This window comes from Mytilus edulis, chromosome 12 (genome assembly GCF_963676685.1).
Source record: "Mytilus edulis chromosome 12, xbMytEdul2.2, whole genome shotgun sequence".
Lineage (NCBI taxonomy): Eukaryota > Metazoa > Mollusca > Bivalvia > Mytilida > Mytilidae > Mytilus > Mytilus edulis.
In genome coordinates, this window is record NC_092355.1 from 68,766,486 (window position 1) to 68,828,993 (window position 62,508).

The 62,508-nt window shown below is 32.3% G+C and overlaps 1 protein-coding gene across 1 annotated transcript; it reads left to right on the plus strand.

Moving 5' to 3' along the window:
* Positions 1–16,293: 16,293 nt before the first annotated feature.
* On the plus strand, positions 16,294–59,464 carry LOC139497804 (uncharacterized). Its single transcript, XM_071286039.1, has 22 exons — positions 16,294–16,317; positions 17,857–17,907; positions 18,990–19,010; positions 21,720–21,740; positions 22,372–22,392; positions 24,232–24,252; positions 24,803–24,823; positions 26,878–26,895; positions 29,180–29,200; positions 30,153–30,173; positions 34,949–34,972; positions 39,950–39,970; positions 41,353–41,389; positions 42,644–42,874; positions 45,146–45,688; positions 46,314–46,420; positions 47,384–47,837; positions 49,170–49,945; positions 53,323–53,353; positions 55,892–56,163; positions 56,438–56,465; positions 58,900–59,464. Exons 1-22 carry the CDS (start codon positions 16,294–16,296, stop codon positions 59,286–59,288), a joined length of 3,153 nt encoding a protein of 1,050 aa, XP_071142140.1. The 3' UTR covers positions 59,289–59,464.
* The last annotated feature ends 3,044 nt before the right edge of the window (positions 59,465–62,508 follow it).

Below are 62,508 nucleotides of genomic sequence, written 5' to 3' on the forward strand. Positions count from 1 at the left end.
AAAGATACCAGACGGGCAGTCAAACTCATAGATCGAACATAAACTGACAACGCCTTGGCTACAAAATAAAAAGACAAACATACAAATAATAGTACACTAGACACAAAATAGAAAACTAAAGACTAAGCAAAAAGATCCCAACCAAAACTTGGAGTGATCTCAGGTGCTCTGGAAAGGTAAGCAGATCCCGCTCCACATGAGACACCCGTCGTGTTGCTCATGTTATTACACACCCGGTAAATGCGGTAGGTCACATGGTGAAAAGGGAAGTGGATGGTAGTTACGACATAAGGAACATATCCGATATCATCTGTGAAATAGTAAGTTCATAACGGTCATGATGGCGTCCGTAAAATTTACGAAGGGACGATTTCAACTTCACCATTTGGAACTCTTGGTTAAATATCTTCCTTGTGAGCAGCAGCATTCTTTCAAGGAAATCATGATAGGAAAAAGAAGCCCGGAAATATCGTATCAATTGAGGGATATATACACAGATAGAGATTTAGAAATACATCATGAATCAAAGATAGGTGTATAAATCTAAAGCTTGGGCAATATAACAAACAAACAAAAAAACAAAGGGGCATTCAAACTCATAAGCTGAAAATAAAATGACAACCCAATGGCTAAAAAAAGAAAAAGACCAACAGACGAACAAAAGTACACAAGACAAAACATAGAAAACTAAAGTCTCAGGAAGACGAACTGCACAGAAAACTGGGGATGATCTTATGTGTTCCGGACAGATAGAAAATTCCTTCTAAACGTGTGACTTATGTGAGCACAAAGCCGATAATAAGTCTAAGTCATATTCGGGGGAAAGGGACAGGATTCCTGTATATCGTCAGCACCATTTGAATAAATGATCAAGTCGGCAGACAGGAAGCGGGATACAGTTGGTTTCCATATGGGAATGCCAATCATTTATTGAAAAGACGTCCTCCAAACGTATCAAATATGATGTCAATCAAGAAATCAAGTATCTTGATAATGTCAGTTTTAGGGAATTATTTTTGTTTGAATCAAAGAGAGTTTTTACAAAGTAAGATTTGTTTCTCTTTTTGGCAAGATACTTGTATCTAAGTTGACTTTTTTTTTGTAAAACAAAGCAGGAGATTTTTATTAATATGTCTTTTGATTAGGAATGGGGAATACTTGTGTAAAGTGTAGAAAATTCAAATGTTTTAATACTATTTTAAGACGAAAGAGTCTTTTAGTGTATATACTGAATAAGTAGTACAATTCTGATTTACTGTTAATTAAAACAACTAATTTTAAAAGTTTGTTCTTTTACTGTATCGTTTTTATATTGTCATCGGTTGTAGGAAAATTGAGCTTACTAACATGTTTAGTTTCTTTATGTGGTGCCTGTCTTAGGTAAATAACTTGGGAATCAATAGTTGTCTGTTCATGCTGTGTGTTATATCTGTTTTTCGTTTATATATTTGTTATAAACAAGGCAGTTATATTTTGACCGTCTATCTATTACACTTTTGATCATGTCGTAGCCTTTTACAGCTGACTTTACGATTCGGGTATTTCTCATTGTTAAAAGCCGTTCAATGGACTATATGCGCTAACAATTGAATAGCCATGATTTAGACTCTGTTGGACATTTTTATTACTGTCAATTATACCACCTCTCCTTCTTTTATATAAATCTGAATAAATCATATGTAGGTTGCACTTTCCCAATTGATCTTCCTCTAAGTTCAGTATTTTTGTGATTTTACTTTTTTGTAAATACAGCTGTTTCTCAAAACACGCCTCTTTTGGGCAGTAATTGAATATTCATAGAAAATTCATTTTGTTTACATACTGGTTCCCAGTTATGCTCTCTGTGTTCCATATCGCTGAGACAGAACTTGGGAATGTTACCAGTTAATAAACACGTGCATATTGTTTACATTGAAATCTGTGGTAACCTTTCATTCGAGGTAGGGGTAGTTAAGAAAATTAGTGTAAGTTTAAACTCTGAGAAGTTCAGGGTATATAAACGTTGAAAATATGCCGCACAGCCCTATATTTTGACCTTTGTAAAAAATTGTGGTGCATATGAACTTTCAATTCTAGGATAAGATTTTTTTCAAAACTTCATAGTAAAAGTGGTACAGTTTTAGCCGTAAAAGGAGTTCCTATGGGAAATTGCATTGTCAATATTTACAGAAATGCAACCTATATAGGGTGAAAAAAGGGAACATTCAGAATTTAACCAAATTTGCTTTATTTCACAGATTTTAAAGAAATTAACTCAAATAAGAAGTTTTATAAATATTTAATGAAGATTGATAGAATCCTGGGCCTTAAATATGATGACTCAGCATAAATTCACAGTTTACCTTATGCATAGTTTACTTAAAGTCCTGGATACAAAATTAAATCATAATATTTGCATATTTGTAAGTTAAATTGTTAAGAAGTGCTTATATTTACTCTTCGCAGTCATTGAAACTCATAGATCCTTCCTGAATATTATCTATGGGGTATTTGTGTCCTTTCGATAACCCAAAAGTAAGCCGCAACACCTAAATCTGCTTTTTTGTCACCACGACATAATAAATACAAGCTAGAAAAACAAAAATATCTCAAGAAAACTTACAATAGTGTGTTCCATCCTGAATATGTACTAAATATTCCAAATTGCTAGAAACAGCAGAATTATTTAGGAAATTTGAGGCCCCATGGGGCAAGAAACATAGAAAATTGCCTACCCCCTGGGTCATAAAACAAATAATTTAACTTATTTGTAAATGCTATGATTTTATGATTTTAAAGTTCTTGATATAGAAAACAATAACTATGCTTGGAAGTTATGCAAAAATCAAATGTTAGCAGTCATCTCTACACCATTTTAAGTGAATTTATATCTCAGACTGGTATCTGCATACATACAACTATTGCCAATATGGCTTTGTTTGAACACTTCTAGTATATATAGGAGTGAACATTACAACTTAGAATTTTGATTTCTTTCAAGATATAATATATAATTATAATACATGCTTGTCACACATAATTGGATGATGTCACATACCGTAATATTGACATATCTTAACCGGATACGATCCGGACATTATTGTTATATATTATAATACTCTCCTGTATAGAAGGTTAATAAAATATCTTGTTATTGTCAATATGTCTTCCTCATAAAACCGCTTCACCAAACACCGCCTAGATTACAGAGACTTTTAATAGCATTAGAAAAGTATGATCTTAAAGTTGACTATAAACCAGGCAAAGAGATGTATCTAGCAGATCATCTCAGTAGATCGTTCCTAAAAGAAACAAAGGAAGTATTAGTACCAGACTTACACGTGAATGACATTCATTTGATATCATACTTGCCAATTGCACCAGAAATGTATGCTAAATTTCAGAAGGAAACTGCAAATGATGAACACCTTCAGGAATTGCAAGAAGTCATATTTAATGGATGGCCAAATGAAAAATCTGAACTTATACACTCTTTGAGGCCATACTGGACTTACCGTGATGAACTTTCAGTCATCGATGGACTATTGTACAAGTCAAACAAAGCAATTGTACCAAAAGCGCTACAAAATGAAATGTTGGACAAAATACACGAATCACATCTTGGAATCGTAAAGTGCAAAAGCCGTGCACGTGATGTACTATTCTGGATCGGCATGGGACAAGACATCGAGGACAAAGTTAAAGCATGTGGACTTTGCGCTCAACATCAGTCTCTAAACGCAAAGGAACCGATGTTAATGCCAGAAATACCGGAAAGACCCTGGTCAAAAGTTGCTACCGACTTATTTGAATACCAAAAACAACATTATCTATTAGTAGTAGACTACTACTCAAAGTGGCCAGAAGTTATGAAACTAGACAATGAAACTAGCAAAAACACCATTGATTACTTAAAAGGACTAATGTCAAGATTTGGATATATTGACGAATTAGTTTCCGACAATGGTCCTCAGTTTTCTTCATTAGAATTCAAAAGATTTGCTACCGAATATGGATTTAAACATACAACGAGCAGCCCACACTATGCTCAGTCGAACGGACAAGCAGAAAGAAGCGTTCAAACCATCAAGAAGCTAATTATGAAATCGAAGGATCCACACAAAGCTCTATTAGACTATCGAAACACACCGTTGGACATTGATCTTTCGCCAGCACAATTGTTCCTAAATAGGAGATTAAAAACATCACTACCTACTTCATTACCGCTATTGATGCCACAAAACGTCAACAACAGTGAAATTATCAAAAAACTCGAAATTCGCCAAAAGAAAGCTAAAACCAACTATGATAAACATTGTGGACCTGAATTGAAACAGCTAAAACAAGGAGACTCTATTGTAATGTACACAGATGGAAAATGGAAAGCAGGAAAAATAATTCAAAAACACCACACTCCTCGCTCTTATGTAGTACAAACATCAGATGGCAGGCGTTACAGAAGAAACCGTAGGCATATAAGACCAACCGCTTACAATGGAAACACAGTTGAAAATGAACATTTCAAGAACAATCACAATTTAACCGTCCGTAAAACTTCAACTGTCTGTAACAATTCACAAACATTAGACCGCAGTGAAACCGTTGCGTCCGAGGAAAATGAAAGTATTGAACCATCTAACTCACCCGTGACAAGATCTGGAAGAACAGTCAAAGTGCCAACCAAATTAAATGACTATGTAAAATAATTTTGTTGAACTGTCAAGTAGATTTTAGAAAGTATTTAGCTAGTTTTAGTTAGTTATCAGAAAAGACAATATATAGACTTTAAGTTAAATTGGAAAAGAGACATTAATCTAGTCAGTATTAATTTCTAGTCAAAACCAAGTCAGTATTAATTTCTAGTCATAATCATTCAGTATTAATTTTAACTGGATAATACTCAAATTCATTTATTCATTAAATCATTTCATTTTCATTTCATCTTTTAGAAAAAGGGGGATGTCACATACCGTAATATTGACATATCTTAACCGGATACGATCCGGACATTATTGTTATATATTATAATACTCTCCTGTATAGAAGGTTAATAAAATATCTTGTTATTGTCAATATGTCTTCCTCATAGTTATTTAACAGATGATACGTCGGAGGAACATTCTATTTTCTGTGCTTTTATTTTATTGGCTGCTCGATATATACAGGAGTTTCTTATGAAAGTTCCATTATATATGTCGTGCTCATCGAGCGGCTCTTTCTCTTTCCTTTTTTTTTAAACGTAAAATCTATCAACGCAATAGTACTGCGGTTACTGTATGAAAAAAATCGTTATCAAATAAAAAAAAAATCTATTTGAAATAAAGGTTATTACCTTAAAACTAATGAATTTTATGGGTCATAAAACTGATTAGAAGGTATGATTTCTTTTCTCGATATTATATACTTGTAGTATATATAAAATACATGATTGTAACACATAATTGGACGTTACGTAGGAGGAACATTCCATTCTTTATACTATTATTTCATTGATTGCTCGATACATACAGATGCTTTTCAGATATGTTCCATTATATTGATCGTGCTCATCAAGCGAACCCTTTCTCTTTTTCTTAACGTAAAACCTATCATTGCATTAGTACTGTTACTTTTTGAACACTTAATTTTTCAATTCAGAATATGTCTTTTTCAATTACATGTTATCACTTTTACACTAAAGAATTATTATTTTGTAAATATCTGTACTATTTTTCATTTTTAAAACGCCAACCCTCTCCTTGTCCGTACTTATCAGTCTTTACACAGGCTCAGCAGCCATTCGTTGGTTCAATGCATTAAGTATGCCATTTACTGATATACAAAGGGAGGCCCGTGATCATGATCATCTCCATTTATATTTAAATTATGTTGTTTAGAATTATGAATAGATCACCTGACCAGTTACTCCCACGATCAACTCGTTTTCTCCACTTCTGATTATTAAGCTTGTTATGAAGTTTTTAACAGTAGACCTAATAAAATTAACGGTACCAATTTTCGTGCACCAGATGGTAACGGACGACTTCATTTATGAAGAAAGCATTTAAAAACTATTTGGTATAGTTTGTTACCACAAAGATAAAAATATACTGCAAAATAAGGTGTTTATTTAAAAAAATAATTTATAATTAATTTTACAAGGTTTATAGAATTTAATCCATCTATTGAATAATTTATCCCATTCAGATTTCATCATGAAAAGGTACAACTGAATACTACTTAAAACTATACTTTTCGATTGACACATCTTATTTTTACAGAATTTCACCTTTCATTACTGGGCAAGGGAATGACTTATTCTTGTCTTTACGAATACATGTAATACTCGTTTTAGCATATTCACAAATACTTCATATACATTCCGTCATAAACGGATACGTCCTCGATACGTGATTTCTGCAACAGCTCTAATAATAGTTAAAAAGAAAAATAACAAAAAATACCAGACTCCGAGGAATATATATGACCCGGTAAATCTTAACTGTAAACGAATCAACCATGATAATAATAACCTTATATGTATTAAAGAGGGTAACGAAATAGGAAATGATTTATATTACTTAATCTTCATGTCACTTTTATAACCCGAAAAGTGTATTTGTGGTACGGAAAAAAGTTAGATAAAAATGTAGTTTCAGTCTTCTTTTTTATCTGAATTATGTTCAATCGACAAACCAACAACTGATGTCTGCTTCAAGCCTTCACAAGCTGGACTAGAATAAACTTTATAGGTCATGACCGTAAAATGTCACCGTTTGGGAAGCCACTTCATGACTTCGCAATTAAACTCAATACGAAGATAAATGAAGCTTGGAAAATACTTTTATCGAAATGATAGGTATACAAACATAACGCTCGGGGGGTAAACCTAACAGAAGATATTTGTACAGATCTTGATCATGCAAGACAAAACAAAGAAAGGTTTACAAATCTAAAATCTGAGTAACACAGCTAAAAATAGTTGTTTATGTCTAATACACCAAGCTTAATCGAATATAAATTTACTATTTAACAAATATTCAAACCAAAGTCTTTCATTAAAATTCAGACCAATTTATATCAAGTATATACAATCAAAATCTACCTGCAAAAGAAGAAAACTACATTCAGATAGAATTTAATATATTTGTATAACTACATTGATAATATTTAAGTAAAGACAGGTAGGGACTTTCCGTTTTGAATTTTCCTCGGAGTTCAGTATTTTTGTGATCTTACTTTCTACCACATCACTATATAGTGCAGCTGCGAAATCTGAAAAGACGCTTAGTTAAGGAGTTTAATGCACCCAAAGAACACACATCTGAATTTTTTTTTAAATGGAAGAATACATGTTAAACTTATATTTTAAACATGCCGTAAGAAAATTGTATGGTCGAATTTCCGTAAAAATGGCTTTTTAGAGCGTTATGTAGTGTATAAATAAAATTCACTGATACACTAAAATGTTAATTATTATTACGAATCACAATATTACGGCTATGTTTTAAATTGATAATGTAAGAATATACCACTGACGATAAAAGTAGTCAATAATTGTTTTAAAAATATTTACCATTAACATTTTAAAAACCGTTTTACTTCAGTAGTTGTGATTAACACGATTTTCACCGGTTTCCGTTAATAACAGGATAATTATAAAACACTTCATTTGTGTTTATTTGGCATAAATATACACTTCGATATTTATTTTATACAAAACAACTTTCGTTTGTAACATTTCTTATTCGATAACAAGAAATTTTTAATCTGAATTGTTACACATTTATTTAATTCCGGAATTACGGTCCGGGACGTTTATTTTTGTTTAATCCTCACTCCATTCAGTTCTATCACCATGATCACTGTACAAGCCAAATGTCGATTAGCATTTCACATTGAAATTGTTTGATTAATATCAGTTTTAGGGTTGATATTTGTCTTTACACTAGTTTAATATTTGCTTTGTTGTTGGTTTCATTGTTTTTTTGTTTTTTTTTAATACCCAGAGTGGTAATATATTGGTTTTATATCATTGTTTACATTGTGTTAAGTAATCGCTTAAAAATTATTCCGGATCTGTTGTGAAAATTTTCCGGATAATGTCACAGTTCGGTAGTCCTTTAAAACTTACCCCAACAAGTGCAAAGAGAGGGACGTCTTCCTTGGATTGGGAGGAATGCATAATTTTTCAGATTAAAAGCCTGGAAAAATTATATATTTTCACTGACAAGGGCAAAGTTAGTTTTATTGAAGCTACTAAACTACGGAAAGATGAGATCTATTTGAATATTGTAGAAGAGTTGTCTTCTATTAATTTTTTTCGGAAAATATTGATGTTAAATACCGTAGATCTTGTTGTAAATCTTACACCAGTAAGCAGAATCTATCTTGTTATAAACAAGATTTTATGGAAACGGAGGAGAATATAGGTGGTGCTTGCATTTTTTCACCTGCTGCACATCTAATCACAACTCGATCAGAGTGGTATTCCTGTATTTTTTGTAAGAAAAAAAAAGTGGAATCAGAAGACAGAATTAAGAATATACTTGAGGCAGCTAGAGTTAATTTTGATCATGAAATTGAGTCAACGGTTTTACATGAACATTTTACAGAAAATGCCCTTTATCATTCGGCCTGTATAACTAAATATCTACTGAAAACACCCCAAAAAGTAAAAGCAGAATCTCTTGACCACGATACTGCGTTTGTGAAGTTGGTATCAGAAATTAATTCAGACCTGATGGTAAAGCATAAGGCTTTTATGATGTCCAACTTGCTTGAGAAATTTCGTTTCTTGCTTCCACAGGACTATGCCGACAAATACACAACATATAAATTGCAAAATAGATTAATGAATTATTACGGCGATTCAATTGTCATACAACCACAACAAGGCCAGGGTAAATCAAATATCATGTTCAGCAGCTCTATATCTATCGGTGACGCAATCAAAGCTGTACATGCTGAACAGGTTAAAGTTAAACGAGAACAGGAAAAATCTCTACCAGTCTACGAGCAGACAATGTCTTTGATAAACTGTGTACCATTCAACAATCCAAAAGAGCGTCCTGAGCCTCCCCGTCGTGAGAATGCATATAGTGATATACAATCTTGTTCAGAAAGATGTGAAGCTTCTTTAGACTCCGTTTGGGTTTTGCGGCGACTTCTGTTCAGAGAAGTAATTAACTTTCCAATGGAACTTCCAGAACAAATTAAACAAGCAATCCCATTCTGGACTGTGTTTAAGGCCTAGTCTCAGAATCACTTCCTTGTCGGACACTTGTTACATATGCACCAGTTGTTGACTCGAAGCCAAGCGATATGTCAACCGTTTATACAACAATGAAGAAATGTATGGACATATCAAAAGAAGTAGGACAGGACTTTACAATACAGACGTTTGATAAACAACTTTACGCAGTATCACAGCAAGTGAAATGGTCAATGCCGGAAGTTTTTCAATCCCATAGTTTGAGGCTTGGGGGATTTCACACACTTTCTTGTTTTATAGCTTGTATTGGCAAATTGTGGACAGATGGAGGTCTTCGGGATCTTATGGTTGATTCTGGTGTTGATGTCGGATGCACTGTTGACCAGATTCTCTTAGGTAAACAGTTTAACCGATCAGTTCGAGGTTTAACACTCGTATCTAAAGCATTACGATCGTTATTGTGTAAGGAAAATGATGGTATTGATGCAATACCAAAGGATGAATGGGTGATGCTGTCCAAATGTCAAGCAAAGTTTTCAGATGAATCGGAATCTTACAAAGATGTACTTAACGAGTTAACGATTCTGTATAACAACCATGTATTACCATTAACAGTTAGATTCAGGAACTGGGGATATCTCGAGTCCCAGACATTTAAGTACTGGGATATGTTCCTGAACGCGGTTAAGGTAATGCTCCAAAACATTCGTGCAGAACGGGAGGGTTTGTGGTCATTTCATTTACATACTACTACTGATATGCTGCCATATTTCTTCATAACCAACAGAACAAATTACTCCAGATGGACCCCGATTTATATTCTTGATATGCTTGATATCCTTCATCAAGTTCAATCAGCATTTTGGGAACTTTTAACGGCATTAGGAGTGACATGGCCACCGAAAAAAAAACATTATAAAAGACTCTAAAGGGCATAGGGGATTGTTGGATTAACCCACAAAAAAATCTGCTTTGATTAGATGATCATTAACGAGACATGTTCTCGGTCATTTCGGTTCAGAAATGCGTGATAGAGCTGGTTTGTCCATAGAGAGTGATTTATCTCACGAGGAAATGAAACCAGCAGCAATGACACGAGATAACCAACAGGTTAGTGATTTGATAGATCATATCATTAACAAAATGACAGATCCTTTTGTTACCTTACATCCAGTTCCTCTCATAAACATTTCAACTGGGATGCACGCATCTAAAGAAGTTCAAGTTTCTTTATTGAATTCTATTAATGAGGGCACACAAAGGGTTAAATCCTTTGTTGATGGTTCTTTGTCGAATGGGCAGTCTCGAAGTTTCTTTAACCCGATATCAAGATCTAAACTAAAGTCTTTCGAGGATATGACGAAAAAAACTAAACTAAAGTGTCGTTCTGGTGACACAGTTAATGTGCATATCAACCCAGAGTTAGTTTTTAGGCGTGACTTGGCTTTGGCAAATTGTCGAGAGGATGTAACAGTTGAAAAAGTTCTGTCCTATCCAATTGGCCAAATCCCAACATCCATTTTCCATGACGATGGTACAGTGCGCAAGACTTGCAAGGCAGATTTAGCTCACATGCTGGAACAGGATGTGGTAGTCTGTCAAATCCTTCCAATATTCGATATATCCCGAACCACCCATATAAGAGATGGCATGGCATTATTGCAATCTATCAATGCAAAAAGGTTTAAAACATTTTGTGAATTGGCTTTAGATTTTGTCCGCAATCAGGTTGCTTGCTTTCAATATGTTTCAGTGGTTACTGACATTTTTGATAGATATGACATTCAAAATTCCATTAAAAGCTCTGAACGGGAACGTCGATCAAAGTCATTTTTCAATCCAAAAGTGTTTCAAGTAATCGAAAGAAGAATCATTCCAGACTGGAAAAAATTTCTTAGTTCAGGTGAAAACAAGCAGTCACTTATAAAGTTTCTTGGTGAATTCACTTTGCAATATATGAAAGAACATAGTTGTCGAATAGATGGACAACAACTGTACCTTGCTGGACCATTTCCCAATCCAGAAATAGTGAAAATAATAGTCCCAAAGGTATATCAGATTGCAGTGAATTGTCAAGTACACAAGAAGAGGCAGATACACGTATTATTCTCCATGCATTGAATGCTGACAAACTGTACAGGGAAAACGATGTAAACGGTTGCATTATCGTAAAGTCTCCGGATACGGACGTGCTAGTACTTTTAATACATTATTTCCCACAGATGACTCATATATCTGAATTGTGGTTTCAAACAGGAATGATCACTAGCATTCAGGATTGTTACATTCCTGTTCATGAGCTGTGTGGGTCGTTAAATTCAGTTTTGTGTAAAATCCTACCAGCTGCACACGATATTACAGGATGTGATACTACATCGTCTTTACTTGGCATAGGCAAGAAATCAATGCTAAAGGCACTAAAAGAAATGCCTGTTCATTTCAATGACTTGTCCCAGATATCTTTATTAGACATAGAAGATTCGGTAGCCGTCAGTCGAAAACTCATAACTAGGCTTTATGATCCTAAAGGAAAGTCCAAACGCTGCCATAATAATCTGAACAGTTTCCGGGTGTAAAGATTCAAGCTTGGTCCGACTCCCTCCTTGTGAAGCATCTTTCAAACAGCACGTCCTTATGTCTTCTTTCCAAACCAAAATCTGGATGACTGCACATATCGCCAAGTCTGCTATTGGATCGCCTCTACAGTTTGGTTGGAAAGAAGGAAAGTGTGGTCTTGAACCTGTCTTGTTTGAAGGTCAAATGTCATTTGACTTCCTTCAAGATTTGGTGTGCATTGGAAAAGGAAAATCAGTTTGCAGTAAAAGTTGTGTGTGTTTTGAACAGAATTTGTCCTGTACTGAACTGTGTCAATGTCAAGCATCAGACCTTTGTAGAAACATCAATACACACCTGGCAGATATAGATGATGATGATGATGATGCTTGATTACCTGACCTATCTACGTCCTAATAATGCTAATTCATATATAAACTTGTTTTGCTTTTAGTTTTTGTCCACTTTTTCTGCTGATTTAATATACGTTTAGTTTACTTTGACACTGAAGCTATTTCCGTTTATTATGATAGGACGATCGGGCGTTCCTAATGTTAAAAAACGTCAAAAAACGTTGATATGATGCTAACATATTTTATAAACCTTATATGAATACATTTTGATTGTACAACAAAAATATTAATGACAGCTTTTGTCTGCAAAAAAAAATGTAAAAAATTTACTGAAATAACCATCATGACCATTGAAACTGAAAGCAATGAAATTAACATTTATCCCCCTTTACCTGACTTTAAACTTTTGTATAGTAGCAAGTCGTCTTAAGACTTCATTTTTATGGAAAAAAATTATTACCAAAGTTCAAGGTCATCCTTGTATGGAAACTACATTAAGTCATAAATAAACAAAATGTATCATATAACGAAAAACGTCAATTTTAACGTTAAAAATTACGTATTTAGAAAAAAAATGGTATGCCCAACAGGCTCCATATATGTTGTATGAAATATTGTCCCCTGATTGTTTAATATGTTTTATGTTCCTAAGTTTAGCCCAAAATAGACAGTAAACACAAAATTTTGTAATATTTAATTGTTGACCTTTGACCTCAATTATGCAAAATTCCGACCACTTCTCATGCTTACGGCATCATTAATATTAAAGTCAATAATTTTATCTTTTCAATGATATATTATTTAGCCGTGTGTTCGGTGGTTGCATTAAAAAAAAATATTTTTGATTCTACCGCTGGTCTAATAAGGTGAAACCTTGCCAACTGGATTTGTCCTTGTCATCAGCATACGACTTGATCATTTAATATACTTTGTCATTACACAACAGCTTTCTCATGTATTCTTTAATGAACTTAGCATTCAATCTAATATCTTAAACACTAGAACTAACTATAGAAGCTATTAATTAGCACTTATTTTCATACCCCAAATTAAAATGTTCTGCTTTGGTTTGAATTCTAAAACAATCAGTTACTTTTGGTTAAAATGTGAACTTTTTTTCAAAAACCATAGTCCAAAATTATTAGCCTTACATAATACCAAATGTTTGATCGCTCATCAGACAATGGAACTTGGTGGAACTATTGTCATATGAGTATGTAAAGTGTAAAAGATCATGTTATCCTCATTTTATCAATGAATTATGAAAAAAAATATTTAACGTCTGCTTTATACCCTACAAAATCTGGGCGAGAATAATTTTTGCCGTATTTCCATCTGGTTTTAAACGTTTGTTATTTTGCTGTAACGTTTAGTAATGATCCAGATTATGTGAGGATTGAGCACCTTCACATGTTTGTAACCTTGTGATATTCTAAATGTGTCTGTCTCAATCATGAATCTGTAATTGAATGGTTGTCTGTTTATGCAGTTTGTTATATCTGAATTATGCATTTTTGTCATAAATCAGTCCGTTTGGTTTTTGTTTGAATTGTTACACATTTTGTTTTGTCTCAACCTTTTATTGTTAACTTTACGGTACATCAACTTCTTTTTGCTCTCGATACCCATAATTTAAAATCTATGGGACAGTTTTTGGTATTAGCTACATTTATTTATGTATATTTCACACATGCAAAATATGTTGTATTGTATATATTATCATCTCTGTAACTATGTTATTTAGTTAATGAGAATAAAGATCTATCTATCTACCATATCTCTTTATTTTATATATTGCATTTCTAAATCTGAAAAAATCATATGAAGGCACTTTACCATTTCATAGAGGATTTTTTATTCAGTTGGCAGTAATAATTGTGACTGAATAGTATATATCATGTTTTTATATATTTGTAGGAGCAGGAAATGCGACGTGTGGTAAGATTTTGTAAATAGAAATGCAATTGGCATTTGACTTTTTGTTCCCTGTTAATATTCTAACTGAATATATAACTATGCATTAGGAAATGATTATCAAAGGTACCAGGATTAAAATTGAAAATGCGCGTTTCGTCTACATCAGACTCATCAGTGACGCTCATATCAAAATATTTATAAATTCAAACAAGTACGAAGTTGAAGAGCATTGAGGATCCAAAATTCCAAAAAAATTCCAAGATTTGATAATTAGAGATAAGTACTATTACAATTCTCAAAATTTTCAACAGGGCTCATATTTCAAGAAATTTTATTTACACTCTGCAATTAAAGTCAATAAATGTTATCACTGAGTAATCAAGAACAACGAATACAATGAGGACAATGACTGTATGCTGACTCTACCTTGTATATAATTGGATCACATTTTAAATCTTAATACATCATATGTAGGCATTTTACAACTTCATAAAGGATGATATTTTTTCAGTTGGCAGTTATATTTATAACTAAATAGCGTATTTTTATTTCTACGCGTCGGAAAAACTACTTTTGGTAAGATTTTATCTCATTAGAAGTGCAGTTCTCATTTGTCTCCTTGTTTTCTGTTAATATTCTATCTGAATATATAACATGTATAACTATGCCTTAGACTGTATTATTTGAGATAAATACTATCATAATTCTCAAAATGCTCAATATGGCTCAAATCTCAAGAAGTTGTATTTACACTTGGCAATTAAAGTCAATAAATGTTATCATTTAGTAATCAGGAACAACGAATGGCATGAGGACGTTGTACTGTATACTGGCATAAACTTGTAAATAATTGGATTACATTTTAAATCTGAACACATCATATGTAGGCATTTTACAACTTCATAAAGGATGATATTTGCATATATGAAGCTTGGAAAATACATTTGATCAAAATGATAGGTATACAAACATAACGCTTGGGTAGTAAACCTAACAGAAGATAGTTGTACAGACCTTGATCATACAAGACAAAACAAATAAAGGTTTACAAATCTAAAATCTGAGTAATACAACTAAAAATAGTAGTTAATTTCTAATACACCAATTTTTTAATGATCATCAATGACCAGATCGATATGTAGTGACAACGCTACGTCTATAGAACTTGACTTTAGTGTCTTTTTGTTGTTGTGATGTTCCCGACAACTTGTATTTGTATTATTTGTATTTTTATCCATCTGATTAGTTAAGCCTTTTTCAACTGATTTGAATAGTTCGTTCTTATGTTGTTCTGTTACACCACTGTCCCAGGGTAGAGGAGGGTTGGGATCCGACCATATGTTTAATCCCGCCACATGTATGTGCCTGTCCAAAGTAAGGAGCCTGTTATTCAGTGGTTGTCGTTTGTTTATGTGTTACATATTGGTTTTTCGTTCATTTTTGTACATAGATTAGGCTGCTAGTTCTCTCGTTTGAATTGTTTTACAATGTCATTTCGGGGCCTTTTGTAGATGACTATGCGGTATGGGCTTTGTTCGTTGTTGAAGGCCGTACGACAGACTCATGTCATGATTTTTTTCCATAAACTAAAATGCCAAAGAATCGACTGTACAACAATATTTCAATCCCCTCAGTTTCAACCGCATAATTGCCAAAACATACTGTCATGAGTGGGACAAAGGCAAAATCAGAAGGTGCAAAAGAAAACTCAAAACTTGTCGAACAGAATTTGTTGACCTTACTGACAATCATTTGGCGTTGGTTACAGGCAGTCATTGCCCTGGAATTTGTGTACTTGCCAGCAAATAATTGCAATGAAACTAAAAATATAAACCTTCTTGACAAATATTTCGAAACAAAAATAAAATATCATTGAATTTATTCTAAAAGAAATTAGAGACACTATCTGATTAATTTGTAGTCTGACAATTTTGACGTACATGTTCAAGTACCCGGCAACGTCATTGAATCAGCAATTCTACCATAAATTCCATTTTGAATTTGCACCTGTCCTAAATCAGGATTTGGCCTTGTCATCAGCATACGACTTGGTCATTTGATATACTTTGTTATTACACAACAGCCTTCTCTTATATTCTTTCATGAACTTAGCATTCAATCTAACATCTAAAACACAAGGAATGAATTCAGAAGACTTACAAGAAGTTATTTTTCATACCCCAATCAACAATGTTCTGCTTTGGTTTAAATTCTAAAACAACCAGTTACTTTTTGTTAAAATGTGAACCTTTTTTTCAAAATCAATAGTCCAAAATTATTAGCCTTACATAATACCAAATGTCTGATCGCTCATCAGACAATGTAATTTGGTGGAACTATTGTGATATGAATATGTAAAGTTAAAAAGATCATTTTATCCTCATTTTATCAATGAATTATGAAAAAAAAATATTTGACCTCTGCTTCATCCCTACACAAGCTGGCCTAGAATAAATTTTGTATTTCCATCTAATTTTAAACGTTTGTTATTTTGCTGTAACGTTAACTATTGACCCAGATTATGTGACGATTGAGCATTTACACACATTTGTAACCTTGTCACATTCTAAATGTGTCTGTCTCAAGTCATGAGCCTGTAATGCAATGGTTGTCTGTTTATGATGTTAAATCAGGCCGTTTGGTTTTTGTTTGAATTGTTACACATTTTGTCATGTCCCGGCCTTTGACAGTTGACTTTACGGTACATCAACTTCTATTTGCTTCGATACCCATAGTTTAAAATTTGTGGTATAGTTTTGATATTAGCAATCATACGATATTTGGTGTTCTTATTGTTCACAGCAATACGGTGCACTTTTATTGCTTAATTCTACGTTATTCAGACTCTGTTGGATTTTTTTGCAATCACTCCACATCTCCTTATGTCATAATACAATTTTGAATCTGAATACATTATATGTAGCGATTTAACCATAATATTAAAGATGTATTATTTGTTTGCATTAAAAATAACAAATGAAAATTAAATAACAACTTTTTTTTCTTCATCTTTGTGAAAGAAAAAAGAGATAGACGAACTCTCAAAGGTAAGATTTGTTTCATTTCAAGTTCAGTTGTCTTTTGACTTTTTGTGCTCTTTTTTCTAACTAAATTATATTATGTAAAAGACTTGTTATTTTTGCTCTCGATACCCATAATTTAAAATCTATGGGACAGTTTTTGGTATTAGCTACATTTATTTATGTATATTTCACACATGCAAAATATGTTGTATTGTATATATTATCATTTCTGTAACTATGTTATTTAGTTAATAAGAATAAAGATCTATCTATCTACCATATCTCTTTATTTTATATATTACATTTATAAATCTGAATAAATCATTTGATGGCATTTTACCAATTCATAAAGGAGGATGTTTATTTCAGTTGGAAGTAATAATTGTGACTGAATAGTATATATCATGTCTTTTTAATATTTGTAGGAGCGGGAAAAACGACGTGTGGTCAGATTTTGTCGAATTGAAAGTGCAATTTGCATTTGACTTTTGGTCTCTGTTAATATTCTTACTGAATATATAACTATGCATTATATTTGATAATTTGAGATAAATACTATTATAATTCTCAAAATGTTCAATAGGGCTAAAATCTCAAGAAGTTGTATTTACACTTGGCAATTGAAGTCAATAAATGTAATCATTTAGTAATCAGGAACATCGAATGGCATGAGGACGTTGTACTGTATACTGACATAAACTTGTAAATAATTGGATTACATTTTAAATCGGAACACATCATCTGTAGGCATTTTACAACTTCATAAAGTATGATATTTTTCAGTTGGCAGTTATATTTATAACTTAATAGTATATATCATGATTTTTTTTATTTGTAGGAGAGGGAACTGCAACGTATGGTAAGATTTGATCTCATGACAGGTGAACAGGTAAATCTTTAATGTCAGCAAATTATATAAAGGCAACAGTAGTATACCGCTGTTCAAAACTCATAAATCCATGGACAAAAAACAAAATCGGAGTAACAAACTAAAACCGAGGGAAACGCATTAAATATAAGAGGAGAGCAACGACACAACACTAAAATGTAACCCACACAGAAATAGAAATAGAAACATTAATAGTAAAAACCTTTTTGGTGGACGGGTATTTGATTATGACTTGTTGTTATATTAATGACTTTTCATGTCACAATCACAATACAAGAATCGGTGAATAAATGAAAACCTTTGCTAATACACCACAATACATTGATCGATGTAAAACTCGAAAGCTTGGGTAGTACTAGAACACACCCGTGATATCGCGGGTCCGTGACTGAATTCAAGTATATAACTATGCGCAAGCCTTATTTTGATATTAGTATTGTCATCTGATAAAGTCATGCCGATTATAAGATACGCAGTTTTCTCTGCTTTCAAATCTTTCTGTCTGGAACTTATCAATTATTGGTAGTATTAATTAGTTGGAAAACAAAAGGTCCTGGAATGGAATATTTTTTAATCAACAGCATTGTCCTATATTAGTTATAAAGTTGAATTTTTTGTTTCGCTGTTTTACGTCATGCCCGCTAACAAATTGAAAACTGTACCCATACGCCTTATTTTAGTCCAGATTTTTAGTATTCGTATTGTTATCTTAGAAATTTTTACTGATTAAAATGATACAATAGGTAACAATTTGACAATCTAGTAGTGTCAACTCTGTGAATATGACCTGTGTATATAGCATATTAATCCTGAATACACCGTTTGGTGGTGCGCCTGTCAGATGCGGAACGTACAAATAAGGTAATAGGTAACAGGTGAATATACTATTGGTATCGGTATCGGACTCAACCCGGAAATTCTTAATTATTGGCAATATTAAACTTGTAAATAATTGTATTACATTTTGAATCTGAACACATCATATGTAGGCATTTTACAACTTCATAAAGGATGATATTTTTTGCAGTTGGCAGTTATATTTATAACTTAATAGTATATATCAAGATTTTTTTTATTTGTAGGAATTGGAACGACTACGTATGGTAAGATTTGATCTCATTAGAAGTGCAATTGGCATTTGCCTTTTCGTTCTCTGTTAATATTCTTACTAAATATACAACTTTGCATTATATTTGATAATTTGAGATAGATACTATTATAATTCTCAAAATGTTCAGTATGGCTCAAATCTCAAGAAGTTGTATTTACACTCTGCAAATGAAGTCCACATCTGGAGAGTCCGGCCAAATCAAACTGATATTAACATTTCGTATTTGTTTTGTACCGTTACACTATTGTTGCAGTATAGTGCAGAGTTTAGCGCCCAAAACATGTTTAACATTGCGACATTTTCTATTTGACTGTCCTAAGTCAGGAGTCTGTTATTCTATGTTTGTCCGTTTCTTGCTGTGTGTTATAGCTGTTTATCTTAAAATAATTTGTCAGAAATCATGATATAAAATTGAGAATGGAAATGGGGAATATGTCAGAGAGACAACAACCCGGCCAAATAGCAGATGACAGCCGAAGGCCACCAATGGGTCTTTAACCCAGCGACAAAAAATACGGCACCAAGAGTTGGGCATCTGCCGGCCCCTCAAAAAAATGTGTACTAATTCATTGAAAATGGACGTCATATTGAACTTCAAAACATATAAATGAACTAAATTTTTAAAAAACCATGCAGGACTCAAATCTTATTAACTTGTATTTAGATTCTACAACTGAGGCAAATCAAAGTCATTATTGTACAATAAAGTACAATTATTGCCATTAGAACGTCGTACATATTATTTTTTATATGGATTTTGGTAACTAATATTAACTTATATATCAATAGTAAAGTTACATGAACAGGTAAACCTTAACTGTCAACGAATCAACCTTAGTATTTATAACTATAGCGGTGAGGTGGTATTTGAATATGACATGGTTGTATATTAATTACTCTTCATGACACTTTTCTGACCTGAAAAGGGTGTCGGTGATATGAAAAATGCTAGTCAAACAGATTGTTTCATTCTCATTGTATCACATTTATATTCAATTGACAAACGCATATTTGATGTCTGCTTTATATCTTCGCTGGACTACACATCATTTTTGGAGGTCATGTCCGTAAAATATCACCATGTCGGAAGCTATATAAAGTATTGGTTAATCAAATCAAATCAAAGATATGTGTACATATCTACATTTTTGGAAATAGATTATAAAACAAAGATAGGCGTACAAATTTAGAAATTTGGGAATAAATAGTAAAACAAAGATAGGTGTACAAATCTAAAGATTTGAAAATAGATTATAAATCAAAGATAGTCGTACAAATCGAGAGATTTGAAATAAGATCACAAATCAAAGATAGGTATCCAAATCTAAAACTTGTGCAATATAGAAAACAAAAGAGGAACCAAAGGGACATTTAAAATCATAAATCGAAAATAAGGAGTTTTGCTTCAAAACAAATATGAGTTTTAACCGACCTCAATGTCAATCTATAGATGAAAGTCAAGATATTAGGTAGACTTAACTGTAAAGGAGAGGCGAGTAGCTGTTCGAGTTCGAAGGGATAGATGCGTTCAACATAGTCACCAAATTAAGAATTATTTTGTAAGAGAAGATCATCTCTATAGCGCAAGTTTCTTCCCATGGAAATGCCAATTACTCATTGAACAACACTTCCTCCAAACGTTACAAATGTGTTGTCAATTAAGAAATCAAGCATCTTGATAATGTCAGTTTGAGAGAATAATTTGTTTGAATCAGAGTGATATTTATTTAACAAAGTAGGATTTATCCTTCCCTGTGATAAGATACTTGTATCTACTTTGGCCTTTTTTTTTTCGAAACAACGACCAACTTTTTTTATTTGTTTTTAAGTCTGGAACGGGGAATGCTTGTGTAAAGTGTAGAAAATTCAAATGTTTTAATATTATTGCAAGATGAACGAGTCTTAAGTTGTATATACTGAAGATAGTAGTACATTTCTGGAGTCTAGAAAATTAGAAATATGTACGAACCTATACTTGGGTAAAACATCATAGTACAAAATATCAGTGTGCAAGTCTTAAGCGTATTTAATTCAACTCATAACAAAGATAGGTATACAAATTTAAATTTTAGAAATATAAATAGGTTAACTAATTATAAATTTGGGTAATACAACTCAAAAGACTGGTGTGCAAATCTTACTTTTGGGCAATAAAGCACAAAGCAGAGTTTACAGCTTTGTACGGATCTTGGGAGTCCATCCCTTCCTAACTGATTTTGAATGTTTATTCTTTTGCTGTATAGTTCTAAATATTGTCCTAGGTTGTGGGAAAATTGAGCATGCTTACTAACATGTTTAGTGTCCTAATGTGCCTGTCTCAAGTAAGGAACCTGGGAATCAATGAATGTCTGTTTATGCTGTGTTTTTCGATTATGTATTTATTCTAAACAAGGCCGTTATATTTTGACGTACTATCTATTTCACTTTTCATCATGCCTTGGCCTTTTACAACTGACTTTACGGTTCGGGTTTTCTCATTGTTAAAAGCCGTTTAATGAACTGTATTCGCTTATAATTAAATAGCCATGATTTATACTATGTTGGACAGTTGAATTATTTTCAGTTATACCACATCTCCTTATTTTATATAAATCTGAATAAATCATATAAAGACATTGTACCATACATAATAGAGAATGTATTTTAAATTTGCAGTACAAATTATAACTTAATAGTACATAACTTTTTTTTGTATTTGTAGGGGTGGGAAAAAATCGACCAGGTAAGATTTCGTTTCATTTGAAATGCAATTGCCACTTGTCACGTGTATTTTCTACTTTTTCAAAGAAAAGAAAATGATGTGATAGACAGTTATAGTTTGAGATAAAAACTGGTAGAATTTCAAATTAGGTTCTAATGTCTTGCATGGTCATATAACCCCAAAAAAAATACGAAAGGTGTACAAAATGATGTCTGGTTTTTACATTACAACACAAAGATATGTATAAATGTATAAACCTAAAATGTTAGTAATATAACCTTAAATAAATATGCGTATAAATCAGAAACGTGGGCTTAATAGCTAAAACAAAGATTAGTGTATGAATTTAAATCTTGGGTAATTCGATTTTTAAAAAAAAGATCAGTGCACACATGTAAAATCTGAGAAATACAACTCAACATAGATAGGTATACAAATCATAAGCTTGGGTAATGCATCAGAATATAAAGATCGATTCATACTCTGTTTGATATTTTTCAATCATACTACATCTCCTTATGTTGTAATACAATTTTGAATCTGAAGACATTATATGTGTGAATTTAACCAGAATATAAAAGATGTATTATTTGTTCGCGTTTAGAATAACAACTGATTATGATATATCATATTTTTTTCTTAATCTTTGTAGGAAAGTAAAGAAGAGCTTGAGGTAAGATTTTTTTCTCATTTAAAGTCCAGTTGTCTATTCACTTTTTGTTCTCTGTTTGCTTACTGAAAAAAAAATTATGTAAAAGACTTGATCATTTGAGATATAAACTAGTTGAATTCAAAATAAGGTTCACGAGGTCGAAAATCTAAATCAGCTGTATTTAGATTCTGCAACTAAAGTCAATCAAGGTAATCAGTGTACAATCGAGTACACTAAATGACACGTTATTATTATTTCTGATATGAATTATGTGAACGGATATAAACTTTCATTAGAGGTTTTGCAGCACTGAAGTATTTAGAAACGTATACGTATCAAAGTATTCATAAACGTGCAATACAGTTTAAATGAGTATCTTTTTTCCTGACTCGGCGAATCTATCAATGAATTGATTAAAGTAAAAAGGAGAATTTTCATGTATGTTTGGTTTTCTCTATATGCCTAATCAATGTACAGAACATTAAAGTACCGAAGAATGCTTTTTAAAGAAATTAATAAAGATAAAATATAACTTTGAGTGTAAAGTCAGGCACATCTATTATTCAAAGCGTGTTCAGGGCGATTTTTTTTTTTTGGTCCTTTAAATGTTTCATGAAGAAACTAAAAAATATCATCTCGCTTCAAATTCCATTATTTTTATATTTTAAAGCTAGATTTCTATAGATTGACATTCAAATTTCAGCTTAAAAACAACAAAAGATATGGGTCAGGTGAAATACCTTTGTAATGAGTCATCATCACAGGATAGGGAACTTTGATTATAGAAATAACCTTTGGCTAAATAGTTCAACTTCTCACTAGTAATGAATTTACTTTATTTGACCAATTATTTAATAAAACAAGTTTGACATATTATCATCTTATTTATGTGCTTTAAGATAATAGTCGGACGTTCATTCCTTCTTCCCTTTCTTATGCAGTTTTTATTCAGTGGTATGCCAGGGTGCCCGGTCCTCTTATGTGGAAAACATCTTATTGATTATTTAAGGAATCACTGAAAAATGAGTGGAGCGGGCCAATCTTTGGCAGTCGGTGACCCCCCCCCCCCCCCTTCCTTACGAAAATTTATGGATCAACCAATACATGTATAGTGGTTTACAGTAACCTCTCTGGAATACTCTATTTTAAGTATCCATTGAATGATTTTCAATCATTATTTTTTTATGACACTTGATAGATTTGTGATTCTTTTTTTTCATGTAACAAAAATTATCTTAATTCAGCGTCCTATGTAAAGCGATACATATTGATTTTATTAAACAGTACACATATTTTAAAGATTTAATTGCACGTCAAATACGTTCTTGGAATATTCCAATTTTACTCCGGATCTACGTGCTACGCACACAATTTGATTGGTTGTGGTAAACAGTTAACTTTATTGATACATCGGATACGTTGGAGGAGCATTCCATTTCTGAAGCTGTTATTTCATTGGCTGTTTGATACGTTAGAAGCTTCACAGGAATGTTCCATTTTATTTCTCTTGCTAATCAAGCGGACCTTGCTCTGGTACGGTGTATTCTTATTGTAGGTTTTTCAGCAATTTGTATAGTGTCTGATGTGGTTTACTGAAACTTTTATGGAATACTTTATTTTAAGTATTCAACGTCAAATGAGAAATGAACCCTTTGTTAAAACACGATTATGTATTGAGTCTATATAGACAACATTCAACTCAAACATGCATTAACTTAAAGATTGCGAAAGTTGAGCACACATTTGACACGAGATGTGTTTGATATTTAAATAAAGAAACGAAAAATGGAGGATGTTTTATTCAGTTGGCAGTACTAATTGGGACTGAATAGTATATATGATGTTTTTATATATTTGTAGGAGCAGGAAATACGACGTGTGGTAAGATTTTGTCTAAATAGAAATGCAATTGGCATTTGACTTTTTGTTCTCTGTTAATATTCTAACTGAATATTTAACTATGCATTACGAAATGATTATCAAAGGTACCAGGATTAAAATTTAGTACGCCATGTGCGCGTTTCGACTACATAAGACTCATCAATGACGCTCATATCAAAATATTTATAAAGCCAAACAAGTACGAAGTTGAAGAGCATTGAGGATCCAAAATTACCCAAAAATGTAGATTTGATAATTCGAGATAAGTACTATTACTATTCTCAAAATTTTCAATAGGGCTCATATTTCAAGAAATTGTATTTACACTCTGCAATTAAAGTCAATAAATGTTATCATTTAGTAATCAAGAACAACGAATGGCATGAGGACGTTGTACTGTATACTGGCATAAACTTGTAAATAATTGGATTACATTTTAAATCTAAACACATCATATGTGGGCATTTTACAACTTCATAAAGGATGATATTTTTCAGTACTTGGCAGTTATATTTATAACTTAATAGTGTATATCATTATTTTTTTGTAGAAGGAGCAAAAAGAACGTATGGTAAGATTTTATCTCATTATAAGTGCAATTGGCATTTGTCTCTTTGTTTTCTGTTACTATTCTTACTGAAAATATAACTATGCATAAGACTTGATTATTTGAGATAAATACTATTATACTTCTCAAAATGTTCAGTAGGACTCATATCTCAAGAAGTTGTATTTACACTCTGCAAATGAAGTCAATAAATATAATCATTGAGTAATCAAGAACAACGAATGGCATGATGACGATGACTGAATACTGACATCAATAGTAATTGGTTATTTTATGTGAACAAGTAAATCTCCTTAATGTCAACAAATTAACATTGATAGTAAAAACCTTTTTGGTGGACGGGTATTTGATTATGATTTGTTGTTATATTATTGAATTTTCATGTCACAATCACAATGTACAAGAAACAGTGAATAAATAAAAACTTTGGTAATACACCACAATACAATGATCGATGTAAAAATCGAAAGCTTTGGTAGTATATTACAATACAAGGATCGGTGTATACATCAAAAGCGTGGGTAATATATCACAATTAAATGATCGATATATAAATCGAAAGCTAAAGTAATACATCACAATACAATGATCGATGCGTAAATCAAAAGCTTTGGTAAAATAACTCAAAATAAATAAAGCTGAACAAATTTATATATCTTTGGTATCAAGTCTAAGTTATGGAATTTAAAACAAAGACAGGTGTATAAATCTAAAGCACGGGTAATACATTAAAATCTAAAACTTCGTCTACATCTGGAGAGTCAGGCCATATCAAACTGTTATTAACATTTCGTTTTTGTTTTGTATCGTTCCAATATTGTTGCTGTATAGTGCAGAGTTGAGAGCCCAAAACATGTTTAACATTGCGACATTTTCAATGTGACTGTCCTAAGTCAGGAGTCTGTTACTGTGTGTTTGTCCGTTTCTTGCTGAGTGTTATAGCTGTTTTTCTTAAAATTATTTGTCAGAAATCATGATATAAAATTGAGAATGGATATGGGGAATATGTCAGAGATAACAACCCGGCCAAATAGATGATAAAAACCGAAAGCCACCCATGGGTCTTCAACGCAGCGACAAAAAATACCGCACCCATCGTGCATAATATATTTTATACAGATTTTGTGAGAAAACATCATCTGTATTGGGGAAAGACTTCATACTTCTTTTTTCCTTAACATATTCCGGCTTAACGTCCGCATCATATGAATAAAGGAACAAGTCGGTAGGAAGAGGGATGAAGTTGGTTCCCATATGGAAATGCCAATCATTCATTAAAGAACGCGTCGTTTATACGTAACAAATTAAATGTGGTGTCAATCAAGAAATCAGGCATCTTGATAATGTCAGTTTAAGAGACTTTTTTGTTTATTTTTTACAAAGTAAGACTTATCTCTCTCTATGACAAGATACTTGTATCTACGTTGGCCATTCTATCTTTTGTGAAACAAAGCAGGACTTCTTTTCAATTGGGAATACTTGTGTTAAGTGTAGAAAATTAAAATGTTTAAATACTATTGCAAAATTGCTTATAATAAAGGTAGTAGTACAGTCCAGGTGTACTGTCTATTAAACACAAATTATAAACTTGGGTAAAACAACTCAAAATAAAGACAGGTGTGGAAATCTTACGTTTGGGCGATAAAGCACAAAACAAAGATAGGTGGCCAAATTAAGTGTTGTGTTCAGAAAGTGATATTTGATCTCTTTCCAACTGATTTTAAAAGAAAGTTATTTTACTGTATCGTTACACTATTGTCCTAGGTTGTGGGAGAATTGAGAACGCTTACCAACATGTTTACCCTGTCACTTACGTTCTTAAATATGTCTGTCTCGAGAAAGGAACATGTGTGTGGTATATCGTTTATGCATTTGTTATAAACAAGGCCGTTATTATTTGTATTATTGTCAATCATACCACATCTCCTTATTTTATATAAATCTAAATAAATCATATGAAGACTTTGTACCAGTTCATAAAAGAGGATGTATTTTAAATTTGCAGTACAACTTATCACCTTATATGTCATTTTAGGGATATTTTTTATATTTTTTAGGAAAAATCAATACGCGAGGTAAGATTTTGTCTCACTTGACATGCAGTTTTCATTTGTCACGTGCGTTCTCTGCTTTTTTTTAAAGAAAAGTAAGTAGTAGACTTAATAGTTTCCGATAAAAACTTGTAGAATTTCAAATTAGATTCAAGAGGATTCAGCTCTCAATTCGTAGTAGTTAGAGTCTGCAACGGAGGTCGACCAAGATAATCATTTATGAATCAAGTACACTGAATGACATGAAGATGTCATACTCAGTATATTTCATATTAATTCTGAGAACTTATATTAATTGATATATTATTAATTAATTATATTAACATGCAAATGTAAGCTGTGAACCAGTTAGCCTTGGTAGTACAAAAAAAAATGGTTTTATATTAGTAACTCTTCATTTCACTTTTATGACCGGAAAATGTGTCGGTGATATAGAAAATGTCAAGTCAAAATGATTTTATTTCCGTTATATCATTTTATTCAATTGACAAATAACCATTTGATGTCTGTTTCATCCCTCCACTGGATTTTGTAAAATTGATATTGCAGGTGATCTCCCAAAACAATTATCATCGTTTCGCTATTTCAAAAATTGGTTATCCAATTCTCAAACAAAGAGAGGTATACAAATGTAAGGCGTGGTCAATATAACTAACAAAAGATAGATGTACAGTTATGATGTCTTGGTAATATAACCCCCCAAAAAAATACGAAAGGTGTACAAAATAATGTCTAGGTTTTACATTACAACACAAAGATATGTATAAATGTATTAACCTAAAATCTGAGTAATGCAACCTTAAATAAACATGCGTATAAATTAGAAGCTTGGGCTTAATAGCTAAACAAAGATGGGTGTTTGAATTTAAATCTTGGGTAATTCGATTTAGAAAATGGAGATCGGTGTATAAATGTAAAATCTGAGAAACACAACTCAACATAGATAAGTATACAAATCATTAGTCTGGGTAATGTATCAGAATATAAGGATCGGTGCATACATCATACGCTTGATTTATACAACTCAAAAAAAATAAATTCGGACAGATCTAAAACTTGCGTAAAACATCCCAAAACCAGGAAAGGAGTACACATCTAAAGCTTTGATATAAAATTGATAGCTTTTAAAATCTTGAGTCTCTGGTAATACAACTCAAAACTAAGATAGGTGTTCAATTTTGAGTCGTCGGTAATACACAGTAAAGTGTATAAATTTAAAGATTTGTGCAGATGCGGAGAATCAAACTTTTTAGGCACTTCGTTCTTATGTTGTACTTTTACACTATTGTTCCTGGTTGAGGAAGAATGGAGCGTTCAAAAAACATGTTTAACCCTGCCACATTGTTAATGTGTTTTTCCCATGTCAAGAGTCTGTATTTCTACTGCTGTCATTTTGTTTCTGTGTATTTTAGCTGTTTTTCTCATAATAATTTGTCATAAATCAGGATGTTAGTGTTTTGTTCGATTTTTTATAAACTTAGCCATAGTAGGTAAAATTGAGAATGGAAATGGGGAATGTGGCAAAGATACAACAACCCGACCATGCATGGAACACACAACAGCAGAAGGTCACCAACAGATTTTCAATGGTTTTTTTTTATAGTTATACTCGATATTTGGTGTTCTTATTGTTCACAGCAATACGGTGCACTATTATAATCCTGGTACCTTTGATAACTATTTAATTGCTTAATTCTACGTTATTCAGACTCTGTTGGATTTTTTTGCAATCACTCCACATCTCCTTATGTTATAATACAATTTTGAATCTGAATACATTATAAGTAGCGATTTAACCATAATATTAAAGATGTATTATTTGTTTGCATTAAAAATAACAAATGAAAATTAAATAACAACTTTTTTTCTTCATCTTTGTGAAAGAAAAAAGAGATAGACGAACTCGCAAAGGTAAGATTTGTCTCATTTTAAGTTCAGTTGTCTTTTGACTTTTTGTGCTCTTTTTTCTAACTAAATTATATTTTGTAAAAGATTTGTTCTTTTTGCTCTCGATACCCATAATTTAAAATCGATGGGACAGTTTTTGGTATTAGCTACATTTAGTTATGTATATTTCACACATGCAAAATATGTTGTATTGTATATATTATCATCTCTGTAACTATGTTATTTAGTTAATGAGAATAAAGATCTATCTATCTACCATATCTCTTTATTTTATATATTACATTTCTAAATCTAAAAAAATCATATGAAGGCATTTTACCATTTCATAGAGGATGTTTTATTCAGTTGGCAGTACTAATTGTGACTGAATAGTATATATCATGTTTTTATATATTTGTAGGAGCAGGAAATACTACGTGTGGTAAGATTTTGTCTAAATGGAAATGCAATTGTCATTTGACTTTTTGTTCTCTGTTAATGTTCTAACTGAATATATAACTATGCATTATGAAATGATTATCAAAGGTACTAGGATTAAAATTTAGTACGCCATGTGCGCGTTTCGTCTTCATAAGACTCATCAATGACGCTCATATCAAAATATTTATAAAGCCAAACAAGTACGAAGTTAAAGAGCATTGAGGATCCAAAATTCCCAAAAAATGTAGATTTGATAATTCGAGATAAGTACTATTACTATTCTCAAAATTTTCAATAGGGCTCATATTTCAAGAAATTGTATTTACACTCTGCAATTAAAGTCAATAAATCTTATCACTGAGTAGTCAACGAATACAATGAGGACAATGACTGTATGCTGACTCTACCTTGTATATAATTGGATCACCTTTTAAATCTGAATACATCATATGTCGGTATTTTACCAGTTCATAAAAGATGATATTTTTTCAGTTGGCAGTTATATTTATAACTTAATAGCGTATTTTTATTTCTAAACGTCGGAAAACTACGTTTGGTAAGATTTTATCTCATTAGAAGTGCAGTTCTCATTTGTCTCCTTGTTTTCTGTTAATATTCTATCTGAATATATAACCTGTATAACTATGCCTTAGACTGTATTATTTGAGATAAATACTATTATAATTCTCAAAATGTTCAATAGGGCTAAAATCTCAAGAAGTTGTATTTACACTTGGCAATTAAAGTCAATAAATGTTATCATTTAGTATTCAGGAACAACGAATAGCATGAGGACGTTGTGCTGTATACTGGCATCAACTTGTAAATAATTGGATTACATTTTAAATCTAAACACATCATATGTGGGCATTTTACAACTTCATAAAGGATGATATTTTTCAGTTGGCAGTTATATTTATAACTTAATAGTGTATATCATTATTTTTTTGTAGAAGGAGCAAAAAGAACGTATGGTAAGATTTTATCTCATTATAAGTGCAATTGGCATTTGTCTCTTTGTTTTCTGTTACTATTCTTACTGAAAATATAACTATGCATAAGACTTGATTATTTGAGATAAATACTATTATACTTCTCAAAATGTTCAGTAGGACTCATATCTCAAGAAGTTGTATTTACACTCTGCAAATGAAGTCAATAAATATAATCATTGAGTAATCAAGAACAACGAATGGCATGATGACGATGACTGAATACTGACATCAATAGTAATTGGTTATTTTATGTGAACAAGTAAATCTCCTTAATGTCAACAAATTAACATTGATAGTAAAAACCTTTTTGGTGGACGGGTATTTGATTATGATTTGTTGTTATATTATTGAATTTTCATGTCACAATCACAATGTACAAGAAACAGTGAATAAATAAAAACTTTGGTAATACACCACAATACAATGATCGATGTAAAAATCGAAAGCTTTGGTAGTATATTACAATACAAGGATCGGTGTATACATCAAAAGCGTGGGTAATATATCACAATTAAATGATCGATATATAAATCGAAAGCTAAAGTAATACATCACAATACAATGATCGATGCGTAAATCAAAATCTTTGGTAAAATAACTCAAAATAAATAAAGCTGAACAAATTTATATATCTTTGGTATCAAGTCTAAGTTATGCAAATCAAAACAAAGACAGGTGTATAAATCTAAAGCACGGGTAATACATTAAAATCTAAAACTTCGTCTACATCTGGAGAGTCAGGCCATATCAAACTGTTATTAACATTTCGTTTTTGTTTTGTATCGTTCCAATATTGTTGCTGTATAGTGCAGAGTTGAGAGCCCAAAACATGTTTAACATTGCGACATTTTCAATGTGACTGTCCTAAGTCAGGAGTCTGTTACTGTGTGTTTGTCCGTTTCTTGCTGAGTGTTATAGCTGTTTTTCTTAAAATTATTTGTCAGAAATCATGATATAAAATTGAGAATGGATATGGGGAATATGTCAGAGATAACTACCCGGCCAAATAGATGATAAAAACCGAAAGCCACCCATGGGTCTTCAACGCAGCGACAAAAAATACCGCACCCATCGTGCATAATATATTTTATACAGATTTTATGAGAAAACATCATCTGTATTGGGGAAAGACTTCATACTTCTTTTTTCCTTAACATATTCCGGCTTAACGTCCGCATCATATGAATAAAGGAACAAGTCGGTAGGAAGAGGGATGAAGTTGGTTCCCATATGGAAATGCCAATCATTCATTAAAGAACGCGTCGTTTATACGTAACAAATTAAATGTGGTGTCAATCAAGAAATCAGGCATCTTGATAATGTCAGTTTAAGAGACTTTTTTGTTTATTTTTTACAAAGTAAGACTTATCTCTCTCTATGACAAGATACTTGTATCTACGTTGGCCATTCTATCTTTTGTGAAACAAAGCAGGACTTCTTTTCAATTGGGAATACTTGTGTTAAGTGTAGAAAATTAAAATGTTTAAATACTATTGCAAAATTGCTTATAATAAAGGTAGTAGTACAGTCCAGGTGTACTGTCTATTAAACACAAATTATAAACTTGGGTAAAACAACTCAAAATAAAGACAGGTGTGGAAATCTTACGTTTGGGCGATAAAGCACAAAACAAAGATAGGTGGCCAAATTAAGTGTTGTGTTCAGAAAGTGATATTTGATCTCTTTCCAACTGATTTTAAAAGAAAGTTATTTTACTGTATCGTTACACTATTGTCCTAGGTTGTGGGAGAATTGAGAACGCTTACCAACATGTTTACCCTGTCACTTACGTTCTTAAATATGTCTGTCTCGAGAAAGGAACATGTGTGTGGTATATCGTTTATGCATTTGTTATAAACAAGGCCGTTATTATTTGTATTATTGTCAATCATACCACATCTCCTTATTTTATATAAATCTAAATAAATCATATGAAGACTTTGTACCAGTTCATAAAAGAGAATGTATTTTAAATTTGCAGTACAACTTATCACCGTATATGTCATTTTAGGGATATTTTTTATATTTTTTAGGAAAAATCAATACGCGAGGTAAGATTTTGTCTCACTTGACATGCAGTTTTCATTTGTCACGTGCGTTCTCTGCTTTTTTTTAAAGAAAAGTAAGTAGTAGACTTAATAGTTTCCGATAAAAACTTGTAGAATTTCAAATTAGATTCAAGAGGATTCAGCTCTCAATTCGTAGTAGTTAGAGTCTGCAACGGAGGTCGACCAAGATAATCATTTATGAATCAAGTACACTGAATGACATGAAGATGTCATACTCAGTATATTTTATATTAATTCTGAGAACTTATATTAATTGATATATTATTAATTAATTATATTAACATGCAAATGTAAGCTGTGAACGAGTTAGCCTTGGTAGTACAAAAAAAAATGGTTTTATATTAGTAACTCTTCATTTCACTTTTATGACCGGAAAATGTGTCGGTGATATAGAAAATGTCAAGTCAAAATGATTTTATTTCCGTTATATCATTTTATTCAATTGACAAATAACCATTTGATGTCTGTTTCATCCCTCCACTGGATTTTGTAAAATTGATATTGCAGGTGATCTCCCAAAACAATTATCATCGTTTCGCTATTTCAAAAATTGGTTATCCAATTCTCAAACAAAGAGAGGTATACAAATGTAAAGCGTGGTCAATATAACTAACAAAAGATAGATGTACAGTTATGATGTCTTGGTAATATAACCCCCCAAAAAAATACGAAAGGTGTACAAAATAATGTCTAGGTTTTACATTACAACACAAAGATATGTATAAATGTATAAACCTAAAATCTGAGTAATGCAACCTTAAATAAACATGCGTATAAATTAGAAGCTTGGGCTTAATAGCTAAACAAAGATGGGTGTTTGAATTTAAATCTTGGGTAATTCGATTTAGAAAATGGAGATCGGTGTACAAATGTAAAATCTGAGAAACACAACTCAACATAGATAAGTATACAAATCATTAGTCTGGGTAATGTATCAGAATATAAGGATCGGTGCATACATCATACGCTTGATTTATACAACTCAAAAAAAATAAATTCGGACAGATCTAAAACTTGCGTAAAACATCCCAAAACCAGGAAAGGAGTACACATCTAAAGCTTTGATATAAAATTGATAGCTTTTAAAATCTTGAGTCTCTGGTAATACAACTCAAAACTAAGATAGGTGTTCAATTTTGAGTCGTCGGTAATACACAGTAAAGTGTATAAATTTAAAGATTTGTGCAGATGCGGAGAATCAAACTTTTTAGGCACTTCGTTCTTATGTTGTACTTTTACACTATTGTTCCTGGTTGAGGAAGAATGGAGCGTTCAAAAAACATGTTTAACCCTGCCACATTGTAAATGTGTTTTTCCCATGTCAAGAGTCTGTATTTCTACTGCTGTCATTTTGTTTCTGTGTATTTTAGCTGTTTTTCTCATAATAATTTGTCATAAATCAGGATATCATAATTTGTCATAAATCAGGATGTTAGTGTTTTGTTCGATTTTTTATAAACTTAGCCATAGTAGGTAAAATTGAGAATGGAAATGGGGAATGTGGCAAAGATACAACAACCCGACCATGCATGGAACACACAACAGTAGAAGGTCACCAACAGATTTTCAATGGTTTTTTTTTTTTATAGTTATACTCGATATTTGGTGTTCTTATTGTTCACAGAAATACGGTGCACTTTTATTGCTTAATTCTACGTTATTCAGACTCTGTTGGATTTTTTTGCAATCACTCCACATCTCCTTATGTTATAATACAATTTTGAATCTGAATACATTATATGTAGCGATTTAACCATAATATTAAAGATGTATTATTTGTTTGCATTACAAATAACAAATGAAAATTATAAATAACAACTTTTTTTTCTTCATCTTTGTGAAAGAAAAAAGAGATAGACGAACTCGCAAAGGTAAGATTTGTCTCATTTCAAGTTCAGTTGTCTTTTGACTTTTTGTGCTCTTTTTTTCTAACTAAATTAGATTATGTAAAAGACTTGTTCATTTGAGATGTAAACTAGTATAATTCAAAATGAGGTTCACGAGGTCTTAAATCTAAATCAGCTGTATTTAGATTCTGCACTTAAAGTCAATCAAGGTAATCAGTGTCGATCAAATACACTGAATGACACGTAATTAGTATTTCTGAAATGGATTATGTAAACTGATATAAACTTTTCACTAATAGTTAAAAAGAAAAATAACAAATATATCAAACTGCGAGAAATAAATATGATAACTGTCAACGAATCAACCATAATAATTATAACCATATATGGGGGTATCGAAAAAGGAAATGATTTATATTACTTACTCTTCATGTTAATTTTATGACCCGAAAAGTTTATCTGAGGTACGTAAAAAAGTTAAATAAAAAAGGTCGTTTCATTCTCCTTTTATCTGAATTATGTGCAATCGACAAACCAACATTTGATGTCTGCTTCATTCCTTCACAAGCTGGACTAGAATATATTTTACAGTTTTGAATTTGATTTTGCGACTTGATTAAGGACTTTCCGTTTTGAATTTTCTCCGTAGTTCAGTACTACTTTTTGTGAGTTTACTTTTTTCAAAGTATGTAAATGCTAACGTTCTTTATCATTTTTACACTGTTTGGTCTTTTTACAAGCATTTACTTATGTAGAAAATAATGAATAGAAATTTTAGCTCGCAAACCTGTGACTTTTATGACAGTCGCATGTCCTTTTTTTATATATATATTTGTAGGATATGGAGGAGAAAGTGCGTAAGGTAAGAATTTGTCTAATTCGAAGTGCAGTTGTCATTTGACTTTTTAGGTCTTTCCACTTTTCCGTGGAAAGACCTATTGGATTTCTTCTGATTATTAGGTCTTTCCACCTTTTCCGTGGAAAGACCTATTGGTTTTCTTCTGATTATTATTTTTTTTTTTTTTTCTTCCGCCAAATTTTTTTCCTTCGCTGTTTTTTTGTTTCGCAAGATGTCGATTTGATATTTGGAATATGATATCGAACAGTTTATACGCTTTTGAAACCAACTCTGCTTAACCGAATACTTTCCCATATAAGAGTTATCTCCCTGAACACTGTTTTTCTTGTTATCGCTAAGGCTTCGCAACCGTATAAGAAACCGACAAATTTATTTTTCCAAATTGCTCGTTATATCCTAAGGATGTTCTGTTTTATTTTGACCGAAGCCGTATCAAGATTCCATATGAGAGTTATTTCCCCTTTTGTATTTGAAATTTTGAAATGTATTTTAAACTGGAAAACCATAAGTGATAGAGACCTAGGGTCTTTTGATTTGAGATCCTTGGTCCAAAAAAATGAAAATTAGGCTAAGGTCAAAGGTCAAGGTCATATTCTAAATTTTGATTTTGGCTTTTTTTCACTCATTTTCATTAACCTTATAAGATATCAACAAATTATTTTTACTAAATTGTTAGTTGCGACATGTCGTAACTTAATAATTTTGGTTGAAAGGGTGCGTAGTCAATAAATGGGAGTTTTAGCCCCTATCATATCTAAAATTATGCGTAAAGTGATATAACTTATTAACCATACATATTAGAGACCTAGGGTCTTTTGATTTGAGATCCTTGGTCCAAAAAAATGAAAATTAGGTCAAGGTCAAAGGTCAAGGTCATATTCTAAATTTTGATTTTGGCTTATTTTCACTCATTTTCATTAACCTTATAAGATATCGACAAATTATTTTTACTAAATTGTTAGTTGCGACATGTGGTAACTTAATAATTTTGGTTGAAAGGGTGCGTTGACAATGACTCGGAGTTTTAGCCCCGATCATATCTAAAATTATGCGTAAAGTGATATAACTTATTAACCATACATATTAGAGACCTAGGGTCTTTTGATTTGAGATCCTCAGTTTGTGACCTTGAAATTGAGGTCAAGGTCATAGGTAAATTTGACGTTCTAGATTATGACCTTTGCTTAAAATTCATATCTTTACATCATAAAGCCATAGGAACTGACATTTTAGACTGATTTTTAATATTCTAATATCAAAATAGATATTTACTGGTGGAAAGACCTTCAATTGTTCTCTGAACAATTGGTTTTTAATATTGATCTTACATCTCTTCTGAAAAAAAAAATCCACCTCCTTGTTATCACTTAAACACTGAAACTACAAGTCCAATCGATCCCACAATTTACAGTCAGCAGGGCATACATGTACTAAAGGTTCATAAAACAACGTGGTGCCGATATCTCTCAAGACTTTTCCTAGAGAAAAGAAATTGCAATGCCGTTAAAATTGCTTGCTAGGTCCGTAAATCTCAGTGAAATGCTACAATAAAATGTCCGCTCCTAGATTGAAATACTTATCTGTGTTACAAACTGGTGCTGAAAAATGTACATTATCAGAAAATAATCCTTAAACGTGTTTTAAAGTTACGCCGAATCAATTAAATCCAAAACATGCACTGCTGGTGAACTGTGATCAAAATGTCAATTTCCTACAATGACAAAAGAAATTACATTGTGTACATTCCATCTCTATAGATGTTGTCTGTTTAACGTCCCCACCTAAAAAGAAATAAAAAGACTAAGTTTTCGTTATTATATACCCGCGTCACGTGATATCTCCTCAATCTGGCGCGCGCGCTGGACCTAAAATAAAAGAAAAACTTTCCAAACTAAACATGAAACTTCTCCGGTAACACAATACTATAGACCCCTTACAGAAACAAACAAACAAACAAACAAACAAACAAACAAACAAAACAACCCCCCCCCCCCCAATCAATCTATGTTTCAAAGGGGGAAAGACCGTTTACAATTGCTTTTTAAAAGCAATTGATTTATATTTTTTTTCTTTTTTCTTCCGCCTAATTTTTTTCCTTCGCTGTTTTTTTGTTTCACAAGATGTCGCTTAGATTTTTGGAATATGATATCGAACAGTTTATACGCTTTTGAAACCAACTCTGCCTAACCGAATACTTTCCCAAATAAGAGTTATCTCCCCGAACACTGTTTTCCTTGTTATCTTTAAGGCTTCGCAACCGTATAAGAAACCGATGAATTTATTTTTCCAAATTGCTCGTTATATCCTCAGGATGTTCTGTTTTATTTTGACCGAAGCCGTATATAGATTCCATATGAGAGTTATCCCCCCTTTTATGTTTGTTATATGAATATGCATTTCTAACTGGTAAACCATAAGTGATAGAGACCTAGGGTCTTTTGATTTGAGATCCTTGGTTCAAAAAAATGAAAATAAGGTCAAGGTCAAAGGTCAAGGTCATATTATAAATTTTGATTTTGGCTTAATTTTACTTATTTTCAAAAGCCGTATAACTTATCGACAAATTATTTTTACTAAATTGTTAGTTGCGACATGTCGTAACACGTAAATTTTAGTCGAAAGAGTACGTAGACATTTGATGCCAGTTTTGACCCCTTTTATTTCTAATATTTGTTGTAAGGTAATACAACTCATTAACAATATATTGTAGAGGCCTAGAGTCTTTTGATTTGAGGTCCTTGGTTGATGACCTCGAAATTGAGCTCAAGGTCATAGGTAAATGTAACGTTCTAGATTTTGACCTTTGCTTTTACCTCATATGTATACATGATCAAGACATGGGACTTTTTAAATTAGGTTGCAATCAATGTGATCTAGAAAAAGACAATCAGAAGTGACCTTTTGTAAACCGGAAGTAGCTATATTTTATACTTAATTAATGAAAAAGTATATAGAACCATATATTTTTGGAATCAGTGCTAAGTAAACAATAAAAATTTACCGGAAGTAACATATTTTAAACCGGAAGTAAAAAATGGTCTCCCTAATTTATATCTTTTTGTATAGAAACCATATATTTTTGGAATAAGCGTTCAATAAGCTGTCATTTGACGCTAAAATTGACATTTAAAATCAAATTTTAATATTTTCATATAAAAAAAGGTCTTAACTGGTGGAAAGACCATCAATGGTTCTCTGAACAATTGGTTTTTAATTATTCTTTGGGTTTTTTTTTCTACTGAATGGACTTATACCACATCATCTTATTTATGTTGATCATGGGAGATAGAAACCAGAAGAATTATACATAAGGTAGTAAGGAGCAATTAAGTCTAAATTAGTTGTATGTGGACTCTGCAACTGAAATAACAGAATGTTATCAGTTACAACGAATGATTTGAAGTGAAGGTTATTATTGTTTTATCAAGTTGAACGAATGACATGAAGATGTCGTACTTAGTATTTTCTTTACAAATTATGTGACCTGATATTAACTTCTTAATTAATAATTAATTCGTATGAACTATAAACCTTATATGTCAACGAATTAACCTTGATGGTATTAACGTTTTTATAGCGGGGTTATTTAAATATTAAACTGAAAACAAAGATATGTGTATCTTCCTTGTGAGCAGCAGCCTTCTTTCAAGGAAATCATGATAGGAAATAGAAGCCCGGGAATATCGTATCAATTGAGGGATATATACACAGATAGAGATTTAGAAGTACATCATGAATCAAAGATAGGTGTATAAATCTAAAGCTTGGGCAATATAACAAAAAAAGAAACCAAAGGGACATTCAAACTCATAAGCTGAAAATAAAATGACAAGCCAATGGGTAAAAAAAGAAAAAGACCAACAGACAAACAATAGTAAACAAGACAAAACATAGAAAACTAAAGTCTCAGCAAGACGAACTGCACAGAAAACTGGGGATGATCTTATGTGCTCCGGACGGACAGACAATTCCTTCTCAACGTGTGACTTATGTGAGCACAAAGCCGATAATAAGTCTAAGTCATATTCGGGGGAAAGGGACAGGATTCCTGTATAACGTCAGCATCATTTTAATAAATGATCAAGTCGGCAGACAGGAAGCGGGATACAGTTGGTTTCAATATGGGAATGCCAATCATTCATTGAAAACACGTCCTCCAAACGTATCAAGTATGATGTCAATCAAGAAATCAAGTATCTTGATATTGTCAGTTTTAGAGAATTATTTTTGTTTGAATCAAAGAGATTTTTTACAAAGTAAGATGTATTCCTCTTTTTGGCAAGAGACTTGTATCTTCGTTGACTTTTTTTTGTAAAACAAAGCAGGACATTTTTTTTAATATGTCTTGGTTTTCGAATGGGGAATACTTGTATAAAGTGTAGAAAATTCAAATGTTTTAATACTATTTTAAGACGAAAGAGTCTTTTAGTGTATGTACTGAATAAGTAGTACAATTCTGATTTACTGTTAATTAAAACAACTGATTTTAAAAGTTTGTTCTTTTGCTGTATTGTTTTTATATTGTCATCGGTTGTAGGAAAATTGAGCTTACTAACATGTTTAGTTTCTTTATGTGGTGCCTGTCTTAGGTAAATAACTTGGGAATCAATAGTTGTCTGTTCATGCTGTGTGTTATATCTGTTTTTCGTTGATATATTTGTTATAAACAAGGCAGTTATATTTTGACCGTCTATCTATTACACTTTTGATCATGTCGTAGCCTTTTACAGCTAACTTTACGATTCGGGTATTTCTCGTTGTTAAAAGCCGTTCAATGGTCTATATGCGCTAACAATTGAATAGCAATGATTTAGACTCTGTTGGACATTTTTATTATTGTCAATTATACCACCTCTCCTTCTTTTATATAAATCTGAATAAATCATATGTAGTATTGTAGCAGTTCATTAAAGAGGATGTATTTTAAATTTGCAGATACAATTTTAACTTGATAGTATGTGACTTTTTTTGTATTTGTAGGAGAAGAAAATAATGCGCGAGGTAAGATTTTTTCTCATTTGGAATGCATGGTAATTACCTTTTTAAGGTGTATCTGAATAGAACATGGTTTTATATTAGTTACTCTTTATGTCACTTTTATGACCGGAAATTTGTGTCGGTGATATAGAAAATGTCCAGTCGAAACGATCGTTTTCTTCCCGTTTTCTTCCCGTTATATCATTTTATCTAAATGATTAGCAATTTAGAATCAACTATTTGATGTGTGCTTCGTTCCTACACTAGATTGTCTAAAATACATATAAGGTATCATTGTTTCGCTATTTCAAGAATTGGTTATTCAATTCTAAAACTTAGATAGGTATACAAATCTAAAACTGAGATAGGTATACAAATCTTAAACTTGGTCAATATAACTAACAAAAGATAAATGTACAGTTCTGAAGTCTTAGTAATATAACAAAACAAAACCAAAGAAAGGTGTAACACATGATGCCTGGGTTTAACATTACAACACAAAGAAACCTAAAATCTGAGTAATACAACCTCAAATAGATATGCTTATAAATCAGAAGCGTGGGCGTAGGTATTTGAATTTAAATCTTGGGTAATTCAACTAAAAAAAGAAGATAGGTAAACAAATTTAAAATCTGAGAAATAGAACTCAACATAGATAGGTATATAAATCATAAGCTTGGGTAATGCATCAGAATATAAGGATCGGTGTATACATCATAAGCGTGATTACAAAAAACAAGGAAAGGAGTACACATTTAAGGCTATGACATATACAGTGTAAAATAGATAGCTTCTTAAAAAAAATCTTGAGTCTCTGGTAAAACAACTCAAAATTAAGATATGTGTACAATTTTGAGTTATCGGTATTACATGAAAAAAAAATATAGATGTGGAGAGTCAAGCTTTTTCGGATTTTATACACTTGGTTCTTATTTTGTTATATTACACTATTGTTCCAAGTTGGGGAAGAATAGAGCGTTCAAAAACATGTCTAATCCTGCCACATTCCCATGTCAAGAGTCTGTATTTTTATTGCTGTCAGTTGGTTTCTGTGTATTTTAGCTGTTTTTCTCATATAATTTGTTATTATTCAGGATTGTGGTGTTTTGTTTGATTTACTTAGCCATAGTAGGGCCTTTTATATAGCATGTATAGTTATACTCGATATTTGATGTTCTTGTTGTTCACAGCAATACATTTACTTGTTAATGCCTAATTCGTCGTTATTCATACTCTGTTTGATATTTTGCAATCATACTACATCTTCTTATGTTGTAATACAATTTTGAATCTGAAGACATTATATGCATGAATTTAACCAGAATATAAAAGATGTATTATTTGTTCGCGTTTGGAATCACAACTGATTATGATTGATATAACATATTTTTTCTTAATCTTTGTAGAAAAGTAAAGAAGAACTTACTGAATTAGGAAAAGAAGGTATTGATCTTTTAACTTAATTTCAAACAATCATAAAGAGAAACACTTTTAAGTTATGCTATATTTCAAAATAAATGACAGTTATCTGATGCAAGTCTTTGTCGTTGACATAAATATCCTTGAATTGCAATGTCGAATTTTAGTAAAATTAAAATTTACATATGACTATGATGACTGTCCATCTATTTACATCATACACATTTTCACACATTTGGGCTTTCTGATATTTGCCACAATCTTCGTTTGATTATAGTTTATAATATATATCATAGATTCTGAAAGTAACTAGATTCGTTTACACACTAGTTTAAAATCGATATCTGTTTTTACTTAGAGCAGACTAAAAATAGTTTGTTTACTTAACGTTGGAAGAAAGAAATTATCGGCAAGAACCGTAAATTACATTACTAGTGCCACTCAATGTACGTGTATTGCAGTGATAGTTTGGTTTTAGCGATAAATATTCGACTCGTTTATTCAATGTGTATTTTGAGTTGAAAATGTCGTTTATCCGTTTGAATTATAGGATTCAAACACATATAGATATAAGAGGATGTAGTATTAGTGACATTGAGACAACTCTCATTCAAAGTCACAATATGTAATAGTAAACAATTATAGGTCAAAGTGAGGTCTAAAAAACGGAGCAATGACTCACATCGAACAGCAAGCTATAATGGGCCCCAAAATTGATTATTGTAAAACCATTCAAACGGTCTAATCTTTACACAAAACGAAAAACGAAAAACACTTATGAACCGCATCAACAAACGACAACTACTGAATATCAGATTCCTGAATTCGGACAGGTAAAAACAAAAGCATCAAGTTTAAAAGTTTTGATAGGTACCATTCTTCATCCTTATCTGAAGCAATAGTGTAACGTCACAGCATAGAAAGACACACTATAAAATATGAAATGAAATGGCTTATCTCACCATGCAGCGCATGGTAAATGTATGACAGAGAATATTTTCGGACGTGTTAGGTTGATGAAGGGGGGTTCTGCATTGGACATGTTTTTAGAAAAACAAAATTGTTTTTGTCGGCCTTTTGAAACACGCTGTGAATCCGGGGAACAATGAACCAATTTGGAATTATTGGTCAACAATAATATAAAATACAAGAGAAACATTTGAAATAGCATAAAACATCCATTATGTCTTATGAATGGTAGTATTTTCTATGCATTTATCAGACATCATTTACACCACATCTATAATTTTTGCATGTTTATATTCGGAAAATTTTCAGATGCTCTCCGATCAGTCATGTACAACCGATTGCTTGGTAGTGGAAGCTATCAATCATATGACATGCGCTGTATGGTTACTGGGCAGTTCGGTGTTGGAAAATCAAGTATAGTCAAGCTTTTAGCAGGTGTTGTCATCCCAGAAGGAAGATATAGCACGGATGGCATTTCCCTCGTTGAAGGTCGCTGTGGTCTGAATGTAGAAACCAGAAGTTGGATCACAATTGATCCAGGTAAGAAAACACAGTCAAATAAATAAATTTAACTTGTGTATGTTAATAGTTATCAAAGGTACCAGGATTATAATTAAGTACGCCAGACGCGCGTTTCGTCTAAACAAGACTCATCAGTGTCGCTCTTATCAAAATATTTATAAAGCCAAAAAAGTAAAAAGTTAATGTTAAGTGTGTTCATGCCTCCAATGCATGTGTAGTGTGTATACATCATGTTTATGTTTTTTAACATGCAAGCACAAACATAACTGTCTGTTCAAATACTGTTTAAAAGTTGGTCATTGTTAATTGGATAAAACTTCAATTTGATAACAAAATTTATAGTATGCATATTAATATGTTTATGACTTTCAATTTTCATCAATGAATAAGATATAACGCTATAAATATAAAAAAAAAAAAAGAAGCTGTGGTATGATTGCCAATGAAACTCTCCAGAAGAGACAAAAAATGGCACAGAAGTTAACAATTTTAGGTCACCGTACGTCCTGAAACAATGAGCAAAGCCCATACCGCATAGACAGCTATTAAACACCTCGAAATGACATTGTAAAACAATTCAAACTAAGAAAACTAGCGGCCTAATTTTGCTGTTACAAAATATTAGAAATTATTATAAATTAAGGAATGTATCTCCCTCATGCAAAGCTCTGATTCCTTTCACGAATTTGGCTATACTTTTTGGACCTTTTGGATTATAGCTCTTCATCTTTTATATATGCTTTGGATTTCAAATATTTTGGCCACGAGCATCACTGAAGAGACATGTATTGTCGAAATGCGCATCTGGTGCAACAAAATTGGTACCGTTGATTTTATTATATATAAAAAATGAACGAAAGACAAATATGTAACACATAAACAAACGACAACCACCTAGTTACAGGCTCCTGACTTGGGATAGGCACATACATACAGTATGTGGTGGGGTTAAACATATTAAAGTGCATTGTTCTGATGGAGAAAGCTTTAGCCTTGAGTTAAGATTATTTGATCACCTGGTACATTTTTAACTAATTCCACAAAACAAATGTGACTTTTAAACACCAAAATCAGTTTCTTGCTGCTATATTATTCCCGCCTATTAACCCACATGAATGTGAATGGATCGCTTTTCAAGTTTTATATTATGTGTAAACCTTCAAATGCATCAGCCACCAAATATAATCTTAACAATGGCACGTACCTAACAGAATCACCAAATATAATCTTAACAATGGCACGTACCTAACAGAATCACCAAATATGAACTCAACGACGTTTTGAAATAAATTGTAAATAGCCAAAATTCCGTTTCTTCAGTATGAGAGAATGGGAAATGAAGATAGTGTGCAAAAGAGCTGCAAATGCAATAAAGAGTTTTGTTAGGCTATCAGAACGGAATTTCAATTGTGAATTCCTGACATTTACAACAAATTTTGGGCAGAAGCTTGCTTAATATCAAAAGACAGCTAAATGTTTTCCCTAATTTACTGATAAATAGACTAAGTTAGCCACTTTTATGATTTACACGTAGAACATTTGTCATGTGAATAACTTTTATCAGTCATCAATAACATTGTCATTCCTTCATAGTATTTATGGAAATATGGTCAGAATTTTAATTCTAACCGAAATGCACAAATTTAGAGCAGATTTTAAAAAAAATGTTAATTTCTCATTTTTTGTATATTTAACGTCGGTTTTTTTTTTTTACATTTAACTAGTAGATACAGTCCGATGTTGAAGATTGTTACACATCAACTACTTTCCTAAAATTTATGAAACTTTTTTGTAGGACTAAATGATAATGCCAGAAGAAAACATAAATATTCTTTTTTCATTTTCTTAATATTTTCATGATAGATGGACTTAGTTTTTTTTATAGCTAACATTTACAGTCTCGAATTAAACATTTTTGACGTGATAAATTTGTAAAATTTCGTTAATTCAAATGAAACTTTGAGAGGAGTTCATTTACAAGACCATGAAATAGCATCTGAAGAAAAGGTTCCTAATTTTTATTAAAATCTGTTATTTACTGATAAATTGGGCTTACTTTTTACGTCAACATTTCAGTTTTACACTGACAGGAGCAATCCGAGGCGAGACACAGGGTTCTGCGGAATTTTTTTTATATTTGATTATATTTAAGGAAGACATCTTGAGATGACAATTCTAAGCTTAAAATACCGAAACTCTTTAATAGTGTCGGATAATTTTAAGCCATATAAAATGAGTTTGCAGATGTTTTTAATAATAACAAAAAAGATATAATATCATTTTATACAGAAACGTATGATGCCATGGATGTTGTGTACAATAAGGTACTTATGACCACTACAGAAGAAGATAAAAGTCAACGAACAGAAAAACCACACAAACCAGTTAAAAGAATATCAGACGAGACACCTGTAGATGGTCAATATAAAGATAACAACCAAGGTGACAATTCTTCACAACCAAAAGCTAGCAAGTCAATTTTGACCTGTGAGCTCTCTACAAAACAACCAGAATTCTCATCGTTGACAACCCCGTCGACCTCTAGTGTGCCTGAAAGACAACAAAGTAAACAGAAAATGAAGGCGAAAATGACCAAAGAAGAAATAAGAAAGAAAATGGAAAAAGTTCTCAAAAGTGGAAATTATAAAATGAAAGTTGGCAGACTCATCTTCTGGGACTTTGGTGGACAGTATGTCTATTATACAACACACCAGACATTCATGACTTACAGAGCGTTGTTTGTAGTAGTTTTTGATGGAAGTAAAGGATTGAATGAAGAAATCCCTGATGTACTGTGTTTTCCAGGGCAGCACATAACACCAACACCGGCAGGTAAAAAGTAAAATCACAAAAATACTGAACTCCGAGGAAAATTAATTCGGAAAGTCCCTAATCACATGGCAAAATCAAATGACAAAACACATCAATAAAGAATGGACAACAACTGTCATATTCCTGACTTGGTTCAGACATTTTTAAATGTAGAAGTTTGTGGTTGTTAAATCTCTAAAACATCTAATGAAAATGCTAGCTCTGTCAAACAGCATTAAAATAATAGAACTATCTGTCAAAAATTTTCAAAGCAATTAAATGTGAATAGCAATGCGTAACATAGTTGTTGCCACTATAAGGAACGGCTGACCAATCCTGAGTTCTGAATTTGTTTTTTGGGGGTTCATCTTGATCTATTGTTTTTTTTCTATGTAGTATGTTGTGAAATGTTAACTATTTGGTCCTATTTCTTTTTATCTTAATGAAATCAGTTTTCTTCCGGTTTTTTTTTTTTAAAGTTTTGACGTTTAAATTTTGATGATATGGCTATTTACCAAGGCGATTGACTGGATATAGAGTTATATTAAAATAATCATAATATCTTTCATATTTTAAGATATTATTGAGAAACTGTATACGTATTTTTATAACTACATCTTGTATTTTAGCTCTATTCTATTTTCAGTGTTCTTACTTCACTGGGTGAACTCAATCCTGACCTATTGTAAGGTGGTGTATGCTGGCATCCCAAAAATCTTGTTCGTGGCCACCCATAAAGACAAAGTTCCAACAGTAAGTGACCTAGACATTAATCAATCAATCATCTAAAATACATGACATATTAGCTATTTTTTTCTAATGTTCCCTTGACATTTTTTGTGATTATATTCCATTGCATGCTACTCTTTTATAAAAAAATCTATTCAGTCGAGTAGAATAAAAATGTATGACGTCATTAGCCTAGGTCAATAACGTTGTTTATGAAAATATTGATAACCAATTTATCAATGGTCTTTCAAACTCTGGGATATTTCTCGGCTTTATTTCATTCAAATCCGCTGAATTGGGAACTGAACCTCATTCTTTTTGCAATGTCCCTATGGAACAATTTCTTTTTCGATATTTTGTTAAGTAATAGTTCCTTATTAAAAAAAAATATTTCCATTATAATAAACATTATTTGAGAGAAGAACACATTGTATTATAATTATATTAACGATGCCAATATTCCGTATCATAATCGTGTTTCGACCATAATTTTATTTCTATTCCTAGATGCTAGAGGCCAATATAATTTTAAATCAAAAGCTTATAGAAAATACGAAAAGCTATAAATAAACAAAAAGTATAACTAAAGATGGGCAAGGAATCAAATGAATAATTTGTTTTGATTATGCTTGCAATTTTCCATAACATATTCAACAATGAACAAATTCACTTACCATAAAGTGTACTTTTATAATTTTTAAACAAAACGTTTTATATGTATAGATAAAAATCTATAACAATCTCCATGTTTTGAGAAAGGGTTTATTCGTGGCTATAAACACAAGCAATACATAAACCTACGAAGGTTATGACCCATTGTGGCCTTCGGCTAGCGCTGTTGTCTGCTATTTTGGTCAGGTTGTTGTTCCATTCTCAATTTTATGATAAAAAATATTCTTACACATAATTTTTCTAAAGCTGGTTCATAATACATTTATGTCATGCCATATCAAGATGCTTTCTTCATTTGGTCTATTATATTGACAGGATGATGTAGAGACCAGACGTGAACTGTTGTACGGTGAAGTAGAGGATTTATTTAAGGACCACGAAGGAAGAAATCATCTTGTCCTTGACAAACAAATATTTATCAATGCAACTGATAAAACAGACCCAGAATTTGAAGTACTGAAGGAAACCATCACTGAGCTCACTTTCGACCACCCGTGTTGGGGGGAGAAGATGCCAAACGCTTGTGTCCCCCTTGAATTGGAGATAGCTGAGTTAGTAGCTGAAGGGAAGCAAATTCTGTCTTTGAATGAGTTTGAAGAATTAAATGGCATTAGCAAGGTGTCGGTACTGAGTCCGGGACAACTTAAAGATTTCCTTCATTTTCAGCATTCGCTGGGGAAGATTGTGTACTTTGATAGCATACAACTAAAAGATTATGTTATCATCAACCCTCTTCTCATGGTGGAAGTTATGCGATCTTTTGTGACAGGTATTTATCAATTATAAATTAAGTAGAAGTCTTTTATTGTTTTGTGTATTGTTGGCATTTGTGTCATCATATATTATTTCATTTGATTACAATCCTACGTTTTGTGCATAGCGTAAGATCCATTTTTTTTTTTTTGCTTTTTTAGTCTGTTTCATGTTGAATTTCCTTTTATCTGATTTCCTTATGCATTCCATTGTGCGTTTTGTAGTAATTCATTTGGTTTTGACTTAAGTTGACGGAACAGACAACAGGTTCCTTCATTTAATTTTTAATTGTCCCACCAATTCGGACAGAACTTTTATCCTCCTCTCTTGTAGTTTACTATTGTTAGCACTAGATGTAATATGTTCTTACTAATTATATTATGACATAAATAATGCAATAATTAAATTATGAAATACATCCGTCATATGCCCCATTCGATAAAAACAAAATGAAGATAGCTTATATTCGAGATCCAAGTACAATGTTATATTTCCCTATACAACTATAATACGAGATTAATACACTCTTCAAGTATTTGTCAGTACCGCACTGTTCCATCTTTGCATTCCCATTGAATTATAAAAGCTTATAGTAGCTAATTTATCTAGCTAATTCAGAGAAAAATAGTTTTACCTCCACTATTTCTTATGTATTTTTTTGCTGTTAAAAAGTTATTATATTCGTCGATCAACTGGTTTGGGCTCAATCTACGAGCAGTTCTTAGCAAATCTAGCAAAAAAGAACTTGGAATATTTAACATCCAGTCAATATCCAATGAATATATAAGGATACATTTCTGAAACAACGTTGTCCAAAGAAAGTGGTCTTTATTCATTTAAGTTGTTTGTCTCTTTAAAATAATCGAACAAAGAGTTACTCATGTACGTCAATTCGATTCCTATACAACGTTTTATGTCTCAGTAAAATATGTATGAGATTGCGCTCCTTAATTCTAATTTGAATATTTGCAACTTTCACAGAACGGGGAATACATTTTTTATATCATTATCAAGTTCACACGACGACCTCTATTTAATTTTCACAAAATTACTTGTCTGCGCCTTAACGAATCCATTTGAAATGTTTACATTTGTTGATTTTGTTCATTTATTAATATATACAATGTATATTCACTGCTGTCAAATTCATCTGAGTTGCTGCATATAGCTTTATATTAAAAATATAAGCTGTTCTGTTAAAGTCTTCAAATTGAGCTCTCAAAAATAAAAGGACGATACATTTCTTTGGAGGAAAACAATCGTGTATGTGCAGTTCAACGATTTTTGGGAAGAAAAGTAATGAAAATTATTTGCTCATAAAGTATTTTACCTCTTTATGCTTTTGTAGACAGAGGATTCTGGCCACAGAAAAAAAGAATGCAGGAAATTTTCAGAGAAATGTCCGAAAGTGGAAGCATATGCCGTGAAGACCTGTATCAGATTTGGGCACAAAAGGACTTCAAGGCAGTTTTACCATTCAAAGAGTTTATATTCAACCTCCTCATTCATTTAGATATTTTGGCAGAGCAACGGAGATATGATACAAATACAGGAAGTCGGTTACCGGTAGAGAAATTCTTTGTTCCCTGTATGGTTACAACAAGAAATACCACAAGCTTCATGGACAAAGAATGCACAGCAGATAGAGCTAGATGTTTCGCATTTGTTTTCAAAGGAACTGTTATACCACCAGCGTTACCTAATCGACTGATAAGCGCATGTCTGAGCATGTGGGCAGTGAGGACGTATGAAGGAAGAAAGCTCCTCTTCTCGGGATTTATTGTAGTATCACTTGACAAGGCACATGATATTGCTGTGTGTGTTGAAGGCAACAAGATTCTTCTGTATCTAGTTCATAGGACCTCTGCCGGATTAATTGTCCCAGATATTGCCACCGGAATTAAAGAATGTTTAGTTCTAACCATGGAAAGAATTTCAGAATTCTATCAGTCCACAATTCATGCAAAAAGTGTACACCAGTCACCTTTCCACATTGAATATTCATGTTCACAATTGAAATGCTTCATCAGTGAAGAAGAAGCTTTAAAGAAAAGTGAATGGGTTTGTGACGAACATAACCTTACACACAGAGCAGACAACTGGGTTGTTTGGAACCAAGATAAGGTATATATTGATACATTTGGCATAGTCGATAAGTAAATAAATTACACATAGATCAAGAGAATACCACAACATTTAGACCTCGGTTTCGACCTAGCTTTTATAAGAAATGTAACCAACTAGGAATAAATGATAAAAGTTAGTTCTATTTACAAAATGCATTCGACTGAGTAGTATACACTGTTAAACTTTGTTCATCTTGGTATCATAAAATTAAGAAGATGAATTGTGAGACAACTCTCCACTAGAATTACATAGAAATTAACTACTGTAGGTCGCCTTATTAGTTGACATGAAAAACATGAGAAGGGGTGTATGTGTCTTTGACAATCATGTGTCAATTATTTCAAGATATAATATGTCTTGATTTTAGGTGATTCAAATTCTAAATTGTTCAATCTTAAACTGTATATATCTATTTTGAAAAAGTTGTGTCTCTGTCTTGTCAGGGTGAAGGTGCTTTTGTTTAACATATGCTTTATGTTTTATTGTTACCTTTTATATTCTCATCCTGTAAACTGTTTATTCATTTATTTTCGTGGGTTGAGGAAACATTGAATTTTCTTGGATATTTGATTTCGTGGTTTTACCAAAGTCTTCATACAAGCCTAAGGAGAATTTGTACTTCGTTGACCTTTAAGTTCGTGATTCATCACAAATTACGAAATCCACGATAGTTGGTATCTCACGAAACTAAATGAATCAACAGTAATACAACTTTGTCATATTGATTTTCAGTGTAATTAAGGTCTTTCCTTTTTCTATAAGGAAAGACCCTACTGTATTTCTTCTGATTATTATTATTAGGTCTTTCCACTTTTCTGTTGAAAGACCTATTGTTTTTCATGTGATTATTTTTTTTTCTTTTTCCGCCTAATTGTGTTCTTGCGATAAATATTTGTTTCGCAATATGTCGCTTAGATATTTGGTATATGATATAGAACAGTTTATGCTTTTGAAATTTACCCTGTGTAACTGAATACTTTTCTTTGTAGGAGTTATCTCCCCAAACACTGTTTTCCTTGTGTCCACAACTCCTTCGCGACCATAAAAGATTATGACAAATTTATTTTACAAAATTACTCGTTATATCCTTCAAATGATTTGTCCTAATTTGACCGAAGCAATATGAACGCTCCATATGATAGTTTACTTTACGACAAAAGAGATGATTTCAGCTTTCCAATTGTGAACTTTCCATTTCTAAGTAGCAACATTCCAGCAGCACCTGCATACGGGGTATATATCTCCCAATTGATACGATATTCCCGTGCTTGCATTTCCTATCATGATTTTCTTGATAGAGGTTTGCTGCTCACAAGGAAGCTATTAAACCAAGAGTTCCAAATGGTGAAATTGAAATCATCCCTTCGTAAATTTTACGGACGCCATCACGAGTTGGTTGACCGTTATGGAATAACCGTTCCACAAATGATATCGGATATGTTCCTTACGTCGTAACTACAATCCCCTTCCCTTTCATGAATATGACCTACCGAATTAGACTATTTACCGGATTTGTAATCACTTAAGCAACACGACGGGTGCCACATGTGGAGCAGGATCTGCTTACCCTTCCGGAGCACCTGAGATCACCCCTAGTTTTTGGTGGGGTTCGTGTTGTTTATTCTTTAGTTTTCTATGTTGTGTCGTGTGTACTATTGTTTTTCTGTTTGCCTTTTTTATTTTTAGCCATGGCGTTGTCAGTTTGTTTTAGATTTATGAGTTTGACTGTCCCTTTGGTATCTTTCGTCCCTCTTTTATTTCCCCTTATGCATTTCGATCTTGTAAACCATAAGTGATAGAGACCTAGGATCTTTTGATTTGAGGTCCTTGGTCCAAAAAATGAAAATTAGGTCAAGGTCAAAGGTCAAGGTCATATTCTAATTTTTGAATTTGGCTTATTTTCACTCATTTCGGGAAACCGTATAAGATATCGATAAATTATTTTTTCTAAATTGTTAGTTGCCACATGTCGTGACACGTTAATTTTGATTGCAAGGGTACGTTGAATGTAAAAGTGATTTTCTCCCTTCTTGTATTTAAAAATACGCATATGGTTATATAACTGATTAACCAAATATAACTAAGACCTATGGTCTTTTGATTTGAAGTCCTTGGTTTATGACCTTGAAATTCATCTCAAGGTCATAGCTTTATTTGACGTTCTAGATTTTGACATTTGCTTTTAGCTCATATGGATACATGATAAAGCCATGAGACTTTTGGCAAAAGGAATCAAACGATTTAACCTTGAAAAAAAACAACCGGAAGTTACCTTGTGTAAACCTGAAGTAGCTATTTTTTTTACTTTATTATTATAAAAGTATATATAACCAGATATTTTTGGAATCAGTGTCAATTCAATATTCAAATATTATCGGAAGTAACATTTTTCAAACCGGAAGTAACAAGTTATCTCCCTTATTTAAAAAATATTGTATAGAAACCATATATTTTTGGAATCACCGTACAATAATTAAGCTATCATTTGACGATTGAAATGACATTTTAAACTTAATTTGACAACTTTCATATTAAAATACATTGTTTTTGGTGGAAAGACCATCAATTGTTCTCTGAACAATTGGTTTTTAATTATTATTATTATTATTATTATTCTTTCCACCAAACTTTAATGAAATTTCCCAAAAAAAGTACGCGACATGTTGAAATGATATTGACCTAAGGTCAAAGGTCAAGGTCATGACCCAGATTTTGACCTTAACTTGTTATTGGATTTACTCAATAACCGTAAAATATGGCTGATAAAATGTAACGGAGAAAATGTGTGTCTTGTCGAGATCTACATTTGTTATGTGGGTTCAAAATTATTGGACCAACTGTTATGGAACTAGGGCACCAAACTGTTTTTGGGGTCCGAAATGATGATTGTTTGCTTATAACTCAAAAGTGGTTAGAGATAGAAAGAAACTTTGCATTGCAAAAATATTCAGCATAATAAGATCTACAAAGTTAGACCAAGGTCAGAGGTCAAGTCCCTAGCAACGACATAAAACACCTTAGCAACCATATATTTTTGAACTTAGAAGGCTATGAATAATATAAATATGAAATTTTTAATACTGGAAATGACAGTTTTGTCCCTAGCAACGACATATAAGTCCTTAGCAATCACTTATTTGTTTAACTTTAAATACTGTGAATAGTACATATGACATTTTTAATACTGGTAGTAATATTTGTATCCTTAGGAATTATTTTTGTCCTTAGCAACCACTTGTTATGAACATAAAAGTTCTTAGAAACCATATATTTTTTAACTAAGAAGGCAATTAATAAAAGAAAAAAGGAAAGACCTTTCAATTGTTCATGAACAATTGACTTTTTAATTATCTTTATATATTTCATTTCTACAGAGAAATAAACAGTGTGATGAGAATTGTCCAGGTAAGTTGACATTTAGTAGTGTGATGATTTGTATGTATCTCAAAAACGGTATATAACTTTATTTGTGTTTGAAAAAAATGACAAAAGAACACTGAAGAAAATTGTTAGAGGTAAATGCCCATTAAGTGTCATCATATAGCATGTGTTGAAATTAGGATATGTTGTTGTTGTTTTTGGTTTTGGTAGGCGGATTACTTTTATAATAAATGCACCTTTAATTCATATAACATAAATATTATATATACATTGTATATTTTAGTTTTTTGTGTACTATTTGGAAATTAATATGGCGTTCTTTATCACTGAACTAGTATATATTTGTTTAGGGGCCAGCTCAAGGACGCCTCCGGGTGCGGGAATTTCTCGCTACATTGAAGACCTGTTAGTGACCTTCTGCTGTTGTTTTTCCTATGGTCGGGTCACTTTGACACATTCCCCATTTTCATTCTCAATTTTATATACTTTCAGTCCTTAATTAGGTCTTTCTACCTTTCTGTGTAAAGACCTATTGTTTTTCTTCTGATTATTTTTTTTTTCTTCCGCCATATTCTGTTCTTGCGATAAACACTTGTTTCTCAATATGTCGCTTAGATATTTGGTATATGATATCGAACAGTTTTTGCGCTTTTGAAATTTACCCTGCGTAACCGAATACTTTTCTTTGTAGGAGTTATCTCCCCAAACACTGTTTTCCTTGTGTCCACGACAAATTTATTTTACAAAATTGCTTGTTATATCCTTCTCATGATTTGTCCTATTTTGTCCGAAGCGATATGAACGCTGCATATGAGAGTTATTTCCCCTTATGCATTTGATATAAGTGATATGCATTTCTATCTTGTAAACCATAAGTGATAGAGACCTAGGATCTTTTGATTTGAGGTCCTTGGTCCAAAAAAAATGAAAATTAGGTCAAGGTCAAAGGTCAAGGTCATATTCTAATTTTTGAATTTGGATTATTTTCACTCATTTTCATTAACCTTATAAGATATCGACAAATAATTTTGTAGTTGGGACATGTCGTAACTTAATAATTTAAGTTGAAAGGGTGCGTAGACAATGAATGGGAGTTTTCGCCCCTATCATATCTAAAATTATATGTAAAGTGATATAACTTACTAACCATACATATTAGAGACCTAGGGTCTTTTGACTTGAGATCCTCAGTTTGTGACCTTGAAATTGAGGTCGAGGTCATAGGTTAATTTGACGTTCTAGATTTTGACCTTTGCTTTAAATTCATATCTATGTATCATAAAGCCATATGAACTGACATTTTAGACTGATTTTTAATATTTTAATATCAAAATAGATATTAACTGGTGGAAAGACCTTCAATTGTTCTCTGAACAAATGGTTTTTAATTATTTTTAATATTACGTTTTGACGAGTAACTATATGAAACTGTGACGAACATGGTTGACTGTGTTACAATAAAGTTTTTATATGTATAGAGAAAAAAACACATAAAAGAAGGTACATGTAATAGGAAAATTAAATGTAAATTAATAACTGGTATGTATCGTTAAATTGTTATCTGGTTGTTCACCTTTGAGTCTTAAGTGATATAATTATAAAAAAAAGTATTTAAACATGTAACAAGACATGTGCCAGTTAAATGCTACCAATGTAAGGACGTATCCAACGATTGATGTAGCAAATAACTAATCCTTTATTTAGGATTGATATTTTGTAGTTTTCCTTTTCCTTAACGGTTGCGTCTAATTTTCCAAATAAATTTCCAAAGACATACTGGTATTTAGTAATTCCGCCTTCCCTGACGAGAAAAAAACACTTCTGTCATTGAATAAGAAATCACCCCTTCCTACACCCTTAATCGACTATGTAATATATGAATGGAGTAAACATAGAAAAATATGAAGAAAAAATAATACCAGTATATTATTAAAACAATGCAATTGTTTGAATTTGTTGTAAGTACAGAATTTGTCAGCGAAACAATAGTGCAGGGATGTATGTAGACAATAATCTCTGTGTGTTTGAATTGTCAAGATCAAATTTTAAATTTATCATTTTATTGTCATAGAAAAAGATCAGGAGATGCATAATAAATACAATGAGAAAATAGGCAGAGATACGAACAACTACATATTATCGTACGACCTTCAAAAATGAGAAAACCATTCCATTGGTAAAAATGGAATTTTGGAAATTAATTTCAAGGGAAAATCTAGTGGCCAGGCAACACCATTCATCAAAAAGTATAAAATACTGTAGACAGCAATAAACAATCATGCACTGATTTAAATGTTTCTGATGTGGAAAAAAAATGTCTGTGAGATCCCTGTGACATTGACAAAGTATTATTTTATGTTAAAGTGGTTTGTATCATTTCGTCAATTTTTATGACCTCAATCTATTCGTTAGCTCTTTTATAAATTTTGCAACATTCTGACAACGTTGTTAAGAAATGTTTTACAGTTAAGAAAAATGTTGAAAATGTAGGATCCGGATTAAATTTGTGCATTTTCAAAGCATTTGTTTTTGCTTTGTTTTATATCAATGGTTTATTTGCAGGTTTAAGTGATGATGCTCTAAACCAGAGACCAAGTGATATTGAATTGTTGCGTTTTTCCATTAATTTTCCATCAAACCAAATGTATGAATTAGTTTCATATCTTGATATGTTTGATAAATGGAATGATATCACACAAAATTACCCAGAAAATATAGAAGTAGCAAAGTTTTTGGTTTTATCAAAATGGAGAGAGATGGCAGATGGGGGCAATTTAAAAGCCTTAACAGAAGCTCTGACAAATATGGATATATCAACACATGTCTTGTGCCAAGTAAGTTTGTACAAATACTTTACTAAGAATTTAATCCGTACGAAATTTGAAATTGTGTTATGTGTAGTATATATGGACATTATTAGAATAACATTTACCATACAAAATACATGGGAGAAACAATTATAAAAATTGTTAAAAAACTTCAATTTGTAAATAAAAAATATAAAAAATAAAACAATGGACCCATTTGTTTCTAAAAAGCTTAACCAAATGATTAATTAAGCTATTGCAAGTATGAATGAAATTTCATGATTTATGATTACTTTTGTAGGTTAGAAGAGTCGTGATAGCAAAAACAGGTACTAGTATTATAACAATAGGAATACAAATCACACAATACAAACTGTGACAAAAAACAACAACGTTAAAACAAACAATACATCAACATTAAAACAAACGATACCAACAGCATCAAGACAAACGATACCAACTACATTAAATAAAGCCAACAGTGTATGCTGCTGTTAAAAAAATCATACATTGATTAAGAGAAAACGAATTTGGATCACAAACATAAACCAAGGGAAACACATTTACTATAAGAAGGAAGTAACAGAACAACAGAAACACTGAACCGCAACAAAAACAAACGCCACCAACTGTGCACCAACCTATTTGATAACAACTGCTATATTCCCAACTTGGTACAGAATTTTTAAAAATTGTTGGTTGAACCTGATTTTATTGTTAGCCAAACCACCAACGTATATGGCAATGTTAACGCTAGAATGACATCACCATGTGATCGGAATTAAGTACAAACAAACGCGAGAATGGAAAATAAGACACATATGAAAAGTAACGAAAATACATAATTCCCACGACAGTCGATTAGACATAACATAATATATAAAAGTACTCTCAGATCTGTATTAAAAGAGGGACGAAAGATACCAGAGGGACAGTCAAACTCATAAATCGAAAATAAACTGACAACGCCATGTCTAAAAAATAAAAAGGACAAACAGACAAACAATAAAATTGAGAATGGAAATGGGGAATGTGTCAAAGAGACAATCACCCAACCATAGAAAAAAAACAACAACAGCAGAAGGTCACCAACAGGTCTTAAATGAAGCGAGAAATTCCCGCACCCGGAGGCGTCCTTCAGCTGGCCCCTTAACAAATATATACTAGTTCAGTGATAATGAACGCCATACTAATTTCCAAATTGTACACAAGAAACTAAAATTAAAATAATAGTAAACATGACACAACATAGAAAACAAAAGAATAAACAACACGAACCCCACCAAAAACTAGGGGTGATCTCAGGTGCTCCGGAAGGGTAAGCAGGTCCTGATCCACATGTGGCACCCGTCGTGTTGCTTATGAGATAACAAATCCGGTAAATAGTCCAATTCGGTAGGTCACATTTTTGAAAGGGGAAGGGGATTGTAGTTACGACGTAAGGAACATATCCGATATCATTTGTGAAACGGTTATTCCATAACGGTCAACCAACTCGTGATGGCGTCCGTAAAATTTACGAACAGATGATTTCAACTTCACCATTTGGAACTCTTGATTTAATAGCTTCCTTGTGAGCAACAACCCTCTATCAAGAAAATCATGATAGGAAATGCAAGCACGGGAGTATTGTATCAATTGGGAGATATATACACCGTATGCAGGTGCTGCTGGAATGTTGCTACTTAGAAATGAAAAGTTCACAATTGGAAAGCTGAAATCATCTCTTTTGTCGTAAAGTTTTGTTTTCAATCGACCCTCATTGTCAATTCCTAGATGTAAGTCAAGATATGAGGCCGACTTAACTGTATATGTTGTATCCTTTATCGCTAGTTCAATGAGATAGATGCGTTCGACATAGTCACCAAATTTTGAATTGTTTAGTGAAAGAACATCATATATATAGCGGAAAGTAGAGTTAAAGGATATTGCTAACTTCTTATCTTTCTTCACTAGAAGTTCCTGTATGAAGTAAGCTTTATTAAGGTTGTTTTTTGGTTTTTGGGATGTACAAGTACCTGGACACGTCCACTCTGTGTTTTTGTAAGATACATTATTATCTGTTGAGTCAAGGCTTTTTCAACTGATTTGTATGGTTCATTCTGACTATGTTCTGTAACATCACTAGCCCGGGATAGTCGAGGACTGGGGTCCCGCTATCATGTTTAACACCGCTACATTTTGTATGTTGTACCTGTCCTGTAATTCAGTGGATGACGTATTTAGCTGTGTTTGTTCGTTCATTGTTTTGTACATAAAGTAATCTGTTTTTTTTTTCATTTCAATTGTTTTACATTTTTCATTTCGGGGCCGTTTATAACTGACAATGCGGTATGGGCTTTGTTCGTTGTTGAAAGCCGTACGTTGACCTATAGTTTCTAATTTCTATGTCAATTTATCTCTTTTGAAGAGTTGTGTCATTGGTAATCTTGCCACATCTTCTTTTTTTTATATTTACAACAGAAACATCATAACTAAATGCATGAATGCTGTGGATGTATAAATACTGAGACACGTCGTATAGCAACAGCAATGCCAATTACACTTTTTTTAACAAACGCTAAGCACAAATCAACACATTGCTAGAGTTGAAACAGTACCTCTAAAGCTTAGAGTTTTTTGTTATAAAACATATTAAGAAATTTCTCTAGTTCCTGATGTGGGATTGTGGTTTCTTAGAGCAAATAGTATTTTTACAATGTTTCGGAATAGGTTTTATTTCAAAATAATTTGCAAATTGTTTCTACAATACTCACATTTCAGAAATTCCTTTGGAATATCTAGATTTTATTCCAACAGAAGAGATATTGGATGCATTAGCACCACAAATTGGTCAGGTATTCTTTCAACTTGGCGCTGAAGTTGGGTTGTCAATTGGAACCCTGGAAAATATCAAGAGCAATAATCCCAGAGATCTAGCAGCTCAGAATAGAGAGGTTTTATTGGCATGGAGAGAAGACAGAACAGTGAAACCTACAATACGGGTACTGGTCCAGGCTTTAGTTAACATTGGGAGAGGAGCACTTTGTTTACAGGAAGTTCTAAAGAATGTTGATCTGAATACTCTTAGACATTCAAGGGAAATGGGTGCAATTCCTAAGAAACCACAGAGTCAGAAACAAAAGACGTCAAAAGTTTGTGCAATAGCTTGAAAGCAACTTCTGCGAAATTTAATTAGAACAAGTATCCAATCTGGACGAAATATGCACTATAACATAACAGAGAAGTGAATTTGCAATTGTAATGAGGCCTCATTGTTTCTAAAGTGTGTAATGATCAATGTTTTTTTTTTCAGTTTTAAGATTAAAAGAGATCTGTTATTTCTCATTTATTTCATATATTTTTGGATATTAGTAAATTGAATATTTTTGGAAACTTTAGTAAAAAATTTCATCAGACAGATGTTATCAACCCCAGTTTATGGTGGAGATTGTTTTGCTAAGTCCTTAGTTCTCTATGTTGTGTCTTATGACGTTTTATTTGTCTGGTTCTCTTTTTTCTTTCTCACTGCCATGGCGTTGTCATTTTATTTTCCATCCATGAGTTTGACTGTCCCTCTGATATATGTCGATCGCCCCTCTTTCATTGACGGACAATCAGCTGTGTACAAGGTATTTACTATTTTAACTGTTAAAAGGGGCTTAAACTTGTATATATTATATTTAAAATGTTATTGGAGTTATGCAATGTATACAAGTTGAAGCTCCGCCTACCTATTGATATCAGTTGCCAATTTTAAATGCAATGCTTGAGCAAACATTTATACAAACAAAGCCAGCAAGCCAACAAAACTTTTAACTTGATATCATTAGAATAACAGCTTTAATATGTTTGTCAAATAAACTAGTTCACTTGAAAAAAAGACATTATTGTTGGGATAGGTAAAAGAAAATCTCGTTTGAATTGAAAAATGAAAAAAAATCTTATTATGGGTCTCAATGTGTTGTTATGAAATGTTTTAGTATAATTTATAACTAAATAATGGATTTTCCTCTCTACCCTGTCATAACATATACTTTTTTTTTTGGGGGGGGGGTTCTTGGTTGCATCAGCTCAAGCCTTTATATTGATTTTCTATTAGTTTGGCTCCCGACTATTACTGAAAAGACATCAAAAGGAGCCGAGGAAGCAAATACAAAGTGATAAAAAGAAATGTATTGGTCTAATAAAATAGACAACCAAACCACATGGCTAAAATAAAAACGACGAAAACATAATAAAACATGGGTGCTCTGACAGGTTAAACAGTTCCTGCTCTACATGATTGATATATTTGTTCACGTGGGTAAATTTCCAAGGATAAATCGTATTAAATAATGTTGAAATCAAAGAAGAGGACAGTCCCATGGTTGTGATAACAACATATGGAACATATCAGTGTTCATTTGCAACACGTATATATTCCATAATAGTTAATCAAATCATGACAATGTCAGTTTAAAACTTTTAAAGGCGTGACTCTGTTTAACTGGATTATTTAGACCCTTGTACAGTATATTTGACTTGTTAGCAGTATCTCCTATAAAAATCATGATATGAAACGCAACTCTGGAATATCTTATGAAAAGGGAGATAATAAAACTCTTTTTTCAGGCTGTCGGAATAATGCTACGAAGAAATGGGAGCCTCGTAATTGGAAAAATTGAATTATCCTCATAAATGTCAAGATCTCAATCAACCATGATTGTAAATTCCTGGATATAATAATTAGTCAATATATGAGTGAGAATGGTATCCTTATTTCAAATATATGCAGATAGATGAAATATAAAAAAGAAGATGTGGTATGATTGCCAATGAGACAACTGTCCACGCGACCAAAATGACACAGACATTTTGAACAACTATATGTCACCGTACGGCCTTCAACAATGAGCAAGCCCATACCGCATAGTCAGCTATAAAAGGCCCCGATAAGACAAGGTAAAACAATTCAAACGAGAAAAGAAGTCGACATATTAACCAAACTTGAATTATTCAGTGAAATTTGTCAACATGCGCACATAGTGCAGTGAAATGTTATTACTTTCTCCTGCTGCATCAATGTTATTGAAACTTACTTAAGGCTTTAGTACGACGTACTCCATCTTGCTAAGGTGACCTCTATTTTTTTTTCCGCATTTCCAATTTTTAATGACGTAGGGCTAAAGAAAAACTTTACAAACCCAGACTAACTTCAATATGCTACGATTGAGTTAATAAAAAGAGGTTGTTGGGAGAAGGAAACGACAAAAAGTCCAACAAAACTCAACATTGCAAAAAAATACACATAAAATTGAGCAACATGAAACTCATAAAAAATCATTTCAAAAGTAAATTCGTTTTTGATTTAGACAATTCAACATATCTACTTCACCAGAATGGTATATCGAGTGTAGCTAGTTATTTCTCAGTCTATATTAGTGTCAAACAGTGGGGATGTCAACTTCTCGAATAACCAGACACGCAGAAAAGAAATATCTCCCAATTCTTACTCACCATGAGAGTAACTTTAAACGTTTGTGAACGTTTATTCTCTGCTTTGTGTAGACTTTAAACGACTTGGGAAAGATCTATTGATGACTAGTCAACGGTCAAGAGAGGTTTGACCAGGCGCGGATCCAGAGGGGGGGTTCCGGGGGTTGGACCCCCCTTTTTTTTGGACGATCAATGCATTTGAATGGGGACATGTAATTGGAACCCCCCCCCCCTTTGTCCTGGGTTAGGAACCCCCCCCTTTTTAAAATGGCTGGATCCGCCCTGGGTTTGACAATATTACACCGAAGTCAGGATATTGTTCGAGAAAATGTTTTGAGGAGATACGATGATACTGGACATTGAAAATTCAATGTGTAGGTTTTTTTTACATTGAAAATTCAACTTTTTTTTCAATCCGACCGTGTACGCACCTTGCTGTAAATAGAAAATAAAAGAATCGCACACAATACATAGAGAAAAAATATCAATTAACAGGGCTTTTATTTCTGTTCTTCATCTTGACAGTTACTCAGTGGAGTGTCTTCAATATATTACAGCAATAGAAAGTCTAAAGACAATAAAAGAACAGAACAGACAGATCTAACATTAATCAGCCGATATACACATAAAAAATTATGCAAGCAAAACAAAAACAAAAACAAAAACAAAACCAGCAGCCCACCGTGGTTAAAATAGTCAGAACTGAGAGACTTGAGAGACTCCTTTCCTATTTTTTTTCTATGCCCCTGTTGGCGAATATATTTAGCCTCACTGTATTAACAGCTTAGTTAAAGCTCTAATTGCATATAGTTACAAAATAAATTATTTTATCATGTAGCAGTTCGGTATTCAGTTGATTTAAAAAAGAATAACTCTTATGATGTATCTGCTGAGTCACTGGACTTTTAGTTGAAC

Excerpts from the sequence above, each read along its gene's own strand:
- LOC139497804 (XM_071286039.1), top strand. The coding sequence starts at position 16,294 with ATGTCTGATCGCTCATCAGACAAT. Across the intron at positions 22,393-24,231 it reads AAAGTAAAGAAGAGCTTGAG|GAGCAGGAAATACGACGTGT; the intron begins GTAAGATTTTTT and ends ATATATTTGTAG. Across the intron at positions 24,253-24,802 it reads AGCAGGAAATACGACGTGTG|AAGGAGCAAAAAGAACGTAT; the intron begins GTAAGATTTTGT and ends ATTTTTTTGTAG.